The sequence below is a fragment of the Xenopus laevis genome, chromosome 1S (assembly GCF_017654675.1).
Source record: "Xenopus laevis strain J_2021 chromosome 1S, Xenopus_laevis_v10.1, whole genome shotgun sequence".
NCBI classification, from domain to species: domain Eukaryota; kingdom Metazoa; phylum Chordata; class Amphibia; order Anura; family Pipidae; genus Xenopus; species Xenopus laevis.
The window spans coordinates 195,882,809-195,954,897 of NC_054372.1; positions in this window are offsets into that span (position 1 = coordinate 195,882,809).

Consider the following 72,089-nt stretch of genomic DNA (forward strand, 5'->3'; position numbering starts at 1 on the left):
TTTTATTTGACATTACAGCATTCATTTTCGTCATAGCTGTTTTATGTACATTTTTACTTTCAGATAATGGATACTCTCCTACCCAGAGGAGAACATTCCCAGCAGATTCAAATACCCTGAGGGTGAAGAAAGAAAAAACTTTTTCCCCATCATTTGTCACAGTTATACAGCATAAATCAGAACATTCTAGTATTGGAAATTGCTTATTAACAAAAATTAAACCAATGAACTTAAACAACCGTTTCCGTGTCCATGTTTAATATGAAGTTACAGTATTGCTCCTAATGCAGTATATAAAACCACGCAAAGTATCATCCCATAGGTGTCAACTCCATCCAATCTCCCCATTTGCGACACTTATACAATTATAGAAAATTAAACCAGAAAGGTTGCATCCAACATAATTATTATAACCTGGTGTATGATATCCAAGGCGTCCTGAAGTATTTTATAGATGAAAGGAGGAGGACAAGCAAAATATTTTACTGCTTTTTGTCAAGAAATAAACCACCTTTAGACTCTAATGGATAGTTAAAAAAAAAAATTGAGCAGCACCAAAAAAGGTCACCTGGTTTTAAAAATTGTTGAGTGAAAAAATGCCCTTTGACTTCAATGCTTTAAGGGTCATATTTGCACATCACTAAGGGCCCAAACACTGGCTATCAGCTTTTGCATGCTGCAATTTTCCTATGAGATTCCGCTGTCTTGTATGTCTGTATGTATGTATGTATGTATGTATGTATGTATGTATGTATAACTTTATTTGTAAAGTGTTGTTAAGGAGCCACAGTGCTGTACAGTGCATAAAAGTACAATATATATAAAAGTATACATGGGGGAGACAATTCACATAATAAATATATACAGAAACATAGGACAAGAGCTTAAGTGCTATGTGGTAAGAGACATAGAGGGAAGGAGGTCCCTGCCCCGTAGAGCTTACAGTCTAAGTGGATGGGAGGCTAACATACAGGTACAAATTGGAGATAAAAAAGTGCACAAGGTAAGGCATAGTCAGTAGGGACAGGACTAGGCTAATGTTCTAGTAGTCCAAAAGGTAGGACTCTTAGTTTTTTCTTGAAGAGAAGATTCCTTACGGATAAATTCAGGGATGGAGTTTCCAGAGGTAAGGAGCAGCAAGATAGAAGGTTTTAGCAAGAGGTGGCAGTGGATGTGGATGGTGTGAAGAGAAGTTTAGCTGCCAACACAGTTGCCAAACAGAGGAACCTGAAAATGAATGTTCTTCTACATACAGGGTGCTGCTGCCATGAAGCGAGTTGAGAAACTTGCCTTGTTTGGCAGGGGTGTCAAAAAAGCCATTTCTGAGGGGGAGGGGTGATGCGCCCCCCCCTACACCAACTCTGGTGTTGGAAATGGTATGTGCGAGGTTTGAGGAAGGGTGGCATCAAAAAAGGCAGCCGCAGGGTGACATTATAGACAAATAGCAGGGGACATTTTTACCCATAAAGAGAATCACGTACCAGAGGCCTCCCCTTCAGACTAGAGGAAAAGAAGTTTCATTTAAAGGAACAGAGTAGGGGGTTCATCACAGTCAGGACAGTGAGGTTGTGGAATGCATGCCGGGTGATGTTGTGATGCTGATTCAGTTAATGACTATAAGAGGGACTTGGATGATTTTTTGGACAGACATAATATCAAAGGCTATTGTGATACTAAACTCTATAGTTAGTATAGATATGGGTATATATCATTTATGTGAGTGTATGGAGAGGTCAGTGTGTAATTTTCAATCCAATTTAATTATGTAACATTCAAAAACTTTAAACAGGTATAACAGGTGCACTCTATGGTGATACAGGTCTTCAAGGTATTATTGTGTACAGCACCTTTACAAAGAAGACTTGCATCTCTATCCTTCTCAAGCACATGTGAACAATCCATGTAGGGGCTAAATGGTGGTCTTTCTTTGTATTAGTGGGCTATAACATGTGTGAACCTTTTTCGCAGACTGATGTTATTCACCCCGCAAGCACCTTTAGGATCACCTGGAGCCCATCAGTAATTGGGAGCCAATATAAAGATCTCTGCTTGGTTACAAGAATATTGGATCCACCAGGAGTTCAGGATCAAAGCAGATATCATCAGACTGGATCACAGTTCATCAGCTCAATGATTTCTACTTTTGATCCTGAACTACTGGTGGATCCAGTATTCCTGTAAAATCCTTAACACTTGTTTTAAGCAACAGTAACTCCAAGAAATGAAGTAGTTTAAAACAAAGACATAATAATGCAGTGGTGCCCTGCACTGGTACAACTACTAAGTTTATTAAACAAGCTGCTGTGTAGCCATGGGGCAGCCATGTCAAGCACAGGATACACAGTTGATAACAGATAAGTACTACATATTGTTTTAATATAAAAGCTGGGCTGTGTAGCATGGGCAGCCATTCAAGCACATGGATAACACAGTAGATAACAGATAAGTACTACTATAAGTTTTATATAACAAGCTGCTGTGTGCCATGGGGCAAGCCATTCAAGCACAGGATACACGTAGATAACAGATAAGTACTACTTCTATAGTTTATATAAACAAGCTGCTTGTGTAGCCATGGGGCAGCCTTCAAGCAGCAGGATCACAGTAGATAAGCAGATAGTACTATACTATAGTTTACATATTTGGATTATCATACCTTAAATCTACTAGGAAATCATATAAACATTAAATAAAGCCATAGGCTGTTTTGCTTCCAATAAGGATTATATAATTATATTCTTTAGTTGGGATCAATGAATACAAACTACTGTTATTTAATTTGCATAGAAGAATAAAAATATTGTTATTTTGAGATTAAAATGTGAAATATTAGAGCTCCCACCTACATAGTGAGCAAAAGTGCCTCTCCTGCTAAAAATTACATAAATGACCTCAACATATATGAAGCCTGTTGCACAATGATAAAAACTATCGAGAAAAAGCTTTTGTTAATGGAGTTTGTATTAATAATTACAGTGTCATTCAAATGAAGATATTTAGCAGCTGTCATCACTAGGACGTCCTACTAATAATGGTAAAACCTTATATATAACTAAAGTTTATACCTCTACTGTGTAAATCTATTGATACAGTGAGGGGCTGACACGGTAGATATTTATTTGCTCATGATACTACGTTTGACATAGCTACAGATACTTGTGTTACTAAATGGCAAGCTTGATCTCAATAGTTCACCATCATCTTTTCCCAGATTTTACTAGTACTGACGGAGGTGCCTAATTGTAATAATTCAGAGGACCAAGCTCCACAAAATAAAACCTTTGACAAATAAAGAAAAATGTAAAATTGTGTGGTGGCACAGATCGAGCATCTCTAGCTGTGCACAGAGTGAGAATTAGTGTGATAGGGAGCATGAATAAGTATTGCACAGCTAGCAAACATGACAGAAGTAGAATCATGTGTCCTGCGAGTTGAAGGGATAATGTAATGAGCGACTCCGAGAGGTGTAAAGAGAAGGCTCCCATTACCAATGGATACAAGAAATTATCTGTAATGCTGAGCAAGCACACAGATATTTGAGAGAAGTTCTGAGAATTACATGATGGGATTTGCCTCAAAGCTCCCCAGTGAAGTTTTTGCTGAACTAACCAATACAGTAATTTATTCCAGCCATGACTCTCAGATGATTTTTTGTATCTTTTTGTAATACGTATATGGCAGTCAAGTGCATATCGTCATATAGATAAAATAGAAGAAAAATATAATTTTCTTCCATAGTATCCAGAATTATTGCTAAATTTTTTCTTTTTTTATCAAAAAAAGTAAACAACTTATTAATATTATATAGATGATATTATATCAGTTTTAACTCATTTTTCTGCGTTCCACTTGTGTGAGGCTAATTTTCAACTACACGCCACTGGAGATACTATTTTGCAGTGTTTACATTGTGCTTGAAAATATATCTCAAAGTATGACATTCTCTCTATATAATGTGTTGCTCTGTTGTTCAGTTAATCTTTGAGGAAAAATAAAAAGTTAGTGAGACTCTGCCATTGATGAATCAAGTACATGGCGACATCTCTTGGACCAAGTCTCTCCAGAAGCAGTTGGTGTCCAGACCTCCAATGTTCAATTAGTCTTAATAATATATTAAGAATAAAAATAATGCATATTCTACTACAACTATAACTCTAACTGCATTATCATTATATGAAACATAAACTTTCTGGAAAAGATATTGAGGGTGTAGTTGAGATTTAAACAGGACCTAGCCCAGGCTCTACTTCTTATTTGATCATGAGTGACCCAGATAAATTTGATTAAAGGGCATCACTGTTGTGAGGTTCAAAAATAGTTATCCCTCAACCAATAAGGGGCTGGGCTGAATAAGAGCCGCCTAACTCTGGTTGGGTATAATATATACTACTATATATATTAGCATCTTTCATTAAACTGCATGTATTCGTTTGCCAAAATTAGCATGGTCACAGCACTTATATTCTATTAATTCTTTTTTTTTAAAGTGATGCCCCTGGATCAGCGGTAGGGCTCCCACACCAGAAGGGGATGTCACGTCGACACATGTTGGGGCATACATGAGCCATGCTGCATTAAATGTAGCGAGAGTGACACGATATTTGTATTAGCGAGTTTTGCAGCTGATCGTCACGCTTTAGGGTTCCCCACTAAACTGAACATGGCTCCCCACCTGGCCACTCGGAGGATGGCCATCTTGCGCACTGTCCTCTTAGTGAGTGATGTAGTCGCACTATGCCTTGCAGCATAGGTGCGCACACGACACATGTATACAAAATTATAGAGTATATGGTTACACCACTGATGAGTGTCTTTCTTTCTCTCTACTAATTTGCTTTGTTGAACTACACTTTAAATTGACAGCTTTTCTCAATCTATATTTGACCTTTGATGCGATCAGAGCCAGATACAATTCGGCTAAAGAGGTAAAACCTTTAGAAGATATGGTTTACAGGTCATAATCAATTATTTGACATATCAATACTCTCATCAAATCTATAATATCACGGAGTTATGTCTTAGTGATTGAAGTCTCAAGACTGGTTGAGGCAGATGAGATCATATCATACAGATATAGTCCATTGGCCAATGCCGCTATACGTCCAGATTTCAAATATGAGTTCCCATCATTTACATATAAAAAATACCAAGGCAATGCTATATAGCACACTCATGAAGGCTTTTATAAAAAATTATAAAAAATGATTTTCTACAATTAGAAGTGTGGACAAGGGTTTCATTAGATACAAGATTACTCGCCAACTCACTCAATGACATAAGAAGGAAAATCTGCTCCTCTCTATCCTTGTACAAACTCTGATTGTATGCTCAGATGATTTTAACTTTTTCACTTGTACCATGTCTAATCTAAAGTGGTAATAGTTTCGCACTCTACACGTGGTAGTAGTGCAAGCTAGCTCCAAACTGTCTCACTAAAGCAACGCCTAGCACATATTTACTGCTCTTGAAGTCGGCATTAACCCAATGGTCTCATTGTATACCTGGGATATTTCACAGATTCATAGCTCTAGAAGTCTCGCTGCGTCAGTCGATCGTCTGCATTGGTTTAGGAGGGGATAGCAGCTGCGGCCATCACTCAGATCAGCGGTACTGGGCGTGGTATGCCTGATACATGATCTGCCGAGTGACATATTATATACCGTAAACAGAGGCTGCAATGACTCATTCCTCTATATAGTCTGGCTTGGATGGCTCAGACTTACATGATATGAGAAGTCGGTATGAATGAATATGGGACGCAGTGTGTGCCACAGTAGACCAGTTCGCGAGATGCAGATCAAATAGTCTCCGAGTGACGCGTGACACTTCTCGAGGCACCTATCATAGCCGTCCTGCAGGTTATCCTGAAGGACATAAGGAGATAAGAGAGTCTGATACAGGTGGGAAGCCCATGTGTACACAATAGAAGAGATAGAGAACATGTACTGGAGTGATATATCCCTCTCTTGACCACTAAGCGACATCTCAGGCGTCACGCGAGTCTAGGAATTGGAATTACTCTCGTATAGTGCCAGATATTTTTAGTATTATATAATCTTAGAACAAACAACCCCCAACCACAGGCGTGTAATCTACCTGTATTTAATAATGAGCCCGTTACATAATCTCATATTGAGTTTGTGTAGGGCGTTAAATTAATATTTAGTTCGACCCTCCTCTCAACGATCCATAGATATTTGGTGATAACGATAACATAGCCTCACATAAAATGGTCATCGTGCGTCTCATATATTTCTGACTGAGAAAATATATGTGCTAGCTTGTTGGATAATAAAGAACTATATGTTGGGAGCAAATCAATATCATAATAAGGTATTTTTCCAACAAGTAGCATCATGCACCTGAGATTCCGTGCTGCTCAATCATTTTGTATAATCTCAGTGATTCAGTGAGATCTTTCTAGATTGTTGTATTTTTCATTATCTTAACGCGGAATAAATACTCATTCTTGAGATATGTAGTGACGTACGTCCTTAGAGTAAAGTAAAACAATTTGTGTTGAGTGTAACTATGATTATGGCTCGCAGAAGAGCTAGGGAAATAGACTTGACCTACAGATGGTAAGCTCTCTGAGGACCGATAGACACTAATTATATGTTCGACTAGCTTCAATAATTTCGATAGATAATATGCTCCTAACATGAGACACTCGTACGGTAGAATCTCGACACCTAGATTATAATATACTCAAAATGTAGACTTAAACTAAGAGGTTTATGAGCTAACCTAGCTTTGGCCCTCGAATGCACAAGAAGACTAGCACAGAGAGGCGATCCAAATGTTATATAAATGAGCAATATAGGCTCGTCCAAGACACAGGACATTGAGAGGTGATATACTATCAATTAACAATCACGAGTTTGTTCCTTAACAGTCCAATATCTCGGAAAATGGAATACGAGAACCGAGGAACCTACTAAAGATACGCCATAACATCCCCTTATTTTATAATTCTCTCGATATTACACTGTATCGCTAAGACCTATATCGTCTCCATGTCCAGCCCTGATGAGTGTATGACTGAAACACCCACAATCAACTCTCGTGTCTACAGCTTAAACAGGCTATATGAAGAAATACGGCGTCGAGAATTCTATGGCCAAGAAAGGCTATGCTGTGCGATATTTCGTTCAAGCGTGATTCGCCTGTCGCAAGCGGAATGTATAGTTAGAGACCTCAAGTTCTGGGATGCAGTGGATGCTTGATATTATACTCTATGCGCTCATGTTGGCGATTTCACTATGTGATTCCTTTTCTGGACTCATCTCTCCTCTTTCGAGCCACATGCGCAAGAGCGATTACTGAGTTATACACAATAAAAAGGAACTATTCGTGCTGGAAAAGCTGACTATATACTCTATAGATATCTGGATAGAGAGACTGGCTAAAAGATAGATACAAAGATGTGCGCGTTGGTGGCTAGAAAAATTGGAAACAGGAACTTTTAGACTTTTGTGCTCCCAGATGCCTTGTTAGTGCCATACTTCTACCGCATGGGCTCACAAATTGTACTTATCACGTCTCCCTGCCTTTTCAGCAGACTCCCTATACAATTTAGTGAATGACCTCGAATTTTGGGTGATTGGCCTCGACTAGGAATATGAGCGATCACCAGATTAATATCTATCTTTTGCAGATGAGACTAAAATTGCCCACATGTCCGTAATAAGGCGGTAATCCCCAATGCATGTGGCATGCTGTACCTCAACATATGCTCACCAGTGGACTCTTGTTTGCTCAAAATCTGAGAGAGAAAACTTGGACATCGAGCCAATAGATTGGAAAATGAGTGATTCCAATGTTGATAATATGAGGCAGGTTATGCTACATTTAGAAGAGCTACAAATATAAATTTTAACATTATATATAATGAGACAAAATACGTATGTATTCCCTGATAATGGCAATGTGTTTGGAGTTTCTATACATCTAAATGCGAGATGAAGGTAATCTAGTGTGTAAATGATGGTCTTTTGTAGATAACCAATGTTGTCTAATTTATGCGCACACACTGGTTGAGTCACCTAATATGCTCTACGTGATGCTTGCCACACTCATGAGACAATGCAAAATAAAGATCAGTGCTTGTGCTTTGTGTCTAGATAAAACATAGCATTAACTTCAAGGGATGAAAACAATATATAGCTTCTGCCTCATTATATGGACTCTCGCTGACTGAGTTGTGATCCTAGCGTCCGTTCAGTGCAGAGCATTATGGGGGTCCAAGCGTTTTTAGAGCATCCTATAAGTTCCTTTAAGTATGTGTACCCTTGATAAGACCATGAGAGGCTGGCTATAGAGCCTTTCAACTAGTGCTGATTACGTGAATGTGCATATACTTAAAGTGCGTCGATTTAGTAAGCGGATTATGATAATGTGTGAGTTAAATTTATGTGAGTGTGGAATGTTGGACCTGTTTCAAGCTGTACTTGGTGGCCGTCTTGTATATTGTTCATTTCAACTGATGAAATAACAGGATGCTCTGCAAGCGGATAATGTATGCTTATTTAATACGAGTTACTGTAGAGGGAGTCATTATATTCACGTTCCATCTCAGACTTGCGCTGGAACCTACCAGTTTAGGCCTAATCAAATAGATGAGATCGATTACCATGCGGGTCACCAGACGGAGCACTCCCCTTCAGCACTAGTGATGAATATAATAAAATTGTCGATTTGAGCAACAGCCGCGCGGATTACATCACAGTACTAGCGACTAGTAAGGTTTGTGGGTGACACTGCGGACTTTGTCACGGAGTGTATAGTCGCTTTTGATTGAACCTAATGAATTACAACCTTATATTCTTCTAAAGAATGGGCTTGGTATGATTTTGGTACCAGACAAGTCAATACAAGACGACGTCTATGTGATACTTAAACTCTAAGTTTGGGCTAATATATAAGATATTAATGGCGATACGACTTAGGCTATCCTCTGTATAGAAAGAAGTTAGGGCAGGGGACGCGCATATGAATACTATGAGAGGAATAGCATGAGTGTTACTATTTTGGAGGGGTAGTGACCTCTACTCTATGGACTTCCCTAGTTCTTAGTTTCCTACACCGCGCGCACACTTTAACTATGTTTTTTGAACTTGAGGTGTAACTGACATGTAACTCAAATATCTTGCCTATGCTCTCTTCCTCACCATGAGCATAGTGCGCGCGCGAGCACTCACCCACTCGCAATCTCCCCTATTTATGCGTCCTCAAGATAGAGGACTGCCGGTTTTACTTTTGCCGGTACCAAATACGATAGCCACAAAGATGCGTGGATTATTGCCGCGTCTCTACACTCATAGTTCCTAGATTTTCTCGAGCTGGAACACACCCTGTACAATGAGCACCTCACTAGAACGCGTGTGTTCGATCAGGCCTTCTGTGTTTGTGGTGGCGAGTCCGCTCTTGAATCACCCAGGTTGTTCGTTTGCACGAATCTCGTCTGGTGTCAGTGGTATCGTGTGTAAAGGAGGTTGTTTTGTGAGAGGCTAATCTGAGTTTGTTGGTAGAGCGAGCAGGGTGATGAGTACCCTGGTTGGGGCCTGGAAAGCTGCCAGTGAGCGGATACACGGGGTTCCAATGGTCAAGGGATTTTAAGATAGCGATGACCCTCATGTGGGTATTGTGTTATTGTAGATTTCCTACTTGTGGGGCATTATTCAGAGTAGTGTATTTGTTACATATAATCCAAAAAGCTCCCTTCTATGTGATTGGGCTCTACCGGCTGCAGGACGCAGTCTCTCCTCTCTCACACCCATATCTATTGGCCCCTATACTGCCATGTCGGCCCATAGTTTACTTAGCACCACGAGTGTACGCATGTCCATGGGAACTGTGATCATACACAGAATACGAGAATTCATCCTATTGCATCGTGGTAAAAAGTTTTGGAAGAATCAAAAAGTGATCCTCTCCGGTACATTCCTGCGTTCTTCAGGCCTCTTAAAAAAACCATGAGTTGATGGTGTTGGATGCAAGGCCGTAAATGGCTCCTCGAGTGTTCTCATGTGCAACTCTCGAAGTGCGAATAAGTATATGTGATCCTCTGATATAAGGTGACTTCCTAAAGAGCATACCCACCCTTTTGGATATAATTTGAACTATATTGATTACGTGTATGCAGAATATGCTCAAAGTACTACTCCAGTCCATCCTGAACTCACTTGTGCACAGCGATATCGCTAGATGAACGTACAATTCCTAGAAGCGTCGGTATAGTCACGTATGACATAGAGAGAGTGAGCGCACCTGATATATGAGATCTTGTCTACGCTAGTGCTCACTCCATCGCGGATCACACTAGTGAGAGAACTATGGGCCTAATAACGAAAACCTTGCCACCTTTAGACTTTAAAGTGACGCACCATAGGATTAGGAGTGTCGACTTCCACTCTGTCCAGCACTCGGAGTACTATGTCCGGTGAGTATGATCATATTATATACCTGTAGACAAGTATGTGCTCCACCTCATCTCCTCTCCTCGTGCACATATTCGTCGTTCATGTCTAAATTCTATTGTGCGCTAAGAACTGGGCAGTAATATCTGGATTAGCTTTTCGATTCTTGAGAAACGTGTCAGAAATTTATCGGCTATGCTCTCGCAAGCTATTCGACGTATTATTCCTATTGCGCGACAAATATTATAGTATGGCGAAGAATGAGATATATTTTATCGAGTATTGCTCTCATCAAACTCATATTATGGACCTACATCATTATATGCGGAAATATTAGTAATCCCTTATGACTAATTGCGAGAGTACAACCTAGTATCTACTAAAACTGGCGTCATCACACGCTCAACTAGACAGTCGACTCCCACCTAGCTAGGTTAGGATGATGGTGTTTCCATATTAATACTGGAAGAGCGTTATGCATTTAAATCGTAATAAAAATTAATAAAATTGATGCATGAGTGGCGAATGACAACATACACTACATATGAATGGTGAATAGAGTCGCAATGCGGCTAGAAATCAGTTGCGCTCCCTCATGTTTACGCAAAAAAAATACAGTTGATTTATAGTGCACGTGGAGTGCGATATATATTATCTCTGCGCCTGGGCCTACCATACCCTTCTGGAGACGGGCTTGGAGCAATGTGAGAGTAGCAAACAGCTGATAATATTATCAGTGTAATACTAAGAGGTGCATAGAACTCATATTCAAAATACACGAGCACAACAAGAATAGTCGTGAGGTGTGAGTACCGTCCGTTGGTGACCTAGGACTCCTGGAACAATAGTCGCTAGCCATGAAATATTCGATTTCTAAGTGCTATACAGTAACTCTGAGTTGTTCCTCATTTACGGACTACACACCCAGATCTGTAAGAAGAGCGACAAGCTCTCGTGGAAACACTCATGTGACCTCAACAAAGTGAAACACTAATATGTTCACATGTCAGACAACTGAAAAAATAATAGATTCTGAAAAATAATTATGCCTAATGCACGATATTTCTCGATATTCGGAGAGAGATATGTATCTATTTTGCTTTGTTTTCACAAAGAATGAGTTTTAATAGAAGCAACAAACTATAGGTAGGCTCAGAGATAATGGTGACTCTCAGCTTAAAACGTTCTATGATAATTCAATTTCTGGCGGGCTCTTTGCTTATGAATATTAACAAATGCCGAATCATTGGCACTGATCATAGCATATTTATCAGTGTATATGTTGACTATGTTTTAAATTGGTCACTTTATATGTGGTAAATATTATATCTGAAAATTCCTAAAATAGCAGTAGTACAGATAAAATGAGAGAGTGACCTTTGCACCATAGAGTTATGGAACTTCACAGTTATTTTTGCTTCTTATGAAATTGTATCTATCATGTTTTATTGAGCGAAAGCATAGAAAATCGGCGCAATACAGATATGACTTATATTGAGCTATAGCCCTGTTGTATATTATAGTGGGCTTGTCTAGGTAAACATATTCTTGATGATGGTTTATGTTACTGACACATCTTGCCTTAAAACCAAAAGTAATTCAATAACTTCAGATAACTAGGTTTGGTAATCTTTATCCAGAAACCCATAGGCAGAAAGCTTACCAAATTATGGAAAAGGACTCTCCTTCTTACCCATTAAGACTCCTACTACTCACAAAGAATAAACCAAATTTTATTAAATTAATGATTATCTTTTTCTGTGTAATTATAAATAAAAACAGTAATTTGTATTTGCATCTATACCCAACTAAGATATAATTAATCCTTATTTTGAAAGCCTCAAAACGCAGCCTTATTGAGTAGGGTTATTTTCATGTTTTATTATGATTTTTTTAGTAGACTAAGGTACGAATGAATCCAAATTACAGATAAGGGTCGGATTTATTCGGTAAAATACCCTCCAGTCTACTAAGCATTATGAGTCGTATTATGTAACAAGCGAGTGCAACCCATATACACTCTTAGTATATCTATGTGACCGTTTTCCTCAGTTGTGTATTATAAATGAATATCGTGATTAATTAAAATACAACTAGAACTACCAGTGGACACATTTAAAGCTAATTAGGCTATGTCTGTCTAATCAGGTGTGACTCATACACTTGCGATTAGACAAGAGGGGTGTGACGCTCATGATAATTGTGGAAAGAGCTCATGAACTTTTTATGAGCCCCACAATAAAATGGGCAAAGTAGAAAACAATAACAGAAAGAGATTGTTAAGTGTATCAAGCAGCCAAGATGGGCTGGAAAGCATAGCCACTAGCCTCTTGGATACACGTATAGTCAGAATATCATGAGGGAAAACTCCCAGCTCTAAGCCTAAAAGATGCTCGCCCCCTACCAATAGTCCCATCAATAAGCAAACGATGCTTGCTTTCAAGCACTGGTTATGGATCGAGAGGAAACTCTAATCGTTTTGATTCGACAGCAGCAGGAATACCCTGCCTCGTTCAGCAGAGATTCACCCAAAGCTGCCCGACGAGCCTACATGTCAGTTCTTAAAATTAAATGTGTGATATAGTACGGCACAGTCAGCAGAATACATTTTGCAGTGTTACCATCTCTCTCTCACAAGACAGATCCAGTACACGCGACATAGGACACAACACCAACATCAAACACGACGGGAATATCACTATTATTGTCAGGCCCGTCCACCAAACGAGTCAGAAAAGAAGTTCCTACCTCCACGGTAGAACTCTACGCTGAGAAATCCAACCCTCTCACAACATCGCTGCTTAGTGATGACAGAATTAAATGATACAGAACAGCGACTTGCAACGATAATCTCATGCGTTTGGGCAGAGCTGCGTACAAGAATGAGTTCTAGTGATATGTGCAAGACCAGGAAAATCTTATCTAATCAGTCTCGACCACTCAGAGCAAAACACATAATGCGAGACTGATATAGATGTCGGCTCACAACAACGAGTTATCGATATATGCTTAAACCGTGCACTCCCGAGATTTCTAGAGAAGAAGAAGTATTAGCGGCAGTAAATATGAAAAATCAAGAAGTAGACTAGCGGACATAGAAGACAAGAATCAACTCGACGCGCGAAATAATGTTGGCGCCATTTTCGCTTTGTAGGCATTGAGAGAAGAAGAATCAGAGACACGAGCGCATACTCTCTCCGCCTCCCAGAAAAGAATTCCCGTGCGAGCTAGCAGATGAGTGTGCCCAATTATCTCGCGGGCGCACGTCACTTGGTGCCTGCCTCTCGCTCTCTTGCGCTTTCTTTGGCCAAAAACCTCATCTACTCCACTAATAACCTTTCCTGACAACGGCCTCACTCTCAGTCAGTTCAGGGCCAGACCTGCAAATTTGGAGCCTTGAGTATTAGGCTTGCTCAACCTGCCTGCAGGAAAAGGCCCTCCAAGCATCCTCATTATATATCTCGGGAACCTCATGAACATAGTAAATGGTCCAACATCTGTAATTACTCAGCCCACGGGTGATTTCAGAGGCTTTTGCGGGAATGTCAATAAAACGTCCTTCCCCCCGGAAGCGCCGCGGAATCAGCTCTAATCCTAGACAGGGCCCACAGATTGCCGAAAGCAAAAAAATGCACCGACCCCTGCTCCAAGAGACGTGATCGTTGCGGATACACTTCTACCACATCAAAGATCAACTACTCAAAGAACACCGCTCCAAGCAAGATATACCGGATACATATAAAGATATTTCCCTCTTCGCGGATCTCTCAGCGGCAACGATAAAGAGAAGAAAAGAGTTTGCCCATGTCACTGCAGCACTACGAGACCACAAAATCATTTATAGATGGGGCTTTCCCACGAAGCTGATCGTCACCAGAGACGGAGCCATAACAGTTCTTCAGACACCGGAGGACGGCCTGAAAGTTTTACCAGCATGGGGTATTCGATTGGAGCCTTACAGTCCCAATTCTCCGGTGAAAAAAAGGCATAGAATGGAAACGGAATGGATGACGCCTAAAGCCCATATGAGACGCTCTCCATGATCCGGGACAGTCTAAGTATAATCCTCTTTCTTTGTGTTTACTTATACTACTTAGCAAGCTCTACTACCGTATGTATTTTGGGGCATGCAGGGCCTGGTCCGGAGCCCCGTGGATGCGATCTGCACCCCAGAGGAAAAGTTTTTCTTTTTGTTCGTTTTATCAGCTCACCTCCCCCACAACTCTGTGAGACTGGCTGTTTAGAGTACTGTCTTTTTGGTCATTTTTCTTTTTCTTTTTTCTTATCTAACTTTTGGACGATTTGTATTTTATGGACGGTTTCACAGTTAGATTCCCATACATTTGGGAAAGATGAGGAAATGGTTGTTCCCCATACATGTACATAGTTGGCACGAAGCCCAAAAATTGCTGACCCCCAGTTTTATCCCCATGACTGTGCGGCACCATGATACTGAATGTATTTGTTTATCTTTGCGAGCACTATGCTCTATTGCCTCTAAGAGAGTGCCAGTTGTGAGCCCCAGGGATCTCGCCAGTGGTCACCAGCACCGTTACCTAAGAAACAATGGCGCTTAAATGTATATCAATCAACGCCAAAGGCTTGAACTCCCCTTTTAAAAGATCTAAGCTATTACAGGAGGCTCATCACAGTAAAGGTGATGTGGTCTGGGTGCAAGAAACTCACTTTAATCGAGATGCACAGCCCACCCTAGGGAATAAACAATTTCAACAAGTATATACAGCATCAGCACAGGAAAAAAAAAGAGGAGTGGCCTTCCTATTTAGCAATCGCACTGGATTTGAGTTGGAGAACCAATGGCGAGATCCGCAGGGTTGATACCTCATAGTGATAGGTCTCATCAGAGGTGAATGTTACACATTTGTCAATATATATGCCCCGAATAAGGGACAATGTAAATTCATTGCTATGGTGCTACGAAAGGTGGACCTGATCAAAAAGGGTAGTACTGTTATAGCAGGGGATTACAATCTAGTCCAAAACACCGAACTAGATCTATGCAGGAGTAAATCCAATAGCGCTAAAGTCAGGAACACTAGGTTTGAAACCCCACTGGCCAAGCTAATAGCAACTCACTCTTACTATGACCCATGGAGAGTAAAATCACCGAAACAGAAAGATTTTACATACTTCTCTCACGTACATCTAATGTATTCTAGGATAGATTTTTTTCTAGTAGACCAATATACCTTACAGAAGGTTACGGAGACCACCATAGGGCCCATAACATGGTCTGACCACGCACCAATTACTTTAACAATTACAGCCTTTCAGCAACCACGATCGTTCCTGCTGTGGCGCCTGAATGAAGCACTGCTGACACAACAACATAACAAATCACTGATTCAATCGGCAATAACGACCTTTTTTGAACATAACCTAGCGGCACAAACTTCTCCTTTTACTAACTGGCAAGCTCATAAAGCTACCATTAGGGGTCTGTACATTCAGATGGCCTCTAGAACCAAAAGGCAACAAACAGCTAGAAAAACCGAGTTGGAACAGCAACTGCAAACACTACAAACGGAAAACAAGCATGCTCCCTCAAAAAAGATCACTAAACAAATAGCATCAATTAGAGAGGAACTGCGCCTCATGGATTTACAGAGAATGGAAATAGGCCTTAGGAAACTAAAAATAAGGTACTACTACAAAAGAAACAAAATAGGCGATCTCCTGGCAAGACAAGTTAAAAATATTAGGGTAAGAACCCAAATACAATCTTTATATGATGAACAAAGGCAGCTATTATACAATCCAAAACAAATAGCAGACTGTTTTGCCAGGTTCTATCAAAAGCTGTATAATTTAAACAGGGACCCTACCACCTCGCAACCCTCCAAACAAAACATAGCAGAATTTCTGCGGCAGATGAAGGTACCGAAATTAACGGAAACCCAGTCTGCCCTGCTCAATGCACAAATCACAGCAGTTGAAGTGGAAAAAGCTATTAAACAGCTCAAACCTCACAAGGCCCCCGGTCCTGACGGATATACTGCAATTTATTATAAGACGTACTCAACCTTGCTTATCCCACAACTTGTGCAATTATTTAATCATGCCGCAATGCAACAACATTTCCCAGCGGAAATGCTAGAGGCGCACATCTCACTAATCCACAAAGAAGGAAAAGACCCTAAACAGTGTGCGAATTACAGACCTATCTCCCTGCTGAATCTGGACGTGAAACTTTATGCCAATATACTAGCCACCAGACTACAAGACATACTTAGTGACATCATTGATCTTGATCAGGTTGGATTCGTGAAAGGTAGGCAGTCTTTAGATGGCACCAGAAGGTTTATTGATCTTATCCAGATAATCAAACGAAAGCAAATCCCAGCCCTAGTAATATCCCTGGACGCAGAGAAAGCCTTCGATAGGGTACATCATGGCTTTCTGGAGCAGGCATTAAAAACGTATGGCATAGAAGGTTGGGGTTTGAAGGCTATTCTGGCACTATACTCTAATCCTATAGCGAGAATAAAAATGGGAGGTTTTCTTTCGGACAGATTCTCGCTCTCCAATTGGTACACGTCAGGGGTGCCCCATGTCCCCCCCTAGTGTTCAATTTAATAATGGAAAACCTTGGCACAAAACAATAAGGGAGGAACAGGGGATACGAGGCATAGAGGTGGGGCAAAAAATGCACAAGATCGGCCCTATATGCGGACGATGTCATTATAGTAATTACTAACCCAGAGGAAGGGTATTAGATGTGCCTACAAGGCATTTTGGAGAGATTTAGAAAAGTGTCCTTCTACAAGATTAATGTAAGCAAAAACCCAAGTATGAGTATCAACATACCTGATACCATACAGCAGAAACTTCAAGCCACATATATGTTTGATTGGAAACAACATTCAGCTGAAATATCTGGGGATTCACCTTACGAAATCACCAGACCACTTATATAAGGCAAATTATCTAGGTTCTACTCAACAAAAGTCAAAAAAGTGATAGAAACTTGGAACTTAGTATGGTCTCTTGGTTTGGCTCGCATAGCGATTGTGAAGATGATGGTCCTCCCCATAATTCTATATACAATGAGAAACTTGTCCCGATACTGATCCCAAGGGCATTTTTTCGGGACATTCAAAAAATCATTACCTGCTTGTTGGGCGAATAAAAAACTCAGAATAGCAAATCACCTCATGACTCGATCCAACAAATTAGGAGGACTGGCCTGTCCCGGACATAGAACGCTATTATAAAGCCAATATCTTAGCGCAAACCTGTACTTGGCACCTGCAGCCACAAAATAAAAGATGGCTGGAACTGGAACAGCACTGTGTCGCCCCCCATTCCCTACAACAAATCTTGGGTCACAATCGCCAGAACGAGTCGTTTGAAACACACTTTCTTGGACAACGGTTGAAAGCTAGGCCTGCAAATTTGGGTCGGGATAACGCAGGCCCGGGAGGTAGAATACCTTTCCCGTCCCTTAATGCACCAATAAGAATGTTGGAGTTGCACACTACACCAAGCTTAGACCTGGGGAAGACTTGGGCATATCCTCACTTAGAGACCTATACGAGGGAGGTCGATTGAAGGCTTTTGAACAATTACAACAGGAGTACAAGGTACATAAATCAGATTTCTATAAATTCCTACAAATCTGGCATTTACTCTCCAAATTTCCTAACCCATATGAAGGGATCGAACCTCCTTGGAGATCCTATGCTAACAAAAATCCAGCGGCGCCTAAAAGGTATGCGAGATGCTAGGATCTAATATCTACAAGGTTCGTACAGGGAAAGTCCCAGCAATATTGAGATGGGAGGAGGACCTCCAACAAACCTTTCCGATGGAAGAATGGTCGGGGGCCATCAGAAGGATGAAATCACACACCAGCTGCGCGGAACCACCTAGAAAAACTATTTTAAAATACTACACAGATGGTACTATACTCCAGACAGACTCGCACTGATGTATCCAGCGTACCAGCAATCTCTGCTGGAGGGCCTGTAAAACAAAGGATCAATGAACATATTATGGTGGGGCTGCACATGTACTGAATAACTTTTGGACCAAGGTATATCACACGATTACAGCAGTATTAAAATAACAGTTACAAGAGCGCCCACAACGGCCCTTCTTGGCTTAGACACAAAACATACATGATAGGATATCAGAGAACTGCTAACTCATATTTTTATAGCGCTCGGAGACTAATAGCTAGATTCTGGAAACAAAAGGAATCCCCCACAGATGATCAGTTAATTACAAGAGATAAATTCCAATATCAATTTGAAGAGCAGCACTGACGGCTATGAAACCATCCTCTCAGTGACAGTCAAAAATGGCAACAATGGACTCTATTCTACGATAGGACAACAAAGGCTCACTAAACCCAACACATGGCAGCAGTAAGAGCTGACAGATTGTTAGAGTAGTAATGATAAGTTAATCGAGCATAGATATATGATATACAGATACCAGGTTTGTCAATGCGTTGGAACGAAGCCGCAATGGTTTATGCCCAAGTTCATTTCATCCCCCGTTCCCCTCCCCCCCACCATATCCCCTATACAGCGTGGCTATACATAGGCAGCTTATCAGAGGGACTATTGTTGAAAAATGTTGTGTATCTTACATGTTATGCAGTGACCTCTCAGATGCATATTGATTAATTCTGTTACTTCACTGTACTTGAAAAAGTATGTGTCACTAATATCTGCTTTTTTCAATAAAGACAAAATATTGAGTGAAAAATAAAACATGTATACATTTACAGCACTTTTTGGGGGTAACCTTTACTTTTCATTACCGTGGTTACAGTGTCTTCAAGTTTTGTATAAACTTTCTGATATTAATAACTTAGAATGGCAGAGTCAGTTCATCACCTATTTCCATTTGAGATTGAACAACACCAAATCCCAGACAGGGAAAAAAAAATCTATTCCCTTTGATTGTACAGGATTGGGACCTGTTATCCAGAATGCTCAGACCTGGTTTTCTAGATAACAGTTTTTTTCATAATTTGGATCTTCATACTGTACCTAAGTCTACTAAGAAATCATGTAAACAATAAATAAAGCCAATAGGCTGGTTTTGCTTCCAATAAGGCTTAATTATATCTTAGTTGGGATCAAGTAACATAGTAACATATTAAGTTAGGTTGAAAAAAGACACACATCCATCAGCTCTATTTTGATGGATGTGTGTCTCTATTTTAAACTGCCTAACTGCCAGTTGATCCAGAGGAAAGCAAAAAAACCCATCTGAAGCCTCTCCAATTTCCTTCCTGACTCCAAAATCAAACTAGTCCCTGGATCATCTTGTACCATGAGCTATTTCCCATATCCCTGTATTCCCTCACTTGCTAAACACCATCCAACCCCTTCTTATACCTATCTAATGTATCAGCCTGTACCTCTGATTCACTTCCCAGCTCTCCCTGTAACACGCCTTTCCCTCCTCTAATCTCATTGGCTCCCTCCTGTCTGCTGGGAGGAGCTACTGGTGAATAAAGCATCCGACCCTTCCTTGTACCTATCTAATGTATCAGCCTGTACCACTGATTCAGGGAGACAATTCCACATCTTCACAGCTCTCACTGTAACAAACCCCTTCCCAATATTTAGCTGGAACCTCTTTTCTTCTAATCGGAATGGGTGACCTTGTGTCAGCTGGAAAGACCTACTGGTAAATAAATCATTAGAGAGATTATTATATGATCCCCTTATATATTTATACATTGTTATCATATCACCCCTTAGGCGCCTCTTCTCCAGAGTGAACATCCCCAACTTGGCCAGTCTTTCCTCATAGCTAAGATTTTCCCTTTACCAGCTTAGTTGCCCTTCTCTGTACCCTCTCTAATACAATAATGTCCTGTTTGAGTGATGGAGACCAAAACTGTACGGCATATTCTAGATGGGGCCTTACCAGTGCTCTATACAGTGGAACAATGACCCCCTGCTCCTGTGAATCTCTGCCCCATTTAATACAACTCAAGATCTTATTTCCCCTTGATGCTGCTGACTGGCATTGCTTGCTACAGACAAGTTTATTATCTACAAGGACTCCAAGCTCCGTCTCCATTATGGATTTGCCTAGTGCAGTCCCATTAAGGGTATAAGTGGATATTGTTACATCCCAGGTGCATGACTTTACATTTATCAACATTGAATCTCATTTGCCACTTAGCTGCCCAGAGTTATGTGTCTGTATTTTATCCACAGGAGGGTTTTCCACAAGAAAGATCACTTTATAATTTCACACACAATAGGCCAGATTCAATTCAGAGAGAAAACGTTATTTCATGGTGAAAACTCATGGATGAGATTCAATTCAAGGAGAAAAACATTTTCTCAAAATTCAGTTTCAATTTTTTCCCCATAGACTTCAATAGATTTTTTACGGGATAAACAATGAGATTAATCTCAAATTAAATCTCATCTGTGACTTTTCACGTGATAATAAAATTAGAAACCTTTCTCACATCTTAAGCAGAAGAACATCAGCCTCTTTCTTTCTCCTGACAACTTCCTTGACTACTTGCTGGTCAGACTGGTGGGAAACTGAGCAGCAGGTGGCGCTGTTGTAACAAAACTCATTTATATTAACAGTACATGTAGTGATGGCCGAATTTATTCGCCAGGCGCGAATTTGAGGCGAATTTACGCGATTCACCGGCAGCGAATAAATTTGCAAAACGCCTGCGAAAATTTGCCCGTTTCGTGAATTTTTCGCCATTTCGCGAATTTCACGGGAAATTTGCGAATTTTCCCGTGAAGCGAAATGGTGCAAATTCGCCCATCACTACATGTATCCCTTAATATCTTGGAATAAAAACAAAATAAATAATGAATGTATATTACAAAAGTGCTTAGAATAGCCCCACATATCAGTTTTACATTCACTTATTTTAAAGGTTTACTTGTCCTAAGGTATGAAGATCTTAATTACGGAAAGATCTGTTATCCAGAAAGTCCTGGGTATCGAGCATACTGCATAACAGGTCCCATAACTGTATAATATGCTTTATTGTTCCCAAATTCGAAATGTGGAACCATTCTACAGTGGAAATTTAGAAGAACACATTTTTGAAAGAGGTGGAAGATATCTTAGATGTTTATCCTTTGTTATTTTGATATGCATTGACATGTGTTAACTCGTGCAGAAGGTACAAAAGGAGAGCTGGCTATCTTAAATGAATTTTTGGATATCCCAGACAGTTTGTATGTGGTACTCCTTGAAGTTAAAGGATAAGAAAAGTAAAAAAAAACCAGGGTCAGCCATTGTAATGCAATTGCTAAAAAATGTACTACCATAATCTTTGGTCACCTCCCTAGATCATTTGGACTGTCCAACACAGTGTGCATGTGCAGTTTAGTAACATGTAATTTTCTACTAAATTTTGATTATATAGCATATTTTACAATGAACATTGGATATCCAATTTCTACAGGGAGCAGATAATCTTTGTTCACTAAATGAGTCTTCTGCAATATAATAACAGCTGCCTCCCCAATGCTTTAAGAGGGTCAAATACCACTGATCTCGTTATCCCCTGACAGTCCAGTTATTAGATTAACGCATTGAATAGCCATTACTTCATTCTACAATCATTCAATTAGAACAATGTGAAACCACCCTGGGACTCCCATCAATCTTCAGAAATTCTGCATTAAATGTAAAGAGAGCAATGACTCCTGAGTTTGTGTGTGTTGCATACAGACAACCATGCAATACATGAAATGAAATAGACTTAAAGGGGACCCATCACCCAAAAAAATGAATCCAAATCCTATTTTATCATGTTAGTCAAGCCAAATGAACTTTAATTACACTGTATAAATTATTTGAATCTTGTTTCCTTCAGTCTGGGAATTCATAATTATAACAAGCAGGCAGGAGCCATTTTGTGGACACTGTTATTAAGACAAGTCTTGTATCATCTCAGAATATTGTTTGTGCACCAGAATGGGGGACCTGATGTCCATCCCCATGTCCTGGTTACACAATTAAATGGTAAAGAGAAAGGGGGAATGTGGGGAGAGCAGTGACATGTAGGAAGTGCTGAATTGAAAGTGAAAGTAATTGCTGGCCCCGCCTCTATGCCTAAGGCATAAAGGAGGGGCAGGCAATATTTGATTGACAGCTGTGATTTTTAAAAGAGTTTACAAAAGCTATGAATGCTTTAATGATAAAAAGAATTTGGATTTCATGTTTAATTTGAAAAGGACTTTAAATATACATCTTTTTGTGCCTGGGTGACAGGTCCACTTTAAAGAATAAGAATTCTCAAGCTTCCAGGAAAATTTAGGAAACAGAGAAGACATGCACAAGGTCATGGACAACCAAAAGAACTTTGGGAAGTGACCTTTAATGGCACCACAGTCCTGTGCATTGTTTAATGAAGAGAAGCACTGGTCAGATGAACACCCCCTGGTGATTACACCTTGTGTATCTAAATGCAGTCAAAAATGGTATGTAATTTCCATCAATCAGGATGTGTCTATTGACCCAGGGCACTGTAGAATCCCTGGAGTAACACCTGGTTTAGAGTTGATGGTTGCTCCAGGGTTTCCTTGCATCAATAGGTGAGGCAGCACTTGATTTGAAACAGGAGGAAGGCAGAAGCACAGAGCGCAAGGAGTGCAAGTACCTTTACTGAATGGAATGCACAACTGCACTATTTAATCTAACTTTGAAAAAGAGCTTCTCCGAAAACTCCACCTCTCTTCTTGGTCTTTTGACTTTGTGATTCTGTAAAGGTATCTGGTGGTCCAGTGGGCCAGTGGGGACTCCCACTGCCATAGCTTCCTCCTGTTTAAGGTGTGCATCATGAGGTGCTTGAGCATCTTTCTTATTTCACACCTGCCCCTGAGCAAAATTCAAATATTTAAAGTTGCCTCGACATGCCACTCATTGCCCAATGTAGGTCTATATTCCATAGTAGGTGTGTCATTCCTGTCTGTGCCTGTTGTGGAAAACTGCCTGTCCTTGAACCCTTGCTGTTCTGCTGCCTGTACCGACCTCTGCCTGATCTTTGACCATTCTATAGGATCTCGTTACTATACCAAGTACATGCTCGGTTCCCTTGCCTGCCCAGAACTCTCCCCTTGGTCCTCTCACTATAACACCTGGCTGCATCCGAGTAGCGGAGGGCTCCTCTGAAGTGAAAGGTTGCTGTTATAAGAGGAAGCGTGAGCCGTGACCGCGGCCTTGGTGTTAGTTGGGATACCCAATGTTACAGATTCTTTGCCTAAATAAGAAAATATATACCTGGCTGCGAACTTGAGAAAGGAGGTCAAAAAGGCACTAGAAAAACATTGATGTACTTTATAGCTATGTTCTATAATTGTGTCTTTGGGTATTACTCACACTCTGCAGGTATTATCTCCCACCGTCTCAGGGTACCTCCAAGTTTGCTTCAGTGGATTACACATAGCAGTCCTTGAGTCTCCAACCACATTTGGGGAGTGCCAACTTGGAAACTACAGCACACTTGATTCCTTGGTGGAGCACAAAACTGCTCTTTGTAAATGCCTGTAATGTGTCATTACAGAACCTGCTATCCACTAGCTATGCCTTGTTCATGAGGTTCCCCCCCCCCCGACCTCACTAGGAGATCTCCCTCCCTTAGCACATAGAGCTTCTTACTGGGGCCTTATGTACCAGACATCCCAGTAAAGCATGCTCCAGGCTTCCCAGCAACAACCAATCCTATTGTCTGTAAACGGCAGAACATATGGTGACTCCCCTTTTTAAACAACTAGAAACTCCTGATGCCCTGGGTCAATTACATAACTGCAAGGGAAACTTTAACCGGGTCTGAGAAAAATTGAAAAAAATTGCTGAAAATATAGGACAAAAAGAGTTGAATAAAAAAAGAGATACAAAAACATCTCAAGGGCTTTTATGATAGAATGTCAGCTGAAATATACAGCAGAGCTGATAAACTTTAAGGAGAAAACACTATGAGCAATTGCATAAAAATATCAAGGCTGATGGGAGAAGTGAAAGAATACCGCCCGTGGGAGTGTAATCAAGTACTTCATTTACCTGTGTCACACCACAATAAAGAGATGATTCAGGGATGAAATTAAAATAACCAGCTAACCAAAGAGATGTTCTGTACAAAGGCTCATTGTCTGTCAACATTTGCCCCAATATCAAATGTTATATGGAATAGGATAAAGCAATGAAGTAGAGAGATAATTGGGTTTGTTATGCCAACACTCCACAATAGGAAGGGATGCATTTTCTATGTATAAGAGTGGGAATGTACATGAAACACATCACGAGACCGGTGGCCTTCCCTTCTCTGTTATAATTTTGAAGCCAAAAATATGTCACAAAGTTTGTCTCCCTTGCCAGGGCACATACAACAAACATTTCTAGAGTCTATAGAGCTCTTGTCTGAAGACAACTCAAGGCAAATGCCAATGCGACTGTTCAGTCTGCTCTTATGTATTACACACAACTGCACATTTGGATGCTGGTGAACCCTGGAACTACTACAAGTCTGGACAGTGCAATGATTTCAGGGAACTTACCCCACACTATTACACCTTGGTGGAGCACAGAACTGTTCTTGCTCACTAACCCTAACTATTTTACGCTCTTGGGTTGTTAGGCGCACTTATAAAAATAGTTGCAGGTGTCAAAAATTGACGCGGGTATCAAAATTTGTGATTTCACAAATTTTTGGGCGTTTCACAAAATTTCTCGGGAGATTCATTGATTTTTTTCAGTGAAGCAAAACGGGACAAATTTGCTCATCACTATCGTACAATATCTGGATGCAAATCTATCACTTGTTAACATTCATCAGAATCCCCACTACCCCTACTTAATTTAGGAAAGGTTACTGCAAGGCTTGGTCTTTGACTTCTGTGCTGAAGTCTACCCCTACCTCAGATCCACCTTCTGCTATGATGCAGCCCAAAAAGAGAGTATATGTTCCTCTGCGCCTCTTCTTATAGACTAGGGGACCAGGAACTGATGAACTACCTCTGGATAATGAAATACTTCCCTCCCTTACGGAATAGGTACTCAAGGCAACGTCCTGAGCAGTAGGAGAACTTTCTACTATTTAATATTTATTTCTTCAGGTACGAGTCCAAAGTTGTCCCAACACACCAGGATCCACAAGCAGAAGTCCAAGAGAGAGCACTCCAATGTATGAATAAAATTGCCTATATTAAGCAGTTTATGACAAAGAATAGCAATGTTTCAAGCTCATACAATTCTTTAACAAGTTTTTGTATTTTTCCCACTTAGACAGTAAAATACAATATTAAGGTACAATATTCTGAATGCACAGAACATCCCTACTCTATATATTTGTTTATTTTACAAATACAGTAGGTGAACGTTGCCTAATTAGTTACTTTAAACACTACAGTATGAGGGTATGGCTTATTGGGAGACCAGTATGTTCATTTTCTATATATATTTGTATCTTGGTAGGAGCAGCCATACTGTCCCCCTTAGACAGTACTGTATTAGACTTATTCTAGATTAATTATTGCTATGAAGGTATAGCTTATTGTGTGCCCAGAACATTCCTTCTCTGTATATTTGTATTTATACATATGGGAGGAGGAGGTGCCATATTGATTCCCTTAGACAGTACAGTATGAGGGTATAGCTTATTATGTGCCCAGAACATTCCTTCTCTGTATATTTGTATTTATACATATGGGAGGAGGGAGGTGCCATATTGATTCCCTTAGACAGTACAGTATGAGGGTATAGCTTATTGTGTGCCCAGAACATTCCTTCTCTGTATATTTGTATTTATACATATGGGAGGAGGGAGGTGCCATATTGATTCCCTTAGACAGTACAGTATGAGGGTATAGCTTATTGTGTGCCCAGAACATTCCTTCTCTGTATATTTGTATTTATACATATGGGAGGAGGGAGGTGCCATATTGATTCCCTTAGACAGTACAGTATGAGGGTATAGCTTATTGTGTGCCCAGAACATTCCTTCTCTGTATATTTCTATTTATACATATGAGGTGCCATATTGATTCCCTTAGACAGTACAGTATGAGGTATAGCTATGTGTGCCCAGAACATTCCTTTCTCTGTATTATTGTATTATACATATGGAGGAGGGAGCGGTGCCATATTGATTCCCTCAAAGAGTAAAGTATGAGGATTAAAACTTGAGTTCACAGTACGTTCTTCTCTTCTTATTTAAATTCTCTTATGAAAGCTTAATTTTTCCTCTTATGTACCCCAATGGACTGCAGAAATGGTAGTGATTTGCAGTTATACCACACAAGCAGAATTTAAATATGGTCCCATCCATCTGTGAAGCCAACCTTGTAGAAACTGTAATCCACCTTTATTAGTCATTTCATTATGGATAAACAACTTCTGTTGTATTAAGGAAATAAAAACAGGTACAGCAAATCCTTCCAACCATTATGAAACAGGGCCGCTATGGTAAACTCAATTAGAAATGTAACGAATATTGAAAATTTAAATGCTCAAAAGAGGGAAAAAACCTCAATCTACGACCTTAGTGTGAAATATTAATCCATGAAAATCTTTGCTCCATTGGTGAAGGAAAAATGGCAAAGATTCACTTTAATAGAACACTTGATTTAATTTATCACCCAGGGCAATTATGAGCCTGTTCCAATTCAATGAGGAAGAAATGTATCTTCTAAATCATCACATCAAAACACATCACAGTTAATCTCACCCCAGAATAAATGCCCACGTTTGTAATTGTGTTTCCTTTGACAGAGTGCACTGCTGGGCAATGTGTATGAAACTATGAGAGAATGCACATTAATCACAATGCGAGCTCTGCCCAGTCAAACACAATCTCAAGTGACTTTACCAAAAGCTGTGGCACTGTCAGCACATGACTTTAAGCACTTTTTTAGGATAGTTACCAATGATTTGGTAGGCAGAAGACACCTATTGGTACACCCCAGAAATGATAATATTAACTGTAATGTGCAGACATACTAGTGGTCACAAAAGGGAATTTTACATTCTGGTGAAAAAAAAACAAAACAGTACCCACAGAGATTTGGGGACCTGGTACTCCTGGAACTATAGCAGGGTGACACCCCAATGTTTCTATATATCTGTAACCTTGTTATGAGCTAAGGGGGTCCAGTCTGAAGGTCAGTTAGGGGGAGATTTGGGGTGAGTGCTTATTTGTGTCCTGGGTACCCCTGGAACTATAGCAGGATGACTGTTACCCCAATGTTTCTATATATCTGTAACCTTGTTATGAGCTAAGGGGGCTCAGTCTGAAGGCCAGTTAGGGGGAGATTTGGGGTGAGTGTTTATTTGTGCCCTGGGTACCCCTGGAACTATAGCAGGGTGACTGTTACCCCAATGTTTCTATATATCTGTAACCTTGTTATGAGCTAAGGGGGCCCAGTCTGAAGGTCAGTTAGGGGAGATTTGGGGTGAGTGATTATTTGTACCCTGGGTACCCCTGGAACTATAGCAGGGTGACTGTTACCCCAATGTTTCTATATATCTGTAACCTTGTTATGAGCTAAGGGGACCCAGTCTGAAGGCCAGTTAGGGGGAGATTTGGGGTGAGTGCTTATTTGTGCCCTGGTACCCCTGGAACTATATCAGGGTGACTGTTACCCCAATGTTTCTATATATCTGTAACCTTGTTATGAGCTATAGGGGCCCAGTCTGAAGGTCAGTTAGGGGGAGATTTGGGGTGAGTGTTTATTTGTGCCCTGGGTACCCTGGAACTATAGCAGGTTGACTGTTACCCAATGTTTCTAATAACAGTATATATATCTGTAAACTTGAGTATAATTAGGGTAGTCATAAAATTGAAATGTAGGAACAGCATCCTTGTGAAAAAGCCTGGGGTCAGCCGAACAGAAATGAGTAAATGCGCACGCGGTTCTTTACTCCTTGTTACTTTAGGGAAAGTGGTAAAGTTGCCATCTGTGCAGTGTTTCAATATTTTATAAGATTGAACTAATATATTTAGCGTCAAGTCTTCAGAAATGCCACAAACTATATATTTCTAACACATCGGCATATGCCGTAAACTTGAAGCTCATCTTGCGCTTGTCACCATTCAGAGAAGGGACACATTAATGCGGAGAAACTGTGGTGAGAAAGAAATTTGGAGACAGAAGCACTTGCACAGGCTGTGATTGACTAATCTGGGGCTAAAGCGATTCCCCCAGTGACAACATTGCCTTATCACAGATTAATAATTTAGAGTTTCTGAGCAGCAAAAAGGATCAGTAAGTTAATGTTCCATTCCGTCTCTTTCTCTGCAAAAAAAGACTTTTAGTAACTGCCATTTAATAATTCATGAACCCCATTTCTGTGCCAAAGCGATGGCACCATCACTACTAAAAACCTAATGCTGCCATTTGTTTCTGCTTTCCATGGGCTGCTTTAAGTAAACAGGGAGATTTTTTTTTTTTATAGGAGCGCTTTTAACTGCGGTACTTTTAATAGATCACAGACTGGATTTTTGAATAAAGAACAGATCAAGCTGTAAAACATTCAATATTCTATCTTGTCCTCAACAAGTTTTACATGAATTCAGCAGGTCATTTGCAGCATTCCCATAAAAACCTTTTATTATTAAGCCTTAATACAAAGTTTTCCCATGGTTTTAGCTTTATTATTTTAAAAAGAGATCGGTGAAGTTATTGAAGATTAAAGAAATGTAATTCCTGTTCGGCACCAAAATAAAATCATGGCAAAAAATCTAGTGATAGGCGAATTTGCGCCGTCTGGCTTCGCCGAAATATTTGCGAATTTCGCGAGAAATTCATGAAACGGCAAAACATTTGCGAAACGGCCAAACATTCGCAAACGTGCGGACGTTTTTTTTTACGGCACGGCGTCCGTTTTGCCGGCCGGAGGCCATTTTCCACCGCGAACTTTTCTGGGGCGTTTCGCGAATTTATTTGCCTAGCGGCGAATTCGCCCATCACTACAAAAATCTATTTAGTATGTTTCAAATTAAAGGTCTAACAAAAAGAAGTTATTACTGATAACATAGCTGAGAGTGTAAAAAGACAGGTTGAAATTAAAAAAACTGAGGACTCTGCACTCCAAAAACAGGCTGCTGAGACATGAATTTGCATATGGCAGAACTAAATTCATAAGGGAAAGATGTGCTGGTGATTGAAAATTAGTGATGGGTGAATCTGTGGCTTTTTGCTTTGCTGAAAAATTCCCGAATTTAGAAAAAAATTTGCAAAAATGTGAAAAATTTGCAAAACTACGAAAAAATTCTCGAAACACATTAAAGTCAATGGCCGTCAAAATGATTTTGAAATGCAACAATTTTTATGCACGCGGCTATTCTGACGCGCAACAAATTTTTTTTGTTTTTTTCAGTTTCACAATTTTCGTTTTTATGAATTTATTCACTGGCAGTGAAATGCAGAAAATCGCCAAAAATCCATTCCTGGCAAATTTATTCGCCGATCACTATTGAAAATTGGCACAGGCCCAAATACTTACAGAGTAGGACCTCATGAAACTCCTTACACCAACACTGGAACAGCCCACACACATAACTCTTTTTTTTTTTTTTTATAATTCGTTATTTTTATTAATTTTTAACTATTGACAAAAGGATAGAAAAAAAAGGTGGTACAGGAAATAAGAGGGAACATCACTAAGGAGAAAAGGGATACACACATAACTCTTAATTAGGGTAAGACTAGCCCAATGTTTCTATAAACCTAGCTTTTTAGCCTGTACCTTCACATTGAGCTTATCTGCTACCCTCTGTGTTGATCTTCCCATAGATAAGCAACTACTGTATAGGCTTAGGTAACGTTTCTATTAAAAGATGGGTTTTGCATTCCTTAGCCGTATACAGGACTGTTATTATGAAGGTATTGTTCAGTAATGAAAACAATTGTGCCATCTTTTTGTTATCAGACACATTCAGATGATACTTTATCAGTACGTGTACTATCAATGTGTAAATTATAAAAGATGTGTTTTCTTTTGCATATTTGTTTCAAATATATGAAACTGGTGTCTGACCTCCAAAACAGAGTTTTACTGATAAGAAAGTAGTTTGGTGTTGACCCCGTAATTGCCCCCTAACTTGCACTTCATAGGGAGCACCAGCTGGAGCCCAGTACTTACCACCTTCATCACTTCCTATCAATAACCCATCATTGTACGCCTCTAATTCCAACAAACTTTAATTTTTAAATTGTACTTTTATTTTTATTCTTACAATCCTGATTATCAATGACTATAGCTTAGCTGTTCCATCTCACAGTCATTTTTCCTTGTCCTTCTGTGAATCTGAGCCACCAGTTCTGACCTACAGTCAATGAATAGTGCTTGTACTGAATTACTTTTGCCTTTGCTTTTATTAAGAAAAAATCTATTATTTCTTGCGTTCAACAAATCAAAGGGAAACTGAAGCTGCTCCATGTTTGGACCATCTGAACTAGATAACATGATTCCCGGTATACAACCCTCACCCTTTGTTGCAACTGTTTTGCTAACAGGAAGATGATTTCCTGTGTAGTGGGAATCTAATTATTTATTATCTTGCAAAGACCAAACATGGCGAAGCTTTCATTTCTCTCATAAGCCTGAGTGAAGATCATGTTTGAGACATTGGAAACATTTATAAATCTATATTAAAAACAACTGAAAAAAAATGTATTTAATTATCATCATCATCATCATAATACAATAATATAATTCCAAGGGATTTAACACTATCTATTATAAAATATCGATATCAAGAAAGGTTATTTTACTGTTTTTGTAGCTTCACTTGAAATCCTTTTTCAACAACAGCTTTGAAAAAAAGTGTCATTTTTATTCTAGCAATTCCAGTAATAGATGGGTCACTTACCGGTTTCAGCCCCCATGGCTATACGTTATATGGGACCACAATCTTAAATAATAAAATGTATAATGGGCTTTTTATGGAAACTAAAAGAAAATGTAAATATTTTACAGAATAAAAGCAAGTGAAATTCATGGTTATTATTTCAGTAAAGGAACAGAATCTATTTTATGTCAGGAGCCAGGGTAAATTTATTGTGTAGACATAAAAAGGTTAAAAAATAAATAAAAACAGACATTTTAACAGGAAAGCATATGCTGTACAATTTTAAAGTGCTTTACAAAACAACATCACACAGGACCAGTGTATATCCCTAACTTGAGTTAAGTGTCAGGGAAAGGTAGGGATAGGTTGAGGATTAGTGATGGGCGAATTTGCGCCCTTTTCGAAGAAAAAATTCTGCTGGAAATTCGGCGACTCGGTGGGAAAAATTAGTGAAATGGCGCCGTTTCCATTTCTTTGACGCCGGTGGCCGTTTTTGACGCCGGAGTCTGTTTTTTTTTGCGCCGGCGATAATTGATGTGATGGGCGAATTCGCGCCTGGCGAATAAATTCGCCCATCACTAGTGAGGAGGCAGAGGTCGGAAAGGTGAGTCTTTAAGGCAGGGGTTGATGCTGTGTGTACAGAAACAGGGGACCAAGAGGGCCAAGAGTCAGGATGGAGTGTAGAGACAGGGCAAGCACAGCAGGACAGGACAGGATGGCGTAGAGGCAGGCGAGACAAGAAAGGCCAAAGAAAGGCAAAAGAGCTAGGGTCAATGCTTCAGTGCTCAGTAAAGCCAATGCCTGCACTGGTGGTGAGGAGGCCTGGCCTTATATAGAAGAGGGTCAGCCTTGAAGAACTAACGCGTTTCGTGCCTCAAAACACTGGGCACTTCCTCAGAGTAAGGTGAGGGAAGTGCCCAGTGTAAGAGGGACGGAAGACTTAAATTATGAGGGTAGACTGTCAAGGTTGGGGTTGTTTTCTCTGGAAAAAAGGTTCTTGCGAGGGGACATGATTAGACTTTACAAGTACATTAGAGGACATTATAGACAAATGGCAGGGGACCTTTTTACCCATAAAGTGGATCACTGTACCAGAGGCCACCCCTTCAGACTAGAAGAAAAGAACTTTCATTTGAAGCAACGTAGAGGGTTCTTCACAGTCAGGACAGTGAGGTTGTGGAATGCACTGCCGGGTGATGTTGTGATGGCTGATTCAGTTAATGCCTTTAAGAATGGCTTTGGATGATTTTTTGGACAGACATAATATCAAAGGCTATTGTGATACTAAACTCTATAGTTAGTATAGGTATGGGTATATAGAATTTTAATTAAAAGTAGGGAGGGGTGTGTGTATGGGGCTGGGTTTTCATTTGGAGGGGTTGAACTTGATGGACTTTGTCTTTTTTCAACCCAATCTAACTATGTAACTATGTAACTATGTGTTTGGGGCACGAAACGCGTTAGTTCTTCACACTCCCACTCTCTATGTACCACTATGTATGTTTAAATAAAGCCACTTATTGATATTAATCCTACTGCCTCCCATGGATATGTCTACCTGCGCTGCCAGCGGATATTCTGTAGTTTACATAACCCTGTAAGATGATGAAAACATAACTGGAGGATTGTGTATTGTAAAAAGGTTGTAGACATTTAGTTTGAGCCCTATGGCAGTTTAGGCAATTAAGGACTGCAAGTTGAGTGCCTTTTATATGAATCTATATTGGCAGAAACATTTTTATCAGTGTGTTATTTTAAGTAGATAGCTCACCAGGTAAAACACATGGTTCAGGAGAACCAGACCCAGAACTTCATCTAAGGGAGCAGATAATTAAAAGCAGAGGAAAGCACTCATGAATCCACGCCAGTGACATAGAAACATTTTGCTATAGTCTTACACTTTTTGTGTTCTACTAATTTAGTCATAGGCTTAGTCATGACTAAGTGGACATAGTATGAAACACAAAGGCTGAACTTTGTTTTTCAAGAGCCCATGGTAAAAGTATAACCATTTCAGCACCTTCCACAATGTAGTAGCACCAAAGGGTGGAAACAGGGCAGAACAACGTGAGTAAATGACAGACGTGCCAGCAACAAGCAGGTCGTATATTAATGAAGTATGTCTAGAAGCTCAAAGTAGAAAATCAAAACTAGCAGTAAACAGGCTGGAGTCAAGGCAATCGGCAAAGTTTCACAAATGAAAAGCAATTCTGGTTAAGTCTTGAGATCAACGTTCAGGTTTATGGGCTAGCAATGGTAGGTCAGCTAGGAGAAATGACACTAACCAATGTCCAAGAAATCTCCTCAACTACGATGATGCACCAGCATCAAAATTGTGAACGTTCATGCAAGCCATAGTCATGTTCCTGATGTGGAGCCAGTAATATCTTCATAGAAGATTTGGAAAATTAATTCAAACAAACTAATATACATTCACATTTTACATATCTATGAGAACACAAATAAGGTCATCAGAACCCTTCAATGCAGAGAAATTTTCAAAATGTAACCAAATGCTACGGTTATATCTTATATAATAATAATAATAATAATAATAAAACAGCTATATTACAAGACGGATGGAATTAAATTATTAAGTAAGGTAGCAGAGTTTTCAATACATTGCTATTTTTGTGGAGGATTTAAGTCTTCTGAACTGGTGGGATAGAAGGAAGTTGCACCTTGGGAGCCCTACGTTTTGATAAATGGCATTGAGTGGCAGTGAGTCATCCTCTTAATATTAGTCTTTTCTCTTGCAAGATACATTGGCAACATTCCAGGCAATTAAATAGAGTTTTTATCTTTCATATTGTTCCTCACTGGACACTCTGATAAGGAAAACAGAGCAGTAGATAAGTTATACATAAACATGTAAACAGTTAACATTACTTTTATATGATTTATATATTGATGGGTGTTTAGATTTTCAGAGTAAAGGGTTCATAGTGAATTGAGTATTAATTTATTGTTAGGGTTAAAAAAAGACAAACATCCATCTAGTTCAATCTTCTAAGTCTATTAGAAACCTGCCTAACTGCCAGTTGATCCAGAGGAAGGCAAAAAAACCATCTGAAGCCTCTCCAATTGCCTCAGAGGGGGAACATTCATTCTTGACTCCAAAATGGCAATGGGACCAGTCCCTGGATCAACTTGTACTATGAGCTATCTTCCCATATCCTTGGTATTCCCTCACTTGATAAAAAAACCATCCAACCCCTTCTTAAAAGCTATCTAATAGTGATGAGCAAAAATTTTCAGGTTTCACCACGGAAAAAGATGCCCATAGACTCCAATAGGTGAAAAAATTGTTGCGTGTCAAAAAAGTTGTCAAATTGTTCAGTGTTTCCCAATTTTTTTGGTGAAGCAAAATGTGTCAGATTCGCCCATCACTATATTTCAGTCATTATGACTTATTCAGGGAGCATAGCTCTCACTGTGAAAAAACATTTTCTGAATATTAAGATGGAACCTAATTTCTTCTAATCATAATGGATCCCCTGTGTCTGCTGGAAGGACCTTCTTGTAAATAAATTAGAGAGTATTATATTATTATTAGAGCATATTATTATATGGTTCCCTAAAGGTTTCCACCTGTCCAGTTTTCACCCAGACGGTCCAGTTTTCAGGGTGAAAACTGCCTGTTCAGATTTCCAAATTAGGAAATCCAGACAGGGCTTTAAAGTGAATGGTGCAGTGATCAGCCAATCGGCAATTGCCACATCATTGTACCTGCCCTTGACGTCATTAATCCTGCCCCTGATGTCAAAAGACCCACCCCTGATGTCAACAGACCCACCCCTGACATCATCGTTCCATCCCCTGACCGGCACCGACTGCCTGCCACTCAGAAAAAGGTGGAAAAGGTGGAAACCCTAGGTACCCTTATTTATTCATACATTCTTCAGGTTATCCCAGATGAGCCTCTAGAAATGTTGAGTTCATCCCAGGCCATCTCCTCTCGGACAGTCCTGTCACCTAATCATAGGCAGAAAGGGAGTTAAAAACATAATGGGGTTCATGGGGGGCAAAAGCCAGGTCCTTGAAGTCAGCCCTGGTGAGCCCTGGATGTCCCAATCTGACCCTGGTCAAGTGTCACCAGAGATGATGAGAATACCAAAGCAGGGCAGACAGATTTACCAAAGTGAACCCATTGCTTATATCACTGCCAGATTTTGAACCCATAAAGAATTAATTATCTAATTGAATGATAAAAGTAAGAGACTTTGCTGAAGTGAATGCAATTTAGTAGCAGAATACTACCCATTACCGAATAGATGTGCATAAAAGAAAACAAAATATGGAAATTGGGCCTTCAAGCCCAATTTCAAATTGAAATCCTTTATAACTGGATAAAATAAAATCAGTTCTCAGTCTATCAACTTACATAGGACTCACTGGCATATCTCTCTAGTAGGGATTCTAAAAAGGATATTTCCAGGATAAATATACTGAAAGTGGTCAAAAAATCCTATGTCTTTGCATTGAATGTAATCTAACCCATGAGTAAAATCAAATCAAAGCAAAGCACTGCACTAAATCAGACCCTAAATCACTGACATTTATCAGTAAAATGCAAATTGTGTTATTCATATCACTCCATATAATTTATTGCTGTCCTTCCTCAGCTGAATTCTAAAGGTCACTCAGTAGTAAGCAAAGCTGCCATTTGAGCTGACTGTACCCCTCTTTGATTTATGAATGGTTAAAAGGAATTTCTTCAAAATAAAACTTCTTAGAATTATCTGTGAAAAAAAAACTTTGCTCGATGGCCAGAAATCAATGTTTATCAAACAGAAGTTGTACAAGTGGCATCCCTGTGGTTTCCTCAAGATCTGACAAACACACACACATATCCTGACCCAAATTTGGGAGAAAAAAAAACTTGGCAAGCTTCACAAACCAACAAACCAATAGTTTTTGTCCATAGATATTAACCAACACCTTTTATGTCCTAAGAGTTTTTTCGATATTGAAGGGATGTGTCTCATTCTCAGTAGATCACCCATTACAAGTCCCAGTAGTTCAAATAATCTATAGGAAAGCCCCAAGTTTCACAAACAGTTGTCCGTCCTGAAGTATTTTTTTTTTTTTTTTTAAACTTTTTTATTTGACATTACAGCATTCATTTTCGTCATAGCTGTTTTATGTACATTTTTACTTTCAGATAATGGATACTCTCCTACCCAGAGGAGAACATTCCCAGCAGATTCAAATACCCTGAGGGTGAAGAAAGAAAAAACTTTTTCCCCATCATTTGTCACAGTTATACAGCAATAAATCAGAACATTCTAGTATTGGAAATTGCTTATTAACAAAAATTAAACCAATGAACTTAAACAACCGTTTCCGTGTCCATGTTTAATATGAAGTTACAGTATTGCTCCTAATGCAGTATATAAAACCACGCAAAGTATCATCCCATAGGTGTCAACTCCATCCAATCTCCCCATTTGCGACACTTATACAATTATAGAAAATTAAACCAGAAAGGTTGCATCCAACATAATTATTATAACCTGGTGTATGATATCCAGGCGTCACTGAAGTATTTTATAGATGAAAGGAGGAGGACAAGCAAAATATTTTACTGCTTTTTGTCAAAGAAATAAACCACCTTTAGACTCTAATGGATAGTTAAAAAAAAAAATTGAGCAGCACCAAAAAGGTTCACCTGTTTTAAAAATTGTTGAGTGAAAAATGCCCTTTGACTTCAATGCTTTAAGGGTCATATTTGCACATCACTAAGGGCCAAACACTGGCTATCAGCTTTTGCATGCTGCAATTTTCCTATGAGATTCCGCTGTCTTGTATGTCTGTATGTATGTATGTATGTATGTATGTATGTATGTATGTATAACTTTATTTGTAAAGTGTTGTTAAGGAGCCACAGTGCTGTACAGTGCATAAAAGTACAATATATATAAAAGTATACATGGGGGAGACAATTCACATAATAAATATATACAGAAACATAGGACAAAGAGCTTAAGTGCTATGTGGTAAGAGACATAGAGGGAAGGAGGTCCCTGCCCCGTAGAGCTTACAGTCTAAGTGGATGGGAGGCTAACATACAGGTACAAATTGGAGATAAAAAAGTGCACAAGGTAAGGCATAGTCAGTAGGGACAGGACTAGGCTAATGTTCTAGTAGTCCAAAAGGTAGACTCTTAGTTTTTTCTTGAAGAGAAGATTCCTTACGGATAAATTCAGGGATGGAGTTCCAGAGGTAAGGAGCAGCAAGATAGAAGGGTTTTAGCAAGAGGTGGCAGTGGATGTGGATGGTGTGAAGAGAAGTTTAGCTGCCAACACAGTTGCCAAACAGAGGAACCTGAAAATGAATGTTCTTCTACATACAGGGTGCTGCTGCCATGAAGCGAGTTGAGAAACTTGCCTTGTTTGGCAGGGGTGTCAAAAAAGCCATTTCTGAGGGGGGAGGGGTGATGCGCCCCCCCCTACACCAACTCTGGTGTTGGAAATGGTATGTGCGAGGTTTGAGGAAGGGTGGCATCAAAAAGGCAGCCGCAGGGTGACATTATAGACAAATAGCAGGGGACATTTTTACCCATAAAGAGAATCACGTACCAGAGGCCTCCCCTTCAGACTAGAGGAAAAGAAGTTTCATTTAAAGGAACAGAGTAGGGGGTTCATCACAGTCAGGACAGTGAGGTTGTGGAATGCACTGCCGGGTGATGTTGTGATGCTGATTCAGTTAATGACTATAAGAGGGACTTGGATGATTTTTTGGACAGACATAATATCAAAGGCTATTGTGATACTAAACTCTATAGTTAGTATAGATATGGGTATATATCATTTATGTGAGTGTATGGAGAGGTCAGTGTGTAATTTTCAATCCAATTTAATTATGTAACATTCAAAAACTTTAAACAGGTATAACAGGTGCACTCTATGGTGATACAGGTCTTCAAGGTATTATTGTGTACAGCACCTTTACAAAGAAGACTTGCATCTCTATCCTTCTCAAGCACATGTGAACAATCCATGTAAGGGGCTAAATGGTGGTCTTCTTTGTATTAGTGGTCTATAACATGGTGAACCTTTTCGCAGACTGATGTAATCACCCGCAGCACCTTTAGGATCACCTGGAGCCCATCAGTTAATTGGGAGCCAATATAAAGATCTCTGCTTGGTTACAAGAATATTGGATCCACCAGGAGTTCAGGATCAAAGCAGATATCATCAGACTGGATCACAGTTCATCAGCTCAATGATTTCTACTTTGATCCTGAACTACTGGTGGATCCAGTATTCCTGTAAAATCCTTAACACTTGTTTTAAGCAACAGTAACTCCAAGAAATGAAAGTAGTTTAAACAAAGGACATAATAATGCAGTGGTGCCCTGCACTGGTACAACTACTATAGTTTATATAAACAAGCTGCTGTGTAGCCATGGGGGCAGCCATTCAAGCACAGGATACACAGTTGATAACAGATAAGTACTACTATAGTTTATATAAACAAGCTGCTGTGTAGCCATGGGGGCAGCCATTCAAGCACAGGATACACAGTAGATAACAGATAAGTACTACTATAGTTTATATAAACAAGCTGCTGTGTAGCCATGGGGACAGCCATTCAAGCACAGGATACACAGTAGATAACAGATAAGTACTACTATAGTTTATATAAACAAGCTGCTGTGTAGCCATGGGGGCAGCCATTCAAGCACAGGATACACAGTAGATAACAGATAAGTACTACTATAGTTTACATAAACAAGCTGCTGTGTAGCCATGGGGGCAGCCATTCAAGCACAATACAGGTAAGCGATCCATTATCTGGAAACCTGTTATCCAGAAAGCTCTGAATTACAGAAAGGCTGTCTTTCATTGACGAAATAATTCTAATTTTTAAATTTAATTAAAAATTTCCTTTTTCTGTGTAATAATAAAACAGTAACTTGTACTTGATCGCAACTAAGATATAATTAATCCTTATTGGAAGCAAAACCAGCCTATCTTTATTTAATATTTACATAATTTTCTAATAGACAAGGTCAACATCCAAATTATGGAAAGATCTGTTATCCAGAAAACCCCACGTCCTAAGCATTCTGAATAACTGGCCCGAAACCTGTATCTTGTTTTGTCACCAGACTAAGGACTTTTCACAGTTTATAGCTCAGAGGCTTCAGTTTGAAATGTCAACAACTTGACAGGTCATGGAAACAATATTAGATTTAAAAGCTGTCATGGTACTCACTGATCAATGCCTCAGCACAATGGGTCACTTTACTCTATAGGGTGACATCCTCACTATGTTAAAGCACATTGTAGGAAGAAGATTGAGCAAGGTGACATGTCAAAGTATCCTTGAATGTCATTTGTGAAACCATTTGCTTCCAAGTGTTTTCCAAAGTATGAACATCTCTCAGACTAACCTCGTTTCTTCAAGTTTTGGTTTTAAATAGTTTCTGCTTCATTTGTGTTTGTGAGTTTATTAATGTCGAGTTTGAAGCTTTCTTACCCCAGACTTTCTCCTGGATGATTATCAGAACCTTGAAACTATACACAGTAAAAAAAATCTATCAGGTCATCTATCAGGTTTCTTGTTCTTCCTCCTCAAATACCCATGTCTTGGCAAAATATTCCCTCCAAACGCCATGCCGAATGCCTATTTCCTTCTAACCCTGTAAGTCACGCATGTCTACCACACGTCTTCTACTCATACAGTACACCAGAGTCCTTCAAATCATACAAAGTCCAACATGTGTTGTTCTCAGGGCTGGAACTAGGGGTAGGCACGTGAATAGGGTGCAAAGTTGTGAGACACCAGGCACATACCTTCTCTGCCCCCTAAAAGTAGTCCTCTCCCCTGTCTCTTCTCTGCGTATTTGTACATGTGCGCCCATTCGGTGCCGCAACCGACCAGGTGCAAGTTGTTCTGCCAAATGTAATTCTGGTCATCTCAATGAATGCCTAACATGAAGTATATATTTGAGGCTCAGTTATTTGTAACAGGGTTTGTGCTATTGCCACATTGCAATAAATATCTGTGGTACCACTCAACAATTAAATATTGAATCAAAAATACAAAATTATAGTAAAGATAATAAATGAGAATACACTCACAGTTCACCTCAGTCCCAAGGTGCAAAGTCCAAAAATACTGTGTCCAAAAAGATTGTGAGGATCTCCAATAATAAAGAACCAAATATAAAAAGTAGAAAGATTTATTACGACATAAAACCTATGTCCTAATAAATCTTTCTACTTTTTATATTTGTTTCTTTATTATTGGAGATCCTCACATTTTTGCTGTTATTTGTGCCTAATTTTACCCCATCCAATAGTGAAGCGTGAGTCTGCCACGAAATGCATTGAAGTCAATAGGCATCAAAACATTTTTTATGTTCATAACAATTTTTTCTCACTCCAAATGCATTAAAGTCAATGGACATTTTTCTTCTCAGCCACTTTTTTATCCAAACGCCTTAAAGTCAATGGGTGTTTTTTTCTTATGGTGACTTTTTTGACTCGGTGACAATTTTGTCTTGGCAACATGTTTGTCTCAGCAAAATCTTTAATGGTGGATATTTGCCGCAGTTTTATGAAAAAAAATTACCGTGCGAAATTTTGCTGTGAATCCATGCCTGGCGAAAAAATTCGCTCATCACTACCCTCCAACCCAACTAACAACTGTGCTTCAATATTGGGTTGCTAAGGGTCGAATATCGAGGGTTAATTAACCCTCTATATTCGACTAGGAATTAAAATCCTTCGACTTCGAATATTGAAGTCGAAGGATTTAGCGCAGATAGTTCGATCGAACGATCGAAGGATAATTCCTTCGATTGAACGATAAAATCCTTTGAATCGAACGATTCAAAGGATTTTAATCCAACGATCGAAGGAATATCCTTCGATCAAAAAAAGTTAGCCAAGCCTATGGGGACCTTCCCCATAGGCTAACATTGACTTTTGTAGCTTTTAGATGGCGAACTAGGGGGTCGAAGTTTTTTTAAAGAGACAGTACATCGACTATCGAATTGGCGAATAGTCGAACGATTTTTACTTCTAATCCTTCGATTCGAAGTCGTAGTCGAAGGTCGAAGTAGCCCATTCGATGGTCGAAGTAGCCCAAAAAAAACTTCGAAATTTGAAGTTTTTTACCTTCGAATCCTTCACTCGAAGTTAGTGAATTGGCCCCTTACCACACAAGCTATAGAATAAATACCAGTAATTATGGCTGATAATTTTCTAATCTAGATGCCATGACATCTATATTGCTGCATTTTGCCTTCGTTTTTACTGTGGCCATTAAATTCTGAAGAGAAAGGTATTTGCTGCATGATTTTCCAAGGTATATATCCCACTGCAATTATTAATTCAAGGGCATTTTGTAGGCTGCCAACACAAGCGTTATAAAAATAAACATCCTCCCTAGAAACCCGCAGAAGCCCACAAGCAAAGACATATAGTATTTTCAGTGTAAATCAGAGATTTCACTCTGGATGCAATTTTAAGAATTTTATGATAGTAACATAATAATATTCTTACTTTTCCCCTTGCAGTTATTGGCAATAAAACGGAATTAAGCCGTGACATATTTACAGGGCAATTTCCTCTTTCCGAAACAAAAGTTCTCAGGCAAATCACTGCATTTTAGCTTTTATGATGTCATATATCTGGGTGATTCTTCCATTGTACATGATTAGATATATGAAATAATTGTGGATATTTATGGATATTTATCAGTGGTTAATGAATATTTGGATGCTGGAAGCCAACGATGGCAAGAAATTACAGAGCTTTAAAAGTTCACCCTCTTAATCATAATGCATATATTCTTTATTTGCATTTTATATTGTCTTAAATATTAACTGGCCTCATTTGTAAAATGCATTTACAGCTATGGCACCATGCCAAAAGTGAGTCATTGGAGAATACTAAGGGGGTTATTTATCAAAGTCCGAATTTATCTCAATATTTTCTGCTACAAACTCTGATCAAATCCGCTTTGGTTTTTTACGCTTATTTATTATTACATTTTCCCGAAAATTTGCTTTGCAGGAAAGAATCAGATTTTCAAGTTTTTTCGGATTTTTCATCCGGTTTTCACAATTTTTTTGTATTTCTCAACCGAAAACGCAGATTTTTGCTCGGGGTATTGCACGAAACCCAACGCATATCAAAAAATCATTGGGACTTATCCCATTGACTTATATGCAACCTCAAAAGGTCTGAGATGTTGGATTTTCTGATTCAGACTTTTCCATCCTAGGGGGGTTTAATAAATTATGAAAAATTTGTGATTTTTTTTTGTAAAACTGGACTTTTAAAAAATCACAAATTGTTCATGATTTCTGCATTTGGAGTTTAGTAAATAACCCCCTTATTGTTTGGAAGTTTTACACCATCAATCTATTTCAATAGTATTGTGGTTCATGCCTCCCCAAATGACATTCCATTGCGTCCCATAGGCAGCACACACAGGGTTAACTCCCGCTCCTCCCGATAGGACAGGTAGCCCAAACAATTATTAGACAGCCTTTAAACAACCCCTTAATCCTTCCCCCAGCATGTGTTTTTCCTGTCATGGGAAAAACATTTTTTTTTCAAAATGAATCAGTTAATAGTGCTGCTCCAGCAGAATTCTGCACTGAAATCCATTTCTCAAAAGAGCAAACAGATTTTTTTATATTCAATTTTGAAATCTGACATGGGGTTAGACATTTTGTCAATTTCCCAGCTGCCCCTGGTCATGTGACTTGTGCTCTGATAAACTTCAATCACTCTTTACTGCTGTACTGCAAGTTGGAGTGATTATCACCCCCTCCCTTTCCCCCCCCCCAGGAGCCAAACAAAAGAACAATGGGAAGGTAACCAGATAGCAGCTCCCTAACACAAGATAACAGCTGCCTGGTAGATCTAAGAACAACACTCAATAGTAAAAACCCATGTCCCACTGAGACACATTCAGTTACATTGAGAAGGAAAAACAGCAGCCTGCGAGAAAGCATTTCTCTCCTGAAGTGCAGGCACAAGTCACATGACATGGGGCAGCTGGGAAATTGACAAAATGTCTAGCCCCATGTCAGATTTCAAAATTGAATATAAAAAAATCTGTTTGCTCTTTTAAGAAATGGATTTCAGTGCAGAATTCTGCTGGAACAGCACTATTAACTGATTCATTTTGGGAAAAAAATTTTTTTCCCATGACAGTATCCCTTTAGGATGTGGTAGTAAAGATGAATGAAGATCCAGGTCCTTAGGGATTTGAAGGCTGACTGGGGACTACCTGAGGGTAAGGCCCTGGGGGAATGGAGGCATTCCTAGGCAGAGGCATCACAATCACAATTCAACAGGCTGGCCAAGGTTCAGCATACAAACCATCTAAGGGAAAAAGAACGCTGCTAGACTGGCTAATAAACGCATCCCAACTCAAGAAGGACAATACAGGCATATAAATACCTTTTTCTTGCCAAAAAACGCCAGCTCCAGTTCCCCATGCCCTACTTCCTGGTCTGCACATGTAAGGGCGGAAGTGATGTCACGCTGATTCGCCTCTGTGCCTGTGAATCACATCCATTGCATCCCCTGCTGCCTTCAGTTCCAGTTAGATGATGTGTATGTCATGCATGAGATACATGATAGGAGAGGAACAGACACAGAAATCAGAATGCTTCATTCATTGGTTTAAAAATATGATGTCTCAAACATTTGAAGAAATGAGGCAAGCTACTATGTCAGCGGAGGATGTAAGAAAGGACGACCTGATTGTAATTGACCAGGTGTCGGAATCCGATTCGAGGGAATTATCATCTTCTCCATCTGATGTTAAAGGGGGAAGCAAAAGAAAGCATATTTGTGTTTCTGACAGACAAAATTCAAAAGCTTATAAAAGCCATTAATAAAGTAATGGAAGACCAAGGGAAGAAGAAAAAGCAGGAAACACCTAAGGATAAACTGTTATTCTTTTCACAGCAGAGTGAGGATACTTTTCCAATTAATCCTATTATTAAAGAGTTAATGCAGGCGGAGTGGAAGGATCCATCTAAAAGACCTGATATATCTAAGAGTTTCAAGCAAATGTTCACTCTTCATAAGCAGGAAGTAGCAACTCGGGAAGATTCCCCTGTAGTAGATATTCCGATATCAAGAATGTCAAGGAGGACGACAATTCCAGTGGAGGATGCTTCAGGTTTGAAGGATCCGATGGACAGAAGTGCAGATACAGCACTAAGGAGAGCTTATGGTGCAGTGGCAGAACTTTCGAAACCTTTGATATCAGCAGTATCGGTGTCCAGAACTTTAAAGTGCTGGTTGAACAATCTGGCTGAAGATATTGACTCAGGTATGTCAAGAGATGATTTATTGGATGCTTTCAAGTATATTACTTTGGCTACAGATTTTTTGTGCAACACAGCGGTGGATTAATGGCTTTATCATCAGTAGGCAAAAGAACCTTGTGGATGAAGGCACGGAAAGCAGACTTGTCATAGAAAAACAGCCTGTGTTCTATGGGGTTTGAGCCAGGAAAATTTTTTGGTTCGAAACTAGATGCTCTGATTGAGAGTCTGCAAGGGGGAAAGTCCAAGACTCTTCCACAAGACAGACCAACAATATAAAAACTGAATTTTTGGTACAGATCAAGAAGCAGGTCTCCGAGATGCAAACATCCTAGATTGCTGTTTAGGAATAGAGAGTTCTCAAGAGGTGCCAGATGATTAAGAGCGGTAGAGTCTTCAGGGACAACAAGCAGAGATCCAAGGCCAAAGACGCAAATGAAAATGGAAAATGGAAATTCTGATTCCAGGCCCCAACCACAAAAAGTGGGGGGCAGATTATCTCTCTTTTTTCATCGGTGGCAAGAAACCACAACAGACAAGTGGGTTCTGAAAACAATCAGAGGAATATCAGATAGAATTTGTTTGCAGGCCACCAGAAAAATTTATAATTTCTTCTCAAAAAGACAGAATGTTTCAGAGGGCAATAAAGGATTTTATTTAGATGGATGTGTTGGAAGAGGTATCGTCTCCAGAAAAATAAAAATGGGTATATTCTACAATGTTTCTTGTGCCCAAGGCTGGGGGCAAAGTAAAACTAGTCATCGACTTAAGGTACTTGAACAAATTTATAATAAAGAAGTAGTTCCGGATGGAGACTATCAGGTCGGCTCAAAGTATTCTCAACAAGGAAGATCTTATGGCAGCCATCGATTTAAAGGATGCCTATCTGCATGTGCCAATTCATATGGAAAGCAGAAAGTTTCTGAGAGTAGCGGTGTTCTTGGACGGAGTTCTCAAACATTTCCAATTCAAAGCATTGCCCTATGGCATAACATCAGCACCAAGGGTGTTTACAAAAATTATCGTGGTGCTGAACAAGGGGAATGTGTTTCTTCCAACAGAGCCTGTGGTGATAATGACAGATGCATCCCTTCAGGTTTGGGCGGGCACATCTGAGGAGCCATACTGCACAGGGCCTATTGTCTATAAAGATGAGAACGGCATCATCGAACTACAGAGAGCTAAACAATATGGAAGGCACTTAGAGTTTTCAGTAAAAATATTTTCAATCGGACAACATATCAGTTGTGGCCTATATCAATCACCAAGTGTAATAAAATTACACTCCCGCCGCTTGTTTCCTAGGCGCCATTTGATTATTAGGGCACGCGTGGCGGTACGTTTTGGCACGAACTTTGAATGTATTTAAGGCTCATTCTGATTCCCAGCCAGTGCCCGTGATAGAACTTGGTTTCTAGTGGTTCCTGAGCCTTGTGCATCTGATCCTGTACCTGTTTGTCTTGATTATCTGGTTTTGACTCCAGCCTGTTCCCTGACTATTCTGCATTCTGTATCCTGACCCTTGCCTGCCTATGACAACTCTTCCAGCTTAACCCCTTAATTGACAACCTGGTTTGACCCTTGCCTGCCTGACGATTCTGATATCCGCCTGCCTCGACCCAGCCTGTCTGACCATCCTTCTGCCTAATCCTTTGTACCTTGACCTCCGGCCCAAAAGACTTTGCTAACAGCCATGCCTCTTTGCCAGCCAGTACATCTCACCTTGCACCCCTCGTTAAGTCCAGGTGGCACCCAAGTAAGCTAAGGGCTCCTCCCAAAGTCCAACAGTGGTCACACTACTGGTGAAGCCAAGACCAGGGTGCTTGACACTTGTTCTGGTATTGGGTGCTGGTCGTGACATTAAGGAGGAACAAGATCACAGAAACTAGCCAAATTATTCCCCAAGATTATGGCCTGGGCTCAGAACTTGTTATCGCATATTGCTGCGATTCACATAAGGAGAGTAGACAATCAATGGGCAGACCAGCTCAACAGGCAGAAGATAGTGCCGGGAGAGTGGTTGCTGGATCAAAAGATCTTTCAAGAAGTAGTCAGTCTGTGGGGACAACCTCAGATTGATTTAATGGTTACCAGAGAGAATTGCAAATGCGAGAAATTCTGTCCCATTTACCGGAAGGACAGGCCAACATTTCTGGATGCTTTCTCCCCGACATGGGATTTAAAACTAGCATATGTGTTTTTTCCAGTACCGATGATCCAGAAGGTAATCAAGAAGGTGAAGCAGGATCAGGCAAAGGTGATAGCGATTATACCAAGTTGGCCCAGGAGGTCATGGTGGCCTTTGAAAAAAAAAAAGTTTTTTTGGGGAAAAACTTTGAATCAAATTGAATCTAATGCAATATTACTTTTTGTACAATTCAAATTTGCCCGAATACGGACCTATTAGATTGAAAATGGACCTATTCGGCCAAAAAAAACTTTCGCCTTAATTTCTGTTGCTCTTTTTGAATTAAAATTTCGAAGATTTTTCAATTTGAAATTCGACCATTTATACATATGCCACTTGAAGTCTTTTAAAAAATAAATTAAACATTAAATAAACCCAATAGGCTGATTTTGCTTCCAATAAGGATTAATTATATTGTAGTTGGGATCAAGAATAAGCTACTGTTTTATTATTACACAGAAAAAGGAAATAATTTTTTAAATTTTAATTCGGATAAAAGGGAGTTGATGGGAGGTGGCCTTTCCGTAAATTCAAAGCTTTCTGGATAACAGATTTACGGATAACAGATCCTATACCTGTACTCTGTTGAATACATTGAAATGGTCTAACGTCCACTATACAGCACTTTACTGTTGAGAGGTCATTTTAAAGCATCTCATTGTGAATTCTTTTCTTTTTCAATTGTTTTTATAGAAGTGTTAACAGACATTCAAATATATCACAAAATTCAAACCAATGCTTGAGAGCAAAAATAAAACAAAAAACATAGTAACCATATTTTTTAATTAATTGGTTAATTAGTTAATCATTTATCTCTCTGCTTTGAATGAAAACAACATGCCAGTGTATATATGTGGAAAGCTGAATGGATAGAAATATAATCTTAAAAAAGTAAAATTGTACATTAAATTAAATTGTACATTAAAAATTGTACATAAATATTTGAACTTCTTTTCTATCAGCAATTTGGAGATTATCTAGGTATATAGACCAACTATCTAAAAAGCATTTCTTAATTTTTAGATCTCCATATCTAAATCGAATCGTTTCCTGGAGGCAAAGAGATCTCAGATATGACAGAATTTCTTTTAATACAAGAGGTTCCTCTGTAATCCAATGTAAAAATATGGATTTACGAGCTGCTGGTAAAACAAAAACTAAAACGCATAGAAAAATAAATGCAGGTCATGGGAGATACCGACTCTGATGAATGTGCAGGCTTTTAGGAAGTGAGGCAAATCCTAAATTATAGTAACAAATAACTGTTATTCTCTCCTGTAAAGTTCTACTGACCTAATGTATTTAGAAATGAAATATAATTTAAAATTAGGTGATGAAAGGGACTTTAATGAAAGTAGAAGTTCAGTGCTGGGAAACCACTAAGGGGGAGATTCATCAAGAGTAGTACTTCGAGATGGTGGGAGTTTTTTTAAATTCGAAAAAAAAAAACCGGAAACATTAAAAAAATTTATTTTTTTAACTTTGGGTGAATAGGCTGTATTCGATCGCTCGATTCAATCAAATTTAAATCAAAGTATTTTCCAAAAAAACCTTTGATTTTTCAGTCCACCAAATGACTCCAAATGGGTTCTAGGAGGTCCCCCATAGGCTAAAACAGCAATTCGTCCAGTTTTAGATGGCGAATAGTCGGTCAAATTTTTAAAGAGACAGTACATGATAAATTTCAATATTCAAATTTTCTAATTTTTTTCAAATTTGATTTGAATTTGGACTATTTCCTAGTACACTAAAATTACCTCAGAAGTAGAATTTAAAAATTCAAATTTTCACTTCGACCCTTGATAAATCTGCCTCTAAATATATCTTTTCCATAAATGTCAGAATGCTTGCAGCCTTATATCATAGAAACGCAATCGTGTTCCCATTTAATCCTAAAAAAGTTGTGGCACTGACAAACCTGACAACTAAAGGCTACAAATCAGTGATCTGTGGATCGGGTTTTTCCCGACCTGCACACGATCTGATCCCGCCCTCCCTCCACCCGCGCCTGGCCAAGCCTGACTTCCCTTTATAGACCTGCACCGCCCCTTCAATGACATCACAAAAGGGGTGGAGCAAACAGGCACACGGCTATTAAGTCGGAAGCCGGCAGTTGAAGGCGGCGGGTGGGGAAAGCAGGTGGAACAGCTCGACCTGAACCCGACCAACCTGCGGGTAAACCAGTAAGCCGGCCTGCACATCACTACTACAAATCCTAAAAAAAAGGTTGTATTTTTTTAACATTAGCAGAAAAAAATCTATATGGATCATATAAAGTCTTGTGTTAGTAAGAAAAATCTATGAAAAGGTGATCACTTGTTACATGGTGGGAAGCCCAGCGAGTAATTGAGTAATAATTTAAACAATCAAGCAGCCTTGAGTTGATTTAAGATCAATTCTGCCCTTTAGTGTTCAGCTGAGCATATGAATCCCATTATAGTCAAAATGTAATTAGATAATAGATGGTATTTTTAAGAATCAAAAGAGTTTTCAGTTGAAAGAGTGTATTAATAATCATGAAATAAACCCAATAGGCTGGTTTTGCTTCCAATAAGGATTAATTATATCTTAGTTGGGATCAAGTACAAACTACTGTTTTTTTATTACAATAAAAGGAAATTGTTTTTAAAAAGTTGGATTATTTGAATAAAATGGAGTCGCCTTTCTGTAATTCGGAGCTTTCTGGATAATAGGGTTTCGTATAACAGATCCTATACCTGTACTCTGTTGAAGACATTGAAATGGTCTAATGTCCACTAAACAGCACTTTATTATTATTTATTATTAACATATATTTATATAGCGCCAACATATTGCGTAGCACTGTGCTTTACTGAAAGAACTGAGAGGTCATTTTAAAGCATCTCATTGTGAATTCTGTATAATGGGGTAACGGCAGTGTAAGGGCAAGTGCAACAAATAATTACTGTCACCTCATTTTTATTACTTTGAACAGGCAATAGGTAATTGAGAACTTTACCAATAATGAGATAACAGATCCCATACCTGTAGTTTCAGAACTGAAAAATGGCAATATGCAAGTGCTACAGTACTAAGGGGCATTAAAGAACACCCCTAAACTTTTATTTAAAAAACACTTGAATCATGGGTGTGGCTAGGCTCCGAAACTGGGGTCAGATTGAAAATCCAGTGATAAGTGCAGAGAATAGTGATGGAAGGTTTAGGGCAGCACAAGGCAGCCCTGTTCTTATCTCTTGCAAATAAGCAGTTTTTTTTCAGCTTCTTCAGCTCCTCAGAAATTTTGTGCAATTGCATTTAAAATACACATTTTAAAACAACGATTTACAGGGCATACACAGTAGATGAGAATCTATCATTTTAAGGGCTAGTCCACACGAGGAGATTCGGGGAGATTTTGTCGTCTTTTGAGCGACTATCTCCCCGAACTGCCTCTAAGTTTTTCCCCATAGGCTAAAATGCAAAGTCGCCTGCGCTAATGCACACGTGTGGATGCAGTTTTGATAGTTGCCCAAAGTTCAGGTAACTTCGGGCGACTAATGAAAACGCATTGCCGTGTGTGCATTAGCGCAGGCGACTTTGCATTTTAGCCTATGGGGAAAAACTTAGAGGCAATTCGGAGAGATAGTCGCTCAAAAGACGAGGCGATTAGTCGCCAGGCGACAAATCTCCCCGAATCTCCTCGTGTGGCCTTACCCTAAGGGTATTTTTTTGGGAGAGTGGCAAACTATATGAAATCTAGAAGAAAATAGGTCTCTGTGGTCACTTCTTTGGTGTATAGGAAAGTTTTTTTGGGGAGCTGTCAGCTTCTGATGCTCAAATATTTATGTTTTTTTCACAGATGGATAACGTAAAGTTCAGCAAAATGCTTTGATTTATTTGATTTTTTTAGTTCCCCTAATGAAGAAGAATTTCATTGAACCCAAGTTTGAACATGGAACCAGAAGTGCTGCCCATCAATAAAAGGACTTGCACCCATGTTAAAGGTGATGGCCCCTACATAGCTACAAATATATTCATGTAAGAAAATGTATATTTTCTGATATCCCACCCAACCCTTTCTTGAAATGATTGTAGCTGCCAGAACAACCGCTGCTAGTACTTCGCTTATCTACAGTCATTTCTTTAAAATACGAGGCAGTCACTTTCTATTTCCCTGTATGAAGTCTGTAATTACAGTCAAATGAAAATATATTCTTGCAAAACCTAAACTGGAACAGGCCATTAACAAAAAAGCTGGGCTTTGTTGAGAAACATATGCCCTCAATAAAAAATTAATAGCCTAGTTTTACATATTTTAATTTAGATTTTCTTTTGTAAACAATTAACATAATATGCGTTTTCTAATTCAATCTCAGATAATTGATCTAGATTTTCCATTTTTATATGGCATCTGTTCTTTCATTGAATTTGGCAAGGGCATAAGCACTTGGCACACACTACCACAATTAAAAAGAGCAGAATTTTTTTATGTGAAAATATTGTGGACCTTACTGGATAATGTAAAAAATTAGCAAGTGACAATGGGCCAGACATTTCTGAAGGACAAAAATGAGGCCAGCGTGATGCGGGATTCAAGATCTGCAAATAATAACACCAATATTTAGTCATTGTTTCACATTAACTCTGGGCTGCTTCAATAATTCCATATATAGTAACATATTAACCTAAGGTTGAAAAAAAACACACATCCATCAAGTTCAACCTTTTAAATTTATATATAACCTGCCTAACTGCCAGTTGATCCAGAGGAAGGCAAAAAACCCATCTGAAGCCTCTCCAATTTGCCTCAGAGGGTGAAAAATTCCTTCCTGACCCCCAAATGGCAATTGGACTAGTCCCTGGTATAAAATAATAAACCCAAATAAAGTAATGACACCAATATTTTTGTCATCAGTTTGGCATTAATTCTAGACTGTTAATTCTAAGTGGGCAATAATAGACTTTATAGTAATGGTCAAACAATCATTACAGTGACTGGGAGACTTGCAGTTCATTATTTAGAGTATAATAAACTGGAGGTCCTCATGCTCTTGCAGATGAACACAGTAAAGCACAGTGTCTACAGTTCTCAGTTCACCCAATTTCAAATAATAATATTAAAAGAATTCACAGGCCTTTTGGCCTTCTCTTGATGTTTTCCTTCCATGTCATCATGGTATGGAGTGGCCCGGAAGATGACTTAAAGGGCTTCCTAAATTATGTGAACGACAATCCATATGATATCAAATTTACTATGCAATATCATGCCAATCAGATCGATTTCCTTGATCTGACTTTCTATGTAGAAAATAATACAATAATGTCTAAATTATATAGAAAAAAGATAGCAGGAAACACTATTTTGAGAAAAGATTCCTATCATCCTTTACATACAGTTAAATCTATTCCTTATGCTCAATTGGTGAGAATCTATCGGAACTGTACAGACAAGGAAATCTTTGCTCAACAGGCTAAGGAAGAATGTATTAGGTTAAAAAGTAGGGGATATAGTAAAAGAGACATATCAGAAGCAATGGAAAAATTAGAGAAATCGAAAATTTCAAAAAAGACTAAGGACAGTATGATAATAATGAATAAGCAAGAAAAAGGAGTAAGATGCATTTTAGAGTACGGACTACAATATAAAGCTGTTAAAAAAAGTATAGTTAAAAATTGGAATATTTTAAACACTGACCCCACTATAAAAGCATTAAATTTAACCCCAATGGTAATTAGTAGGAAAGCCAAGTCTATAGCGAATCAAGTAGCTCCCAATCGACTAAACAATAAAAAAGCAGAGAAAAAGACGTGGCTTGATTTGAAAGGTTTTTTTCCTTGTAAAAAATGTGTGGTCTGTAAAAACAATAAAAGTAAAAAAGTTATAGAATTCAGTGATAAAAATAAAAGCCAGGAGTTAAAAATAGGTAAAATGATCACTTGTGGTACTAGATATGTAGTATATGCAGTGCAGTGTGAATGTGGTGCTTTATACATTGGTCGCACAATCAGACAGCTACGGGTCAGACTGGGAGAACATCTAAGAGGTATTGACAATAAAGATGTTGACAATCCCATTCTGAAACATTTTATAATGGCCCATGATGGCATACCCCAGAAAATAAGGATGTTTGGTATAGATAAAATACATGAAAATAGTGGGGGCAATTTAACTACAAAATTACTAAGATTAGAATCTAACTGGATCTTTAAGTTAGGAACAATTATACCTGAGGGAATGAATAGCCATTTTGAACTAAAACCGTTTCTTACATCAGTATGGGATTAAAGTGAATGAATTTTTATATAAAAATGTTTTTATTGTATTTTGATTAGTGATTTATTATTAATTAATTAATTTTTTGCACAATTGCACTTTATTCACTTAGTCACTGCAATTATATGGTCATGTCTCCGATATTAGTGAACTGTTAAGTGATTTGTATAAAGATAATGTTACAATGTGGATTGAAATGAAATATAAGTAGAATAACTGGGGCTAATGGGCACACAGTGGCAAATTGAATAGACTTTTGGATTGGTATGTAACACATATGTCACCCTTGAACCTGTAGAAAATAATTCTGCTGGTAACTATTGTGCACGTATCCAACCCTAGAACCTGCATTAAGTAATCCAGCAGGTACTTAAGGGACATGACCAGCATTAGCCACACCTCCTCTGATGAAGCGCCCAATAGCGCGAAACGCGTCAGGAGGGTGTGGTTAACAACAGGTAGGCAGACTGGGGGGGAGACACTGCTTCGTGGTGTGTGTGATTTGAACATTGATATGTCATTTTTTGTGGTATATATGCACCAATAAATGTTTTTAAGCGAGAAACTGTGCATGTCTTTGATATTTCCTTCCTGATACTCTTCCTTTAAATCAAGTGGCTACTTTAAATCAGGTTTGTGGCCCCGGATATAGCTTACATCTAGGTGTAGCCTCTCTCAGCAACAGGACTTTCCTAGTCTTGGCTCCTTAAACACTTTATCCCTGACTGTCAAGGTACCACCAGGGTGGTGACCACTTCCTTCCTCTCTTCTTAAATAGGTGGCCTACCCTTATCTTTCAACAACTACAATGAGCTCAAACTCAGGTTTGTGGCCCAGATTATAGCTTACATCTAGGTGTTGCCTCTGTCAGCGACAGGACTTTCCTAGTGTTGGCTCCTTAAAAACTTCCTATCCCTGACTGTCAAGGTACCACCAAGGTGGTGACCACTTCCTTCCACTTTACTTTACTTCCCTGCTTAAATAGCTGGTCTACCCTTGTCTTTCACCACCTACAATGAGCTCTACAGATCTGGCATGCCACTAGCTAAAGCTGGTCATAGATGCAAAGATCCGATCGTTCGAATCCTCAAAAGATCTGACTTTTCCATCTCCTGACCTGCCACTAACCATTTAGATCAAATAAAGTAGTAAAAGAACAGGTCAGCCGATGTTCTGCCCCTGACAGCAATCATACGAAAGTTATGTCCGACAAAAGCTGGTGTCAGTCTCCCACTGAAAATCGTCCGATTGGCAATACATGCAGAGAAATTATCGGCAGTCAACAGAAATCTTTTAGCTTGGCCGATCGACCAATGACCGATCTCCGTGGGACGAAAAATGTCAGGACTCTCCACACACGGTCCGAAAATCGTACGAATCGAGGATTTGTATAATCGGATCTTTGCATCTATGGTCAGTGTCATTCACTCTTTTCTTTCTCAACCTTCTTTCCATCAGCCAAAGAAGAAGTGGCTCACTTATCTCCCTCCTATGTAGAGTACCTAGGGAGAGCCCCTCATGAATATAAAGAAGAAAGTACTTTTCTTAAAAGCCTATAAGCACCATCTGTTGACTGGAATAACAATAACAACTAGTCACATGAAATATACTATAGGTATGGGACCTGTTATTCAAAATGCTCAGAACCTGGGGTTTTCAGGATAACAGATATTTCCATAATTTGAATCTCCATACCTAAACTCTACTAAAAAAAAAACATTAAAACATTATTTACACCCAACAGGATTGTTTTGCCTCCAATTAGGATTCATTTTTTCTTAGTTTCATTTACAAGGTGCTGTTTTATTATTACAGATAAAAGTGAAATAATTTGTATTATTTCTGGCGTCTGATGTAAATGATGCACAATCTTTATAAAGCTCTGTATACATATGATTATATTGACTGTCCAAACTTGATATTTTTTTATACCTACATTCCATCACTTCCCCTCGTCCCCAGACATTTTCTTTCTTTCTTCCCCCCTTAATTTTTATTCCATCTTCTTCCCCTCAGCTGCTCCTTTGTTATTTTCTTTTTGGCTGCAGCTTTTCTTTCCCGCTTTCGCTTTCTCTTAGCCTCTTTACTAAGTATAATATAATGTGTAGTTCTGTAATATGCAGCCTGTAGATTTTACTTTCTACTCTGAGATAAATGCAGTGCACTTCCTTACCCACTTCTAGTTCTCCATAATATCACAGAACAGGAATAAGGCAGCAACATAATGAGACATACTAAATGTTGGCCAATGATTACAATGGGCAACGATCAAATCACTCCATAAATAAGATCTTCTTGTGCTATTGACAAATTACAGCAACTGTCACCCTCCTAATTACTTAATTCTGCATAATCAAAATATTTCAAACACATAAAATTAATAAAACATTTGGTGTAATTATTGCAGCTTGTAATTGACAAAATCTAATTATGAAAATGTAACCTTGAATATTATAATGACTATACTCCAAAATCTCATTACCTGCTTGTTAAATAGGAAATACGACTGCAGCGTTTTAACTGTTCGCCACCGGCATATCAATGTTCCATGAGGAAGATCTGTGCATGGCAATGTTCCAGGTCCTAGTCAAGTCAAGTCTACCGTAAAAATATATGGTCCACAATGTCGACTTCATTAGATATGTTTGAGTTACACTGTAAAAAATAAATAGAGGAAAAATAAAATAAATTGTTAAAAACCGAGATTTGCATGAAAATCCAAGTAATCATCCATTGCCATTTTTTTGTCATATCAATAACATTGCCAGCTATGCCCTAACTTCCCAACATCTGGAATTTAAAATATTTCATGACAGCAAGCGTATAGTCTTTGGCTGGAAAATAATCCCTTGAGTGAAACCAAGGACAGTTTTTTTCCAATTTTATACTGGTTCTTACCAATTGGCTTTGGGATGAGCAGCCATAGTGGTGCTGACTAGATCTCAGCTCCCAACCCCTTATTTTGTTGGTGTTCAACATTGTACTGCAAGGTCTTTGAGCAGCAACCATAGCCCTTAATTGGGTGGTTCCATCTGGGACAAAAGCTTTTTCACTTTTTTTCTGCACACAGCACCCCTAGAAAAAGTAGCAGTGTTTACATCATACAGGTATAGGATCTATTACCTTGGGACCTGGGATTTTTCAGATAAGGGGCCTTTCTATAATTTGGATTGTTTTAAAAGAGAACTAAACCCTAGAACTAAAGAAGTAGGGCAGAAATATTGTACATTATGTTTTGGGCTTCTATTCCAGCTCAAGGCAGTGAAGATCTGTGCCTCCAAAGGTGCTCCCAGTAGCTCCCTATCTTCATTTCTGCTGATTTTCAGATGTTTTCGGCTGTTGCCACTTACTGACCTTATGAACGGACTCCTGTAGCATCAGATTCTAGGGCAAACCTCATTTTATGCTTGATAATTTGAGACAACCCCTAAACTTAGCTTCTCAGCAGCTTCCCAGAACACACAGAGCATGTGCAGTGCCACTGGCACTCCTAACAAAATCAAAGATGGGAAGTTCCTGTGAAAGTTTTGAAGGCCTGGATCAATGTGACTATAGACATGCTAAACCTTTAGGCTGGTTGAATATATTCAGTAAATAAAATATGGCATTTCCAGCCATATTCATATTTAGGGTTTAGTTCTTAAGCCAACTAAAAAATTATTTAAAATTCAATAAAGCAAATAGGATTGTTTTGCATCTTGGTTGCCATCACATACAAGCTACTGTTTTATTGCTACACAGAAAAGGGAAATAATTTAGAAAAATTAGAATGACTTGATTCAAATTAACATGATGGCCTTCTTGTAATTCTGAGTTTCCTTTATGAATAGTGATGGGCGAATTTATTCGCCGCTGACGATGGTTGAATTTATTCATTTATGCATTTTCGCCAGAGAATTTGCACTGGCGTCAAAAAAACAGATGCCGGCATAAAAAAAACAGACACCAACATCAAAAACGGACGTCGGCGTAAAAAAAACGGACGTCGGCGTCAAAAACGGACGCCGGCATCAAAAACAGGATGCCAGCGACATTTCGTGAATTTTTCGCCACCTAAACGCCCCAAATTTGCCCATCACTATTTATGAAGGGTCTTACACCTGTACTAAAGGTTTTTAATGCACCACACATAATGTGTATATATTGATTCCCATGCCCACAGGCACATTCTTGTGATATTCTAAGACAACTTGAAATTAGTCAATTCCATTTTTGTGGTTTTTAAATATTTCTATTTTTGTTCTGCAACAAAACTGTGATTAGTTCCATAGAAATTTGTGGTTAATAATTAGCAACCATCATCATCATTATCATTTATTTATATAGCGCTGTCAAGATACGCAGTGCTTTAACCAGGCCCTTCGGCATTCTAGAAGCCCAAAAAATAAAGGTAAACAAAAATGCAATACAAATAACAATAAAAATGGAGCCCTCGTGGTTGATCTGCTTTTTTGTTGTTGGAAAGGTAGGTGACCACCTACAACAAGTTGCCATAGTCAGTTGCAATTTAGTAATACGGTATTAAGAATAGGAAGGCTAATAACCAAAATTACAAAATGAAGAGAAAATGAAAAGTAACTTAGAATAGGTCCATCTATATTGTATAATAATAATGAATCAAAGGTAAACTTCCCTTACTTATATTTATACTATGAGGTGTATTATCTGTTCTATTGGCATGGTAATAGCTACTACAGAAGCCCCAGGGAATGGTATGTCAGTTTCTGGTTTCTAGCAGAGATGAGGAACTTATACTATATTTTATTCAAACCCCACATGTCTTGCATTTAGTGGAAGGTAGGGATATACTCATTTAGCATCCCAGTGTTGTTCTGGAAACCAGCGCAAAGGGTTGTATAAATGTAGCTGTAACAAGCAATGCCAGTCAGCAACAATAACAACAAAAGATTATTTTGTATTGTAGGGGACTGGTAAATTAGTCTCCCAGTATTATTTAGCTGTCAGTCCCCTAGTGTTATAGACAGTTAATTGGGTTCTAAAATACAGTTAGGAGGGGGACCTGTTTCCTTTTCCTGCTTATAGCTATGCCCTTTGATGTTCTCCAGTGCCCAGTAGATGGCAATGTGCTAAAGTATAACGTCCTGGGCAGCCATGTGCTCAGGGTCCATTTTATGTAAGCCCTGCCTGAGCAGGCAGGCAGGCAGGGCTCCAGTGGAACCTGGACAGGTCAGGTCTAGTAAGGATAGGCTACTCACCATAAGAGGTCACTCTAGGAGTGACAGTTAGTTAGGCTATATATCCGAGCAGCATAAGGGACCTTTGAGGATTTGAGTGAGATTATGATCCCAGGTACTAATTGCCCAGAAGTAGGGACTTAGGGATGTAGAGATTCCCCATCAGTTTCCACTTAGGGAAAAGGTGGATAACCGTGGTACCTCTTTGCTGCTGTACACGTTCTCTTCCCTGTGAGTATATGCCTATCCACTGTTGCTGTATAATACTGTTTGCTCTGTATGTACACTCCATTGTGGATGCTCCTGTTCAATACATATATTCTCTAGTTAAGTTATAAGAACCACTGGCGCCAATTATTGTACCCTGCATAAAGTTATAGTTATACTACACCCTGCCTTCACACCATTTGAGAGGGCTTACTCCCTAAGAATTAAGATCTAATCTGGAGCACATTATTGGGAATGGAGATCTTAGTAGAGAATGGTGCACTCAATTTACTATAGAGCTACAGTATGCTGCACAGGGTATAGACTCATAAGACCCCATCTTGAGAAGTCCAGCTATGTCCCTCACCACATTAAATAGATATTCCAGCTAGACAGATAATTAAACGAATAGAAGGAATGAAGGAAAGGGTGGTCAAGTTGTGGTTGTTTACACTGAAGAAGAATATGTAAGGGTCCATCAAAAACCTGTCTTGTTCACCAGTCACTCCTTCCAGAGGACTTAAGGGCATCCCTTGAGGTTTGAAGAAAGAAGTGAGGGTATTTGTGTATATCTCCCTAAATCAACAGTAATGAGAAAAAAAATGGGCGAATGCCTTTTTACAATATAAAACAATTTTAGATTACGGATATACAGTATTAGTACAATGTTGGTCTAATTGCCATTTGAGATGTTTTCTACCTTCTGAGTCAAAGTGTAAAAATCTTCAGATGAGAATTTAGTCTTTTAGTTATGGATATGTTATATTTTAGATTATTTGAGCCCAAGGTTGAACTTGAAGGACATATACAAAAGCAGTTGCTAGTGAGGTCATGCTGAAATACATGCAAATGTTGCACACGATTGACACTATTCATGAAAGTTACCTGTGCCCATTGCATCTCGTCTATCTTTTATATAGAATCAAGTGCAAGTCAACCCATTGATGTTGTAGAACCCTGGAGCAACCACCACCCTGAATGTAACTGTAACTCCAGAGTTTATACAGCAATTATTGTGAAGAGGCACAGGTGACTTGTGGAAAAAGTCTCACACTCTAGCATCATTTTACCACTGAGCAACAGAATTAATGTAATCCAAACTATGAATTCTGTAAAACTGTGTTCATTGAGATTGTATGACATGTTGGACCATGGAGCTATCACTACTATGAACATAGCAGTAATTACAGGATTCCACAGTGAGAGATTTTTTAAGGCTCAGCAGAAATGGGCCAAAAAACGTGAATTTAAAAATCCAACATTTAAAAGATAGCAAATTCATATTGCAAGTTGTTTTTCAATTTGAATATTTAAAATTTTTTGAGAGTTGGTTAACCCAACTGAAAGCAAGTAGAATACAAACTAGATACACTGAAGTTTTTTTTAATTATTTTCAAAATAGTTTTTTATTTTTTTTTCATAAATAAGCAACATTTAAGTTTGTTTGAATTTTAAAAAAATCTATTTGCCTTTTTTCCCCAAATGGTATTCTTTCTCTAAAAATGTGTGTTTTTTTTTTAAATGTATCTGAAACTCAAAACAAATGTGATTTATTACATATAACCACCACAAAAAACTCTAATGAAAAGACTTCTCCAAGTAAAAGCAGTTGAAGTCCCATAGAAGTCAATGGGAGCTGCACTGATCCTATTGGACTTTTTTCTTTTTTTTTTAGCCACAAACCAGAAATGTGGAGGCTTATCTATTAAAGGTCGGATTTTAGTGGTTTTAGAGGTCTTCGAAAACCATGAATAAACTCACAAACTCTAAAACCACAATTGTCATTGAATGTATTACAAGATTTGATTATAAGAAGCATGAAAGAAATCTGACCAATGCAAAACTAAAAATTTCGACAAATAAAAATCCAAAAAACTTCTAAAAGTCCAAATTGATTTAAAGTGTTCCAATCAGATCAGCGCAGCGCCCACTGACTTCTGTAGGATCTTGACATAAGAGGTTTTTGGTTTTTTTTACTATGCATAAATCTTGAATTTGTAGAGCTTTTTTTTTAGAAATATATGGGAAATATAGGGAAAGCATGAAAATCTCAATTCAGTTTTTAGTAAATGGGCCCCTTAGAGATATTTGGATTTTTTTCAAATTGTTTGGCACTTTTTTCTGGTCATACTTTTTATGTTTGGATCATTTAAAAACTTTCTTGAAAATCACGGTTTTAGAGAAATAGGGTTTAATCGTGGTTTCAACAAGTTCTAACACCACTAAAATTTGACCTTTCATAAATGGGCCTCTAAAATTCACAAATTCTAATTTTGATAAACAAGCCACCCCATGTAGTGTAGTAGAGAATTTGATTCTCTACATAAAGCACTACACAACGCATTGAAACAAGGGACAATAACACAGGTATGGGATCCACCTGGAAACACATTATCCAAAAAAGCTCCACATTTTTCAAAATTATTTCCTTTTTCTCTGTAGTAATAAAGCAGTACCTTGTACTTGATCCCAACTAAGATATAATTAATTCTTATTGAAATTAAAACCAGCCAGTTGGGTTTATTTGATGGATACATTATTTTCTAGTAGACTTAAGATATAGAGACCCCAAAAACTCCAGGTCCCAAGCATTCTGGATAACAATTCCTATACCTGAATAAGCTTTTAAAATATAGAATTGTACTATTAGAACACTTAGGGTCGAATATCGAGGTTTAATTACCCCTTGATATTCGACTGCCGAATGGAAATCCTTCGACTTCGAATATCGTTCGATTCGAAGGATTTTAATCTATTGATCAAATGATTTTTCTTCAACCCAAAAAAGCTTAGAAAGCCTATGGGGACCTTCCTTGACTTCAGTAGGTTTTAGGTTACGAATTAGGGTGTTGAAGTTTTTTTTAAAGAGACAGTACTTCAACTATGGAATGGTCGAATAGTCAATCGATTTTTAGTTCAAATCGTTCGATTCGAAGTCGAAGTCGTAGTCGAAGGTCGAAGTAGCCCTGAGAGTGTGGATTCCATCTCTGCTGTGGATCTATGGATTTATCCTGAACTGAGCCCAGGCCAAAAGTAGACAAAAAAAACGTTCGAAATTCAAAGTTTTGTTTATTCTGTTCCTTCACTCGAACTAAGTAAATAGGCCCCTTAAATCTTGTGTTATTTCCCAGAGTCAGTTGCATGGATTCAGAAGAAAACAAGCAATTCACATTATTATAACGTGATTTACTTTGACGATCACAACTGGAAATGGAATTAGTGGTGTAAAATTAGAAAATACATCATGCCAGTAAAACAAAACAAAATTATAGCCTTATCTGCTTTCTAAGGGAAGTAAATGTAGTTAATGGAACCCTCCGAAATTGAGCTTAAGACATTCCGATACTTTAAATCTGTGTTCTTGGCTTTTTGGAATGAGATCTGTAAGTGGAGAGATTAATCAGTCACTTTAACAAGAACTGCCTTCCTAGAGTGATTAAGGTGACACACAGACTAGGACTTTAAAACCTTTTATAGCCAACTCAATCAGTCTTGAACGTGATAATATGATCTTAAGTGCTGATTTTCTAAGAGAGAGCAAATACAAAGGTGGACATGACAGAAACTTACAATTATTGCCTTTATATATATATATAAAACAATTTCTTGAGTCAATGAGTACTTAAAGCTTCAATTGACTTTTTTTAGGATTTCCTCTTTAGGTATAGCCATTGAGTTCTCACTAAAACACTAGCAGTAGAGCTGCTTGATGTCTCATGACCTGCTTCAGTTAGCACCATCAATGACTTGAGATTTGCCCTCTGCTGGGGGTGAGTAATGGACTTTGCTGTAGATGATCTCCAAAGATGTCCAAATACATTTTTCACCAAATACTTTTAGATGCCTTTTGACATGTAATTTATTAGAGCTTAAAGCAGTATGTCTAAAATTTTGGACTGACTCCCTAGCCTAAAGCAATGACTTGGGGGTCACATGGCCCTCTGATCCTATTTCTTATTCTATAAACCTTGTTTGTTAAATTATTGTAAGGTCCCCTGTTCAATTTAATTATTGTAAAGAACTGCATTACTTGCTGAGACTAGTAATGGGCAAATCTGATCCGTTTCACTTCGCAGAACATTTGTGAAACGGCGAAAATTTGCCGAAATACATTAAGGTCTATGGGTGTCGTTTTCGGGGAAAACTTGCTGTAAAATTTTACTCATCCATCATCTCAGCCCGAGACTATATTAAAAAGTAATGATGATGTAGAACTCAAGTTAAAATGGCGAGTTTCCATTTTCTCTTGTGAATATACCTGAAACTAAAGAAAAGCGAGTTACAGAAAAATGTCCACAGACTAAAAAATGCCATAGCAAGTTGCCACGGGAAAGTCATTGTAAAAACAATTGTCCTTTGACCATTGATTTTGATGCACTTTGCCAATGCTTCAATTTTGCAAATTTTCCCACAGTTTTACACATTTTTCAAATATGTAAAATGGTTTTGCTTCACTGAAAAATTTGCGAAATTCTTGAAATGTCAAAAAATTTGCGAAATGCATTGAAGTCAATAGGCATCAAAATTGTTTTGTTGCGCGCCAATTTCGACACCCGCGACAATTGTTTTATGCCCGCCTATTTTGGCCAAATTCATTAAATCAATGGGTGTCTGAATAATAACTAAAAATTGTTCTACTATTCAACCATTCGATAGTCGAAGTACTGTTTCTTTAAAGGGATACTGTCATGGGAAAAAATTTTTTTTTCAAAATTAATCAGTTAATAGTGCTGCTCCAGCAGAATTCTGCCCTGAAACCCATTTCTCAAAAGAGCAAACAGATTTTTTTATATTCAATTTTGAAATCTGACATGGGGCTAGACATTTTGTCAATTTCCCAGCTGCCCCTGGCCATGTGACTTGTGCCTGCACTTTAGGAGAGAAATACTTTCTGGCAGGCTGCTGTTTTTCCTTCTCAATGTAACTGAATGTGTCTCAGTGAGACATGGGTTTTTACTATTGAGTGTTGTTCTTAGATCTACCAGGCAGCTGTTATATTGTGTTGGGGAGCTGTTATCTGGTTACCTTCCCATTGTTCTTTTGTTTGGCTGCTGGGGGGAAAAAGGGAGGGGGTGATATCACTCCAACTTGCAGTACAGCAGTAAAGAGTGATTGAAGTTTATCAGAGCACACGTCACATGACTTGGAGCAGCTGGGAAATTGACAATATGTCTAGCCCCATGTCAGATTTCAAAATTGAATATAAAAAAATCTGTTTGCTCTTTTGAGAAATAGATTTCAGTGCCGAATTATGCTGGAACAGCACTATTTACTGATTCATTTTGTAAAAATTTTTTTTCCCATGACAGTATCCCTTTAAGAAAAAACTTGACCCCCTAGTTCGCCATCTAAAACCTACCGAACTCAATGTTAGCCTATGGGAAAGGTCCCCATAGGCTTTCCTACGTTTTTTTGGTCGAAGGATAATCCATCGATCGTTGGATTAAAATCCTTTGAATGCTCCGATTCGAAGGATTTAATCGTTCGATCGAACAATTATTCCTTCGATCATTCGATCAAACTATTTGCGCTAAAATCCTTCGACTTCGATATTTGGAGTCGAAGGATTTTAATTCCCAGTCGAATATCGAGGGTTAATTAACCCTCGATATTTTCGACCCTTGATGAATTTGCCCCAAAATGTTCACAAAGCTGGCACTCACTTCACAAGTCCTGTTGGCCTGGCTCAGTTCAGGATAAATCCATAGATCCACAGCAGAGAAGGAATCCACACTCTCAGGGCTTAAGGTGAAACAATAGGCTGTTTCCACCCAATAAACAATCTATTGTATTGAGGATATATATATATATATATATACAATGAAGTTAGTCCACACACCAAGTGCTTTATTCCATAAATTACACCATTTGACTCTGGGGAACCCTGGAGCTACATCCACCCTGCATTTGGTTGTAACTACAACCAGTTACATTAGTAGGCACACCAGACGTGTACTTAGTGAATCAGACAACACTGGCACTCCTAAAGGCGCACAACCCAATCTCTGAAAATGCTAGATGCAACTTTTGTGTCTAAATTTGCATCAAAACAGTAGTGCAATCATATTACATCACCCAATGCATCACCCATCTATAGTTACAGGCTGAACCTTTAACTACTTAAAGGACCAGTAACAGCAAAAAATTATTAAAATTATTAAAAAATGTGTTAGTATGCTACGAGAAAAAGACACCAACACATTTTAAACTTTAAAATCGCTAAGTCTTTATTAAGAAATAGCTAACTGAAACTCCGCTTGCGCTCCTCTTCCGAAAAGGTGATCGCGATCCATTGTGCGGCGCTCCATTTCTCCTCCCTGCCTTCCTTATAGGAGATAGCCAGGGAGGAGAAATTGAGCACCGCGCGATAGATCGTCGCCCTGTCTGCGTTTCTGAAGAGGAGCGCAAGCAGAGTTTCGTTAACTTATTTCTTAATGAAGACAGCAATTTTAAAGTTTAATATCTGTTGGTGTCTTTATTCGTAGCGAACTAATGAATTGGTTTTAGAACATTTTTGCTGTTACTGGTCCTTTAAAGGAAATATGCAAAATGGTGAAAAATAGATGCCAACAGGTTCCCTTTAACAATATAATTTGTCTTTTTGAAAAGCCAGAATTGTCTCCAGAAATTGTGCAGGACCAGTCTGTGGCCAGAATGACAAGGCAGAGGAAGATGACCTGATGTTTTTGATGCCCCTTCATTGAAACTAAAACATTTACCTTCCCAAATCTTGCTCTCACTTTGCTCTCACTTTATAGCCATGACAATTTATCACCTATTTGGCTGCGTAAAAGGGAAGCTTAGACCAAGGAAACAGTATTAAATTGTTTCTGTTATTTGTTTATAGCAGTTTGAGACAATAAAAATACGAGGCTGTGTCACAGGAACTGAATTATTGGTTTGTTAGTTCAGGCTTGGTGGACCACAGACTTGTGCAGTGTTTTGCTTTTATACAATAAGAATGGAGAAAAAAAATAAATACAGGTATTGGATCCATTATCAAGAAAGCTCCAAAATGATGGAGTCCTCTTACCTAAACATGGTCTATCTATACGTTTCGATAATTTCATGATAACGTCATTGTAATTATAATTTAGCTGGACCAATATTGTATTTAAAGTGTGATAAAAAGATATGGCCAAAAGTTTTGAGACCTCTGTCATTCTAACATCTCATTACCAAACCAAGGGAATTAATATGAATTTGTCCCTCCCTTTGCTGCTATAAAAGCCCCCTCTAGGATGGTTCCTACTAGAGGTTGGACAATTGTTGATTGGAGTTGATTCCAACAATAACATTAGTGAGATTGAGTAATTTGTCCCACTGGTTAATTTGGGTTAAGGTCATGGCTCTATATGGGTCAAAGAGGTGTCTGAGGAAGCAGACCCTGCAGCTGTAGGGGACCTTTAGGAGTTATAGGGGGCCCCTGAGGCCCACATAAAAAGTACTTTCAACATATAGTCACCCAACCTCTGGATATGTTGGGGGCCCTAAAATTAATTTGCTGTGGGGCCGAGTAACATCTACTTATGCCACTGATGGGTTTGACTAGAGTTTTCCACTCCCATCTCTGCAAAACAGTTGTGTATGGACTTGTGCAAGAAAGAGAAAGCATGCCTATGATTACGCGTGACAACACGCGAAATGCGTTAGGATATGAGTCTGTGAAATAAAGTTGCTTTGATTTTACCACTACCAGGAGGTTAGTGAAGTGCACGCCATACTTGTATTTTATCGGCTGGCATGTCTCCACTTGCTGCAGGTTCGGCGACTGCACCCTTACCACTGAACAAGAGAGGTGAGCAACCCATTCTATTGATTGGAGAGGTTGTTTGAGGCATGTACACCGGAACCAATTTACTGATAGCGCTTCAAAGTAATAGTGACACTTGTATATGTGAGGACTTGCCCTGGTGGTCTAGTGGGCCGCCTTCGGAAGGGAAGCCTGCCATGCTGCCCCTCTCTCTTCCTTGTGCCGGTTTCTTAGGGCGCGCAAGGCGCGCACTTCTGATTTTTATAGGCGCATTTGTGCTGGCGTGATGACGTCAGTGTGCAATGGGGCGAAATTCAAACCTATTTAAAGGGAAATCAGTGTATAGTCCATTGCCCGTTGTTTGGTTCCATTTGTGAGTTCCTGGGTGCATTTATTCTGTATTCTGATTCCTGTTTTGACCCCTGTCTGGCTGACTACTCTGATTTCTGTGATCCTGACCCTTGCCAGATTATTTTACTATTCTACACTCCGTAATCTGACCCGTGCCTGCTTGACCACTCTTGATTGATCTACCGGTTTGACCTTTGCCTGTCTGAATTCTGCCTGTACCGACCCCGCCTGTTTGACTACGCTTTCGTCTATTCCTTGAATTGTGACCTTCTGCCCAAAAGACTTTGCTAACAATCATGCCCCTTTGCTCGTCCTGAACCCTCGCTTGGCTCCTCTCTTAATAAGACCTGGCGGCATCCAATTAGCTGAGGGCTCCTCCGAGGTGAAAGGCGGCTGTTAAAGGCAGAAGCAAGAGCCGAGACCAGGGAGCCTAGCATTGGTTCTGGGTGCCGATTTGTGACAGTTTAGTTAACATTCCTCTGGAAGGTTGAATGCTTGTTTGATTGAATACGAGTTGGGCTGAAGCTCTCACAACAATTGTGCTTTGATGTATTTCTAACCCAGCAGCTGATGTAGGCGCATAGATTTAAGTGAGGGTCACAAGTTGGTGCAGTGTGTAATTGTTAATTGTAAGAAGGGTGGTGTAAAAAAACTTACCGAGTAGGATCCTCGGCGCAGCTACGTCCGGCGGTCCAGAGTCGAGATGCAGGCGTCCGCAATGAGGAGTGCGTCCTGAAAGCTTTACGGAAAGACAGTGGGGGTCATTTATAAAGTTCATGCAGCGCATATTTTTCAGCAAATCGTTGTATTGCCCATGTTTTTTCCTGAACGCTAAAATATTGCACTGCTCTGCCCGTTTTCGCAAATGGCTCGCAAATGAGACGGGTGTTTGTGTGAGTGCACCTGGCGAATAAATTCGCCCATCACTAATCAAGACTTTGGTGGTGGAGAATATATTTGCAAAACGGTTTTGCTAATTGCGACTTTAAGTTACTGGCAACGATATTTTCGCGCACAACAACCTCACACAGTGGGCGAAAAAAAAAAACGCATTTCTTATTTAGCTTTATAAATGTAACATGCGCAGGGCAAATATCTTCACTGTGCCAACCAATCTGCCCTGTGCAAAGTTTATAAATGAGCCCCAGTATCCCATATATTCCATTATAATCAAATAATCCAAATTTCCTTGGATGCGCGTCCAGGTTACAGCGTGGAACGTCATGACGCTGGCGTCTTGACGCAGACGTTCCGACGCTGAAGATTTGGTACCAAAGTCAAAGGTATTTAAACCAATTCTGATCTTCAATCTGTGCCTGGTTATCGTGGTTTTTCCTGAGCCGAGATATACAAACTCTATATTGCTGATTCCTGTGTTTGACCCTTGCTTGTTCCCGACTTCGCTGCCTGTCCAGACTTCTGCTTGCCTACCGTTCCTGATGATTTGCTGCCTGCCCTTGAACTCGGATCCGGATGAATTTTGTGAATTTCGCAGTAAACGCTTGCGGCAAAATTATTTTGACGCCAATTGACTTCAATGCGTTTCGTGAATTTTTCGTCTTTTGTGAATTTCGCAGTAAATTTGCGAATATTTCTTGGAAACGGCACAGATTCGCCCCTCATTACTCTGCAGGCCTAAGGGTGCCAAGGGCCAGAATACTGGACTTACAGGGACTATATTTAATGTTAACCTTGGATTGACTTCAGTACAGCAGCCAACACTGTCATTGGTTTATACATTTTTTCTTGATTTTAATTATATTTTAAGTTCACAATACAAGTACTCTTCTAAATGTAGATACATAACTTTTTTTCCTAATACAGGTATGGGTCTGTTATCTGGAAACCCGTTATCCAGAAAGCTCAGAATTACGAAAAACCATCTCCCATAGGCTCCAAATAATCCAAATGATTAAAAACTATTTTCCTTTTTCTGTGTAATAATAAAACAGTCGTTTGTACTTGATCCCAACTAAGATATAATTAATCCTTATTGGAAGCAAAACAATTTTATTGGGTTTTATTAATGTTTAAATTATTTTAAAGTAGAATTAAGGTATGGAGATCCAAAACTCCAGGTCCTGAGTGTTCTGGATAACAGATCCCATACCTGTATATTGACTTTTATGCCAAAAAGCACATTTGTTTGTTTTGTTTTCTCAAGCAAACTAGAATAATTCAGAAAATGCATAAATAAATTTAAATAAATGTTTGCAGGCAGACGTGTATGGATTACTGACAAATGAAAAGAAATTGTTAAAATATATAGTAAGATGACAAGGATGGATCTTGTAGCAATCGTGAATTTAATTCCAGGGCTGCGCAGATAAATCATTCCACCCTAATGATACCTCCAACTCCAAGAAATATACACTCGACGCACCCTGTGCTCATTTAGCTGGAGACAGACACAAATCTAATTTGGGGAAGAATATATTTTGCTCTTTGTTTTCTATATTGGGGCACACTCAAATAGAAACTTCATCTTATTAAACAAAAGAAATCATTATAACGGGTAAAACTATAGCGTAAAAACATTAATAAAAGCCCAGGGCACTTGTTCTCAAACTGTGATCCTACGAGTCAAGTCTCACGTCTCGCTGAAAATCTAGAGAAGCCCCAATGGCCTTGTTTATTACAATCTGCAGCAGCTACTTTTTTCAAAAACTTCAAATAATGCTCATACATATACATGTATGGGACCTGTTATCCAGAATTCTGGGGACCTGGGGTTTTCTGTGTAAAAGATCTTTCTGTGCTTTAGATCTTTGTACAGGATCCATTATCTGGAAACCTGTTATCCAGAAAGCTTTACGGAAAGACAGTGGGGGTCATTTATAAAGTTCATGCAGCGCATATTTTTCAGCAAATCATTGTATTGCCCATGTTTTTTCCTGAACGCTAAAATATTGCACTGCTCTGCCCGTTTTCGCAAATGGCTCGCAAATGAGACGGGTGTTTGTGTGAGTGCACCTGGTGAATAAATTCGCCCATCACTAATCAAGACTTTGGTGGTGGAGAATATATTTGCAAAAGAGTTTTGCAAATTGCGAATTTAAGTTACTGGCAACGATATTTTCGCGCACAACAACCTCACACAGTGGGCGAAAAAAAAAAAACGCATTTCTTATTTGGCTTTATAAATGTAACATGCGCAGGTCAAATATCTTCACTGTGCCAACCAATCTGCCCTGTGCAAAGTTTATAAATGAGCCCCAGTATCCCATATATTCCATTATAATCAAATAATCCAAATTTCCTTTTTCTCTGTAATAACAAAACAGTAGGTTGTACTTGATCCCAACTAAGATATAATTAATCCTTATTGGAAGCAAAACCAGCCTATTGGGTTTATTTAATGTTTACATGATTCTCTATTAGGCCAAAGGTATGAGGATCCAAATTACAGAAAGATCCCTTATCCGGAAAACCCCAGGTCCCGAGCATTCTGGATAACAGGTCCAATGCCTGTACATCAAGGGGGTTATTTATCAAGGTCCGAATTTATCTCAATATCGGCTGCTATAAACTCCGATCTAACCCTCTCGTGTTTTTAATGCTTATTTATTATTATATTTTCCCGAAAATTTGCTTTGTAGGAAAAGCTCAGATTTTTCGTGAATTTTCCCCGAAATCTCCGAATTTTTAGGAGTTTTCACCCGAAGGCTCCCGAAAACATTGTGAAATTGCCCGAAACCCACGACACAACCAAAAATCAATGGGACAGTTCCCATTGACTTTTATGCAACCTTGACAGGTTTGAGATGCCGTGTTTTTATATTCGGGCTTTTTAGCCCTCAGGGTTTAATAAATTCCGAAAAATTCGTTATTTTTTTTAAAGTCCGATTTTATAAAAAAAATTGCAAATTTTTCGGATTTCAGGGAATTTCGGGTATTCAGACCGTGATAAATAACCCCCTAAGTCTACTAGAAAATCATGTAAACATTAAATAAACCCAATAGGCTGGTTTTGCTTCCAATCTCCCCATTCCAGAAATGTTACTTGATGTAACTGTATGTGTAATTCTGGTAGTAATATTTCAAATGAGCAAGACCCTGTTGAATACAAATGCAACCGTATAATACAGGAAGGGGACATGTTATCCAAAATGCTCAGGACCTCGAGCTTTCCAGACAATGAATCTCTCTGTTATTTGGATCTTCATACATTAAGTCTACCAGAAAATCATTTAAACATTAAATAAACCCAATAGGCTGTTTTTACTTCCAATAAGGATTAAAAAGGTTGTAAACCTTTCCAAACACTTTTTTTTCAGTTCACTTGTTTTCAGATTGTTCCCCAGAAATAAAAACTTTTTTCAATTACTTTCCATTATTTATTTTTTTACTGTTTTTCCAAAATCTAAGTTTAGGGGCAGATTTATCAAGGGTCGAATTTCGAATTTGAAAAACTTTGATTTCAAAAAGACCAACCGAAATTAAACCAAAGGTTTTTTTTTTGGCCGAATAGGTCCATTTTTGATCAAATAGGTCCGTTTTCTAACTAATTTGAATCATACGAATTAATGTAATAGCGCATTCGATTCAAAGGTTTTCCAAAAACGAAAAACTTTGATTTTTTTTTAAAGTCCGCCAATTGACTCCAAATAGGTTCTAGGAGGTCCCCCATAGGCTAAAACCACAATTCGGCAGGTTTTAGATGGCAAATGGTTGAATTTGAATTTATAATTTTTTTTCAAATTCTAATCGAATTTGGACTATTCCCTAGTCGAAGTACACAAAAATTAGCTCAAAATTAGAATTTTTTAAATTTGAATGTTCACTTTGACCTTTGATAAATCTGCCCCTTAGTTGATCCATTTCTCAGCAGCATCTCTGGAATATCAGCAACTATTGTATCAATTCCAACAGTTGCCTGTAATGAAACCCAGAGATTCAGCTCAGCAGGGACAAAGATAATGACAAAGATCGAAGGAAAAATTGTTCAATCGAACGATTCAAAGGATTTTAATCCATCGATCTAACGATTTTCCTTTGATCCCAAATTGGTAGGAAAGCCTATGGGGACCTTCCCCATAGGCTAACATTGGTGCTCAGTAGGTTTTAAGTGGCGAAGTAGGTGGTCGAGATTTTTATTAAAGAGACAGTACTTCGACTATCGAATGGTCGAATAGTCGAACGATTTTTAGTTCGAATCGTTCGATTCGAAGTCGAAGTTGAAGGTCGAAGTAGCCAATTCGATGGTCGAAGTAGCCAAAAAAATACTTTGAAATTCGAAGTCTAATCCTTCACTCGAGCTAAGTAAATGTGCCCCTTAGAAAATAGAAAGTAATTGGAAAAAGTAGATATTTCTGGTGATTAGTGATGGGCCATTTTTTTGCCGTTTTGCTTCGCCGAAAAATGCGTGAAATTCGTGAAACAGCGAAAAATTCGCGAAACGGCGACGGCGTCTCGTTTTTGACGCCGGTGCCCGTTTTTTTGACGCCGGCGCCCGTTTTTGATGCCGGCACCCGTTTTTTCGAAAAAAAAAATTGACGTCGGCAAATTTTTGACGCGAATTTTCGCGGGTGTTTCGCGAATTTATTCACTGGCGGCGAATCGCGCAAATTCGCGCCTGGCGAATAAATTCGCCCATCACTACTGTT